This window comes from Meles meles, chromosome 18, assembly GCF_922984935.1.
Source record: "Meles meles chromosome 18, mMelMel3.1 paternal haplotype, whole genome shotgun sequence".
NCBI classification, from domain to species: Eukaryota; Metazoa; Chordata; class Mammalia; order Carnivora; family Mustelidae; genus Meles; species Meles meles.
In genome coordinates, this window is record NC_060083.1 from 1,524,142 (window position 1) to 1,585,089 (window position 60,948).

The window sequence follows — 60,948 nt, forward strand, 5'->3', positions numbered from 1 at the left end:
GAGGAAGAGCTGCCGCTCTACGGATAGAAAAGCGACCACTCTCTGGAAGGTAGGATGCGCGGAGAAGTGATCTGAGGCCATACGTGGAAAGAAAGACCGCGCGGGGAGGGCCTGCTCCTGGCAAGTGATAGAGCAGCGGAGCACAAAATTGGGACTTTTAGAAACCTGCTCTGCGGAGGGACATTGCTCCACAGGCTAATGGGGGGGGGGTGGAGCCCTTGCGCGGACAGTGTGGTCTCAGGACCCGCGGGGTCACAGAAAGACTGATCCGAGGCACCGTCGGGCCACTGCTCTTTGAGCAGAGACCCCATAAGTGGCAGATCCGGGGAGACCCTTCCTTCCTCCCTGGGGAAGAGCGGCAGGAATCTGCTGGGTTTGGGGACTCCAAAAGGGGCCGAGCGCCAGCGACAGAAACGCTCGGTCACAGGCCGGTGAGCTCGGGGTGCAGCCAGAGACCAGGGAGACGCGAGGGACTGACTGCTTTTCTCCGAGGGCGCACTGAGGAGTGGGGCGCCGGGCTCTCGGCTCCTCCGGGCTGGAGGCCGTCATTTCATTCCGTCCTCCAGAGCTCTCCGGAAAGTGCTCAGGGAACAAAAGAGCCTGAGAGAAAACCGGAGGTGACTTAGCCTGGCCACCGGTAAGGGCGGAGCAGTTCGCCCTCGGGCAAGGACATTAGAGAATCACGGCAACAGGTCCCTCCCACAGAAGATCAGCAAAGAACATCCAGCCAAGACCAAGTTTACCCATCAATGAGAACTTGCGAAAGAGATATCACCTCAGAAAAGAGAATGAGAAGCAGTACCGACTGCCAGGGACCTAATCAATACAGACATAAGATGTTGGAACTAGAGTCAGGAATAAAGAATATAAAGGTACTGGCTGGGGGATGCCTGGGAGGTTCAGTCCATTGAGCATCTGCCTTCAGCAAGGGTCGAGATTCTAGGGTCCTGGGATTGAGTCCAGCATTGGGCTCTCTGCTTGGCAGGGAGCCTGCTTCTCCCTCTGCCTGCTGCACCCCATGCTTGTGCTCTCTCTCTCCCCCAAATAAACAAATAAAATCTTAAAAAAAAAAAAAAGATACTACCTGGGTTTGAAAAAAGCATAGAAAACACTAGAGAATTCCTTTCTGGAGAAATAAAAGAACAAAAATATAGCCAAGTTCAAATCAAAAAAGGCTGTTAATGAGAAGCAGTAATAAAATGGAAGCTCTAACTAACTACAAGGATAAATGAGTCAGAAGAGAGAATTAGTGATATGGAAGACCAAATGATGGGGAATAAAGAAACTGAGAAAAAGAGAGATAAATAACTACTAGATCACATGGGGAGAATTGGAGAGATAAGTGATAACATAACGTGAAACAATATTGGAATAATTGGGATCTCAGAAGAAGAGGAAAGAGAGCGGGACAGAAGGTATATTGGAGCAAATTATAGCAGAGAACTTTCCTAATCTGGGGAAGGAGACAGGTATCAAAATTCAGGAGGCAGAGAAACCCCCCCAAAATCAATAAAAATCTGTCAGTACCCCAATATCTAATAATGAAACTTACAAATCTCAGAGATTTGTCCCTGGGTCCCTGGGTGGCTCAGTGGGTTAAGCCACTGCCTTCGGCTCAGGTCATGGTCTCAGAGTCCTGGGATCAAGCCCCTCGCCAGGCTGTCTACTCAGCAGGGAGCCTTCTTCCCACTCTGTCTCTGCCTGCCTCTCTGTCTACTTGTGATCTCTCTCTGTGTCAAATAAATAAATAAAATCTTAAAAAAAAATCTCAGAGACAAAGAAAATCCTATAAGCAGCTCAGGACATGAGATGTGTAACCTGCAAGGGTAGAAAGATTAGATGGCAGCAGACCTATCCACGGAACCTGGCAGGCCAGAGAGGATGGACATGGTATATTCAGGGTGCTGAATGGGAAACACATGCAGCCAAGAATATGTGATCCAGCTATAGGCTGTCATTCAAAATGGAAGGAGTGAAGAAATCTTCCAGGACAAACAGAAACTAAAAGAATTTGTGATCACCTAACCAGCCCTACAAGAAATATTGAAAGGGGTCCACTAAGCAAAGATAAGAGTCCAAAAGTAACAGACCAGAAAGGAACAGAGACAATATACAGTAATAGGCACCTCACAAGCAATACAAAGGCACTAAATTAATATCTTTCGATAGTTACCCTGAATGTAAATGGGCTAAATGCCCCAATCAAAACACACAGGGTATCAGATTGGATTAAAAAGCAAGACCCATTGATATGCCATCTGCAAGACACTCATTTTAGACCCAAAGTCACCCCAGATTTAAGGTGAGGGGGTGGAAAACACTTTATCATGCTATTATACATCAAAAGACATCTGGGGTAGGAATCCTTATATTAGACAAAATAAATTTTTTTTCCCATTTTATTTATTTTTCCAGCGTAACAGTATTCATTCTTTTTGCACAACACCCAGTGCTCCATGCAAAACGTGCCCTCCCCATTACCCACCACCTGTTCCCCCAACCTCCCACCCCTGACCCTTCAAAACCCTCAGGTTGTTTTTCAGAGTCCATAGTCTCTTATGGTTTGCCTCCCCTTCCAAATTTTTTTTTTTTTAATAAACATATAATGTATTTTTATCCCCAGGGGTACAGGTCTGTGAATCGCCAGGTTTACACACTTCACAGCGCTCACGATAGCACTTACCCTCCCCAATGTCCATAGCCCCCTCCCCCTCTCCCAATCCCACCTCCCCCCAGCAACCCCCAGTTTGTTTTGTGAGATTAAGAGTCATTTATGGTTTGTCTCCCTCCCAATCCCATCTTGTTTCATTTATTCTTCTCCTATCCCCCTACCCCCCCATGTTGCTTCTCCATGTCCTCATATCAGGAAGATCATATGATAGTTGTCTTTCTCCGATTGACTTATTTCACTAAGCATGATACCCTCTAGTTCCATCCACATCGTTGCAAATGGCATGATTTCATTTCTTTTGATGGCTGCATAGTATTCCATTGTGTATATATACCACATCTTCTTTATCCATTCATCTGTGGATGGACATCTAGGTTCTTTCCATAGTTTGGCTATTGTGGACATTGCTGCTGTAAACATTCGGGTGCACGTGCCCCTTCGGATCACTACGTTTGTATCTTTAGGGTAAATACCCAGTAGTGCAATTGCTGGGTCATAGGGTAGTTCTATTTTCAACATTTTGAGGAACCTCCATGCTGTTTTCCAGAGTGGTTGCACCAGCTTGCATTCCCACCAACAGTGGAGGAGGGTTCCCCTTTCTCCACATCCTCTCCAGCATCTCAGACAAAATAAATTTTAAGCCAAAGACTGTAATAAGAGATGAGGAAGGTCACTATATCATAATTAAAAGTTCTATCCAACAGGATCTAACGATTGTAAATATTTACGCCCCTAACATGGGAGCACTCAATTATATAAGTCAATTAATAACAAAATCAAAGAAACACATCAATAATAATACAATAATAGTAGGGGGCTTTAACACCCCCCTCACTGAAATGGACAGATCATCTAAGCAGAAGATCAACAAGGAAATGAAGGCTTTAAATGACACACCAGCCCAGATGGACATCACAGATCTATTCAGAACACTCCACCCCAAGCAACAGAGTACACATTCTTCTCAAGTGCACATGGAACATTCTACAGAATAGATCACACCCTGGGTCACATATCAGGTCTCAACTGGTACCAAAAGATTGAGATCATTCCCTGCATATTTTTGGACCCCAGTGTTTTGAAACTAGATCTCAACCACAAGAAGAAATTTGAACTCAAATACACGGAGGCTAAAGAGCGTCCGACTAAAAATGAATGGGTCAACCAGGAAATTAAAGCAGAATTTTAAAAAACTCATGGAAACAAATGAAAATGAAAACACAACGGTTCGAAATCGTTGGGATGCAGCAAAGGCAGTCGTAAGAGGGAAGTATGTAGCACTACAAGCCCTTCTCAGGAAACAAGAAAGGTCTCAAACACACTACCTAACCCTACACCCAAGGGAGCTGGAGAAAGAACAGCAAATAAAGCCTAAGTCCAGCAGGAGAAGAGAAATAATAAAGATTAGAGCAGAAATCAATGAAATAAAAACCAAAAGAACAGTAGAACAGATCAACGAAATTAGGAGCTGGTTCTTTAAAAGAATAAGATTGAGGGGCGCCTGGGTGGCTCAGTGGTTAAGCTTCTGCCTTCGGCTCGGGTCATGGTCTCAGGGTCGTGGGATCAAACCCCGCATCAGGCTCTCTGCTCGGCAGGGAGCCTGCTTCCTCCTCTCTTCCTCTCTGCCAGCCTCTCTGCTTACTTGTGATCTCTCTCTCTGTGTCAAATAAATAAAAATAAATTCTAAAAAAAAAAAGTTTATTAAAAAAAAAAAAAAAGAATAAGATGGATAAGCCTTAGGCCAGCCTTATCAAAAGGAAAAGAGAAAGGACCCAAGTAATAAAATCATGAATGAAAGAGAGATCACAACCAACACTGGAGAAATACAGGCAGTGATAAGAACATAGTATGAGCAACTATATGTGACAAATTAGACAGTCTGGAAGAAATGGATGCATTCCTAGAGACGTATAAACTACCACAACTGAACTGGGAAGAAATAGAAAACCTGACCAGACCCATAACCAGCGAGGAAATTGAGGCAGTCATCCAAAAGCTCCCAAAAAAACAAGAGCCCAGGGCCAGAAGTCTTCCCGGGGGAATTCTGCCGAACATTTAAAGAAGAATTAATACCTGTTCTTCTGAAGTTGTTTCAAAAAGTCAAAATGGAAGGACAACATCCAAATGCTTTTTATGAGACCAGCGTTACCTGGATCCCAAAACCAAAGACCCCACCAAAAAGGAAAATTATAGAACAATATCCCTGATGAACATGATGCAAAAATCCTCACCATGATATTGTTAAAATACCTATGCTACTTAGAGAAATCTACACATTCAATGCAATCCCTATCAAAATACCATCAACTTTTTTTCACAGAGCTGGAACAAATAATCCTACAATTTGTATGGAACTGGAAAAGACCCCAATAAGTCAGAAGAATGTGGAAAAAGGAAAGCAAAGCTGGTGGTATCACAATTCCAAACTTCAAGCTCTATTAAAAAACTGTAATCAGGGGCGCCTGGGTGGCTCAGTGGGTTAAAGCCTCTGCCTTCGGCTCAGGTCATGATCCCAGGGTCCTGGTTTCGAGCCCCGCATCGGGTTCTCGGCTCAGCAGGGAGCCTGCTTCCCCCTCTCTCTCTGCCTGCCTCTCTGCGTACTTGTGATCTCTCTCTGTCAAATAAATAAAATCTTAAAAAAAAAAAAAAAAGAAAGCTGTAATCATCAAGTATGGTCCTGGCACAAAAACGGACACACAGATCAATGGAGCAGAATAGAGAGCCCAGAGATGGACACCCAACTCTATGGTCAACTAATCTTTGACTAAAGAGGAAAGAATGTCCAATGGAAAAAGGACAGTCTCCTCAACAAATGGTGTTGTGAAAACCGGACAGCCACCTGCAGAAGAATGGAACCCGACCATTTCCATACACCACACATAAAATACACTCAATATAGATGAAAGACCTCAATGGGAGACAGGAATCCATCCAAATCCTGGAGCAGAACACAGCAACCTCTGTGACCTCAGCCACAGCAACTTCTTGCCCGTCTCCAAAGGCAAGGGAAACAGAGGCAAAAATGAACTATTGGGACTTCATCCAGATAAAAACCTTTTGCACCACAAAGGAAACAATCGACAAAACCAAAAGAGAACCGACAGAATGGGAGAAGATATTTGCAAACGGCATATCAGATAAAGGACTAGTGTTCAAAATCTATAAAGAACTTCTCAAACTCAACACCCAAAGAGCAAATAATCCAATCAAGAAATGGGCAGAGGGCACCTGGGTGGCTCAGTGGGTTAAGCCTCTGCCTTGGCTCAGGTCATGATCTCAGGGTCCTGGGATCGAGTCCCGCATCGGGCTCTTTGCTCAGCGGGGAGCCTGCTTCCTCCTCTCTCTCTCTCTCTCTCTCTCTCTCTGTCTACTTGTGATCTCTCTGTGTCAAATAAATAAATAAATAAATAAATAAATAAATAAAATATTAAAAAAAAAAAAGAAATGGGCAGAAGACATTCACAGACATTTCTGCAAAGACATCCAGATGGCCAACAGACACATAAAAAAGTGCTCAACATCACTCGGCATCAGTGAACTACAAATCAAAACAACAATGAGATCCCACCTCACACCAGTCAGAAGGGCTAAAATTAACCAGTCAGGAAATGACAGGTGTTGGTGAGGATGCGGAGAAAGGGGGACCCTCCTACGTTGTTGGTGGGAATGCAAGCTGGTGCAGCCACTCTGGAAAACAGTATGGAGAGTCCTCCTCACATTGAAAATAGAGCTACCTATGACCTAGCAATTGCATTACTGGTTATTTACCCCATAGATACAAATGTAGTGATCTGAAGGGGCACCTGCACCCCAATGTTTATAGCAGCAATGTCCACAACAGCCAAACTATGGCAAGAGCCTAAATGTCCATTGACAGATGAATAGATAAAGAAGATGTGGTGTTATAGATATATATATATATATATATACACACACACATATACAGACAATGGAATATTACACAGCCATCAAAAATGAAATCTTGCCATTTGCAATGATGTGGATGGAACTAGAGGGTATTATGCTAAGGGAATAAAGTCAATAAAAAAAGACAATTATCATATGATTTTGCTCATAGGTGGAATTTTAGAAACAAAACAGGATCATAGAGGAGGAGAGGGAAAAATAAAACAAGATGAAATCAGAGAGGGAGACAAACCATAAGAAACTTTTAACCATGGGAACCAAACTGAGGGTTGCCGTAACTGGGTGATGGACATTAAGGAGGGCATGGGAGGTAATGAGCACTGGGTGTTACATAAATCTGATGAGTCACTGAAGCTAATAAGAACACTGTGTGTTAATTGAATTAAAAAAAACAACCAAATGGGATAATAAACTTCATAGTCATAAATTCCATATTCATAATAAAGTTCATAGTGGAGTTACAGAAGAGAAAATGATATAAATAAAATAATAAATAAGCAGCCGTACATGAACAGTTGAACACCGCTGAAGCAGGCCTCCACGCCTCCCCTGAGGAAGCACCCTTGCCCCTGACCGCACTTGGCCAGAGGAAACGGTCACTAGTTTCTTCTGAAGCCTTCCAGTTGTTTATTTTTTTTCAGATTTTTATTTATTTATTTGACAAAGATCGCAAGTAGGCAGAGAGGCAGGCAGAGAGAGAGGGGGATGCAGGCTCCCTGCTGAGCAGAGAGCCGGATGCGGGGCTCGATCCCAGGACCCTGAGATCATGACCTGAGCTGAGGGCAGAGGCTTTAACCCACTGAGCCACCCAGGCGCCCCTATTCTTTTATTTTATTTTATTTTATTTTATTTTTTTAAAAGATTTTATTTATTTATTTGACAGAGAGGGATCACAAGTAGACAGAGAGGCAGGCAGAGAGAGAGGGGGATGCAGGCTCCCTGCTGAGCAGAGAGCCGGACGCGGGGCTCGATCCCAGGACCCTGGGATCATGACCTGAGCCGAAGGCAGAGGCTTTAACCCACTGAGCCACCCCGGCGCCCTATTCCCACAATTTCTTGCATCATCTTGCTTTTTTCAAAACAATGTATTCTAGAGATATTTCCATATCGGTGCAATGAGAACTTTCCTCTTTTTCCTTTTTTTGTCTCTTTCCTCCCCACCCCCCGCGCCCCCGGCCCTTAAGTTTTAGAAGCTCTTACTCCAACCTATAAATATGGCTCAGGGCCCCGGGGGCCTGACCCTCTTATGATTAATGACGATTCCTCTTGGCGAGGAACTAAAAGAAACATGGAAGGGGATGGGAGCTTTGGCTTCTCCTTTCTCAGATATGCTTCAAGAAACAATTACATGCCGTTTTCAAGAAATCATGGAAATGAAGAAGAAACGTTAAAAATTTATCGGTAGGGGAGATTAGGCGTCAGTGCAGGCTGGACACTTAACATCACTCTTCCTCGGGCTCCAAGTCCCCTTGACACGGTAAAAATACCATTACTGAGCTTGGGGGCAATTCCGAGGTGATAAAAAGCTGATGGGATCAGATTGACAGAAAATTAGGAGGAAACGCAGTCCAGATTCTTAGTAGAAGGCTGCTGTAATGGCAGTTTCCGACAAAAAGCCAGATAATCACGGAGCTTAGAGTTAAATGCAGAGAACAGCGGGGGGCTCTCGGGCATCACCAGGATAATTCAAGCAGGCTCGCGGGAAGATTTGGGACAAACAGACTTATCCCTCCTCAGTAGCCTGAGTTGCTGGCGACAGGCGCATTAGTGTGAGGACAAAGTCCTGAATACTCGTTTCTAAATAAACACTCGACCAGAGCAGAGCTCACAGAATGAAGGGCCGGGAGTGGACATAGCAGCAGGGCAAACCTCACCGTTAACTCTGGCACCGATGAGGAAGCCTGCCGGCTCCCCTCCTCTTCAAGGCAGCCAGGGCAGTAAGTCGGGTAAAGCTTAGGGCTGAGGCGCACATGCAGGAAGGAAATTGACAAGAATGCAATTATTTGCATGGATCCGCTCGCGCTCCCAGAAACGACAGAAAGGCTGAAAAAACGATTAGAATGAAGGGGATTTAGGAAACTTGTAAGATGCAAAGTCAGCCTTCAAAACCCCAAGAGTTTTCCGCATCGTGGATTACCAATTAGAATTTTTTTTTTTTTAAGATTTTATCCATTTATTTGACAGACAGAGATCACAAGTAGGCAGAGAGGCAGGCAGAGAGAGAGGAGGAAGCAGGCTGTCCGCAGAGCAGAGAGCCTGATGCAGGGCTCGATCCCAGAACCCTGGGACCACGACCGGAGCCGAAGGCAGAGGCCTTAACCCACTGAGCCACCCAGGCACCCCCCAATTAGAAATTTTAATTAAAAAAAAAAAAAAAAGATCGTATTCACAGCAGTGAAAACAAATACACCGAGAGAAAATCCCAAGGAAAGACGGGCACGCTGATGCCGGTCTGCAGAGGCACCTGCCCTCTCTTACCTTGGTGGTTCCTCTGTTTCTCGGACTCAAGGGCCAGATGGGTGCGCTTAGCTTAGCCAGATGGCAGCCAGCTTCGGCGGTATGCCTCTGTCCCTGAGCCTAAAGGCCACAGGAACTGATGGGAGTTTCAGTCTCTCCTCATGGGGTCCCAGTCTCTTGGGGCTCCCCGTCTGCCTTTGATCTCCTCTGTTTTATATTCATCTTTTCCTGATGGGCTCCCCCACTGACTCCCAACCTCCGGCCGCAGAGGCCCTGACGACCTCACGGAGGTTGCTTCAGCAGCATTGTGCAAACCAGTTTGCCGTAACAAACGGGTATAAACCCAGATGTGCATGCCTACTGCTGCTTCTGCTTCTCTGGCGAACCCTGGCTTGGTAGAGGACCTTTCAAAGATCAAGCACCAAGTAAAACCCCATCAATCCTACGGCATGGGCAGAAGCGGGCTCTCAGGAAATAGGTCACTGTTGGTTAGAGATGGAATCTGGCATAGATTGAGAATTAGTCCATTCATTCATTCATTCCACATCCGGGGCCCCAAACTTGCAACGGCACAGGAGGCTGGTCCGCTCTCAACTCCTAGGAATGAAACAAACCTGGAATTCGACAAAACTCCTGAGGATTCAACAGTTCTCTTCTGCTGAGAAGGTTGACTGACAGTTTACACCCTCCGATGAAGGGATTCTGTTCCTAGGCATTGTCCAGAGGAAAGATTCAGGGATGTTAGTAATTCATACACCTAGGATGCTCATCACGATCTTATTTATAGGGGCGCCTGGGTGGCTCGGTCACTAAGCTTCTGCCTTCAGCTCAGGTCATGATCCTGACGTCCTGAGATCAAGCCCCGCATGGGGCTCCCTGCTCAGCGGGAAGCCTGCTTCTCCCTCTCCCACTCCCCCTGCTCATGTTCCCTCTCTCGCTGTGTCTCTCTCTGTCAAATAAAATCTTTTTAAAAATCTTATTTATAAAGAGAAGAAATTTAAGTGTCCACTGTTAGGGATACAAGGAAATATTATAGAGATACGAAAAACCATGTCTTTAACATGGGATAGGAGGAGATCACATATTCAGTGTAACCCTACATCTGTGAATAATAGAAAAAATACTGGCATAAAAGCAATTTTACAATACTGGAATAAAATACATTGAAATACTCCAGTTTTTATATTTGAGGGGTGAAATCATAGGCAACTTAAAATTTTCTAATTTATATTTTTATGCATTTTCCCAAGTCCTCCATGTTGTTAAAGTATAACTTTAATAACTTAAAAAGGTTATTTTAGAAATCTGAGTGCCTACTAAGTACCATAGCAAGAAGCACTTTTGTGGACAAAGAAGGAAATCTGACTCTAGATCTCAGCTCAGGTCTTGGTCTAAGGTGGTCTTTGTTCTAAAGAAGCTTAGAGGTTAATAGGGAAGAGATTTTATGTTTTTGCTTTTTGGAAGTAAAGTTGAATCGTAAAGCCTCAGCCTCCTGAGGGCAGACCCTTTTGCAATTTGCTTAAATAGTACCTCCCGGGGTTTAGGCCAGTGCTTGGTAGAGATGAGATGGTAATAAACATTTGGCAGTTGTGAGTCCCAGATACAGAATGACAAAGTCCTGCTGGATATTAGCCAAATGCCCCAGAGGCTCCCAGGCTGTACCTGTCATGAAAAAGAGAGATGACATTGAAGATGGTTATCAAGACACCAAATAACATTTCCAAAAGTTAAAATAAGAAGTGAACACAGGGAGGCTCTCAGAGCAGCCGCAAAATTAAAATTTCACAGAGAAATGGGGGCAGATTCCAAATTTTTACATGGTCAAGTGTACTGGTTGGATACAGAAAAAAATGAGCTATTTGAATACATACTACAGCATTCAGTCAGTCCTCTAGACTATGTTTTTTTCTAAAGAAAAAAAAATACAGTCATTGTTACTGAAGGAAATCTATAGAGAAAGCATATGTGGATAGAACTGCAGAATGCAGCCGCGCCTGGGTGGCTCAGTGGGTTAAGCCTGTGCCTTTGGCTCAGGTCATGATCCCAGCGTCCTGGGATCGAGCCCCGTGTCTGGCTCTCTGCTCCACAGGGAGCCTGCTTCCTCCTCTCTCTCTGCCTGCCTCTCTGCCTAGTTGTGATTTCTCTCTGTCAAATAAATAAAATATTTAAAAAATAAATAAAATAAAAAAAATTAAATTAAATTAAAAATTGGGACACCTGGGTGGCTCAGGTCATGATCCCAGGGTCCTGGGGTCGAGTCCTGCATCGGGCTCCTGGCTGGGCAGGGAGCCTGTTTCTCCCTCTGCCTCTACCTACCACTCTGCCTGCTTGTGCTCTCTCTCTCTCTCTGACAAATAAACAAATAAAATAAAATAAAATTAGAAATAAATCTTTAAAAAAAAGAGCCCAGCACTTAACTGAGCAACCCAGGCACCCCTGAAAAATTCTTAAATAAAAATATTAACCAAATCTAGCAACTTAATAATAATAACCAGAATTTTTCAACATGAGGAAACCAATTACTATCTTTAATCATCAAAGTAGATCTAAGGAGAAAAACTATAGGATCATCTCTATAAGCACTGTGAAGTCGTTGGACAAAATGCTCAATCATTCTCGTTGGACACATTCAAAAAAGTATCCCTGGATACTTCCCGAACATGACTTTACAGAACATGAACACATAAGCCTACGTGTGTGTGTGCGCGTGTGTCTCGGCTTCAAGCCAGCATACTATATTAGTAGAGAAAATTTGGAAACATTATTCTGAGGTCCTGAACACAACCAGCATTTCCACTATCCCATCGGGTTATTACACTAGTAAAGCCATTGAGCAGGGAAAGAAACCAGTGGTCTAAATCTGGAATGGAGAATATAAAATTAACCCTAATGTTTAGTAGATGATACAATTGTATCCTTGGAAAACCCAGGAGAATCAGCTGAAAACTACTGCAAAGGATAAGAGAATTTCAAAATTTTAACAAGACACAAAATTTACATACTGGAATTAACAGTCCTCCCACGTAACCAGCAACCGCCACCTGGATTCTATAAGGAGAAAGAAAGGCCTTACCTACGATGGCAAGAAAGAGATGAAATATCTAGCGATGCATTTAACAAGAAAAGGATAAAATCTTCCTAAGGAAAATGATAAAAGCATGCCTGAGCAGAAACTAGCATTTCCAAAATATTCCTCAGCTAAGTGAACCTAAAAGCTGAGAGCGTCAGAGAAGTATGCATTTTATGAGAACACGGAGGGCCCCAAGTCTGGGATTGAGATAACAAGGAATTGCTTATTGTTCTGCCTCCAACTTCAATACCGTGTTGATCAGAAGTAGCAAAACTAGATATTCTGTCTTGTTCCTGATCTTAGGGGAAAAGCTTTGTCTTTCACCATTGAGTATGATGTTAGCTGTCAGCTTTTCCTTCCTTCCTTCCCTCCTTCCTTTCTCTCTTTCTTATTTATTTACTTTAAAGAGATGGGGAGAGCAAACACCTACACAGGGCTCAATCCCAGGACCCTGTGATCATGACCTGAGCCGAAACCAAGAGTCAGACGCTCAACCAAGTGAGCCACCCAGGCACCCCTGATCGGCTTTTCATAAATGACCTTCCTCATATTGAAGAACATTTCATCTTGTTTTAATAAGCTTTACAACTTTTTCTCATTTCATTTTTTTTTTTTTAATCTTGTTTATTTGACAGACAGAGATCACAAGTAGGCAGAGAGGCAGGCAGAGAGAGAGAGGAGGAAGAAGACTCCCTGCTGAGCAGAGGAGCCTGATGCGGGCCTCAATCCCAGGATCCCGGGATCATGACCTGAGCTGAAGGCAGAGGCTTTAACCCACTGAGCCACCCAGGCACCCCTCTCATTTCATTTTTAAAATTGTATATAACATAGGGCGCCTGGGTGGTTCAGTCAGTTAAGCATCTGCCTTCAGCTCAGATCATGATCCCAAGGGTCCTAAGATTGAGTACCCAATAAGGCTCCCTGCTCAGCAGGAAGCCAGCTTCTCCCTCTGCCTCTGCCCCTCCCCCTGTCTTGTGTGCGAACGTGCGCACTCTCTGTCTTCCATAAATAAATAAAATCCTTAAAAATAAATAAATAAATTGTATATAATATAGATTCGCCATTTTAACCATTTTTTTAAAAGATTTTATTTATTTACTTGACAGAGATCACAAGTAAGCAGAGGGGCAGGCAGAGAGAGAGAGCAGAGAGCCCGATGTGGGGCTCCATCCCAGAATCCTGGGATCATGACCTGAGCGGAAGGCAGAGGCTTTAACCCACTGAGCCACCCAGGCACCCCATTTTAAAGTGTGTAATTCAGTGGCATCAAGTGTGTTCACCAGCATCCATCTCTAGAACTTCTTTCATCATTCCAAGTGGAAACTGTGTATCAAACAGTAACTCCCCATCACCATCAGCAGCCTCCAGCCCTCGGTGACACCATGCTATTTCTGCCTCTATGATTCTGATTACCCTCCACAACTGGTGTATATGGAACCATGCACTCTTTATCTCCATTTCATTTTCTGGCATTTGGCCAAACTTTCCTTTTTATCTCTTGCTTATTCTACCTTCTGATGTTTGCAGCTGGCTTCCACCTCTGTTAAGCGATTCTTTTTCTCTTCCATGTCATTCCTGAGTTTTAATTACTTGTCTGTCCTCTTCTATTTTCCTGTCTATTTCTTTATTCTATTTAATCTATTTCTAATCTATTTCTTAAACTATTTCTTCCAGCTCTTTTTTTTTTAATATTGTTTCTATTTCTCAAGAGAACATGAGAACTATACATTTGGATACACTTTTGCATAAGGTTTTTGTCTCCCTTTCTTTAGAGGTACGTGTGTTGTGTGTGCATGTGTGTAATCTCTGTGCATGGGTTCTATGTTCATTCTTTCCTGTGACCGATAATATTAACACAACAATAGCAAAACCCAAGAAAGACTACACACACACAGAGAACTCTAGACTAATCTTACTTAAAAATACCATTGAAAAAAATTTTTTTCCAGATTTTTTTAGATCATTATCAGGCAAATATTCGCTGAAGAAGCGTGTAGTGTTAGGACAGGTAGGACAGTGAGGTTTCAGTTCAAATTTGTTGTCTTAAACACCTCTCATAAAATCTGTTGTCCCTGCCATGGAAAGACAGGCGAGTATCCAATAAACATAGGAGAAGGTGTCCACAAGATAATAGCACCATGAGGTAGCACTACAGACCCACCAGAAGAACTTGCTTCTCAAAACGGACACGAGGGGCGCCTGGGTGGCTCAGTGGGTTAAGCCGCTGCCTTCGGCTCAGGTCATGATCTCAGGGTCCTGGGATCGAGTCCCACATCGGGCTCTCTGCTCAGCGGGGAGCCTGCTTCCCTCTCTCTCTCTCTGCCTGCCTCTCTGCCTTGTTGTGATTTCTCTCTGTCAAATAAATAAATAAAATCTTAAAAAAAAAAAAAACGGACACGAGTCACTGGAGAGGCTGCAGAGCTACCAGACTCTCATATGTTATCCGTGGCGAATACAAGTGGGTGTAAGCATGTTGGAGCATTATTTGAAAGTTAAACATGTTGACACCATTTGCTATCACCCAGAAATTCTGTAGCAGATTGGGTAGGGGCATAACAGGGATGTTGGTAATGTTCTAGTGGTAGACACATAGGTGGGTTGACTCTGTAATAATTCATTGTATGCATTTCTTTTTTTTTTTTTTTTAAGATTTTATTTATTTGAGAGAGAGAGAGCACGAGAGAGGGCAGAGGGAGAAGCAGACTCCCTGATGAGCAGGGAGCCTGACCTGGGGCTCAATCCCAGGACCCTGGGATCATGACCTGAGCAGAAAGCAGATGCTTAACCGACTGAGCCACCCAGGAGCCCCTCCGTTGTATATATTTCTAATTCACACGCTATTTATATTTATGTCATAGCAAATAAAAATGCAATGTTTATTATTTAAAACAACTGTAGTTTATATGCAAAGTTTAGACATTTGATCTCTTCAGTTGTCAGCAGGGAGAGTTTTCTCAAAGGCAAAGATGAAATAGACACCCTCCATTCTCTGGGCCTCGGAGAGACTAAGGTTGTGAATGCATGTCCAGGACTCCTCTCTTCCTTCTGGCCCTAATTTGGATTCCTACGAAGCTGGATCGTTTGCTCATACCTTATGCTCCCTGCAAAGAATATATTGACTGCTTATGTATATTTCCACAGGTTTAAGATCTTTTAACTCCTTTTACCCCATAGTGGAATTAATCAAAGGACAAGGACAACAGAATTAATTGATGTGTAACAAGTCTCTCTATAATAAAGTTTCTTTTGGTCGCAAGTAGCAAAGATTCAGCTCAAATTTCAGGTCCCTAACATCTGGAAATTTATTGGCTTAAGAAACTGGGGATGTACTTCACAGATGTGAAGCTTCCGGCCTTATAGATATAACTAGTCTTATGAAGACACTGTCTCCGAGCTCTGCTTTCCTCTGTATTAGCTTTCTTCTCAGCAAGCCATTTCTCTTGAAGTGCCAACAAATTAGCTGGTGATCCCATAGGGAAAACATGTCCCCGGGTTGGTTGGTGGTGATGGGGGTGGGGGTGTGTGCCTGACTGGCTCAGTCAGTAAACATGCGACTCTTGATCTCAAGGTTGTGAGTTCGAACCTCACATTGGGTGCAGAAAGTACTTAAATAAATAAAACTTAGAAAAGCATCTTTCATGATCGTTCTAACAGAAGTCCCTAGGTCACCTGGATATTCCTGAATCAATCACTGTGAGCTAGGAAGATTTGGTACTCTGACCAAATAGGCATGGGTCACATGGAAACCCCGAGGTGATGAAGAGGGGACACAGAGTGGGTTGCCCTCGATAAAGAAATTGTCTTTCTTTAGGGGAGGGAGGGAGGAAAAGTATGGTGGGAAGGCAGCCTCAAATCACCAGTCCACCACATTTCCTGGAAGAAATAGCTTGTACGCCCTCACTCCCTAGTCCTGGATCTGGGAGGGGTGATTTCACTGGCTCACAGTTACTTGAATCAATAAGTTTATCATATTCAAAGACTGAAAGGGAGAATATTTCAACTCGGGAGTGTGGTCAAAGAATGAGTCTCTCATGGGGTCCATACACATATCACCTTGTTCTGTTGAATGTATTTAGATACGATTTTTTTAAATGGCGCCCAACAAAATGCCATCGATTTCTCCAACTGATAAAGAAAATGTTTAAGAATCTCTAAGAAGCCAAACTCTAGCTGACCTTGCCATTAGAGTCATGATAGATTCTTTTAAAGAAATCCTCACACTCCATCCTTAACAAAAGCCACTTTTTGCCTCTTACAGATTCACTGGCCTTAGTTAGATGATACTGATTCCCCTTCTGTTTTCACTTTGGAATAATGTTCATCATTAACATTTTTTTTTAAATTGTGGCAGAATTTGCATTTTGATTTACCTGGTCTGTTACACAATGACTGTTAGCTAAGAGTGTAAAAAAATGGCCACTCAGATCAGGTTTAAAATATAATTGGTATACTCTGTGGTGAACTCTGAGCTAATTCAAACATTGTTCTACAATCCTCAATATTGACATTAGGTGGCTGGGCTGCTAGTCACAGGCCACTCTGCTAGTCAGAGTTGGTTTAAAGACTTGGTCTGTGTTAGAGACTGAATGTAAGAAGCCTGCACTCTCCCTTTAACTATGCTATGTCCATGTGGACTGGCTCCCCCCACCCCCACTTCTTTTGGCCAAAAGGCAAGGGAGAGGTAGAGGAGGAGATTTTGATGGTCATGACAACTTCTTCCTTTCCTAAGATTCTCTTTAAATAACCCTCAATTTTTTAAAATTAACATATAATGCATTATTAGCCCCAGGGGTACAGGTCTCTGAATCGCCAGGTTTATGCACTTCACAGCACTCACCATAGCACATACCCTCCCCAGTGTCCGTAACCCCCTCCCCCTCTCCTGACCCCCCCGACCCCCCGGCAACCCTCAGTTTGTTTTGTGAGATTAAGAATCTCTTATGCTGTGTCTCCCTCCCGATCCCATCTTGCTTCATTTATTCTTCTCCTACCCTCCAAACCCCCCACGTTGCATCTCCACTTCCTCATATCAGGGAGATCATATGATAATTGTCTTTCTCCAACTGACTTATTTCACTAAGCATGATACCCTCTAGTTCCATCCACGTTGTCGCAAATGGCATGATTTCATTTCTTTTGATGGCTGCATAGTATTCCGTTGTGTATATATACCACATCTTCTTTATCCATTCATCTGTGGATGGACATCTAGTTCTTTCCATAGTTTGGCTATTGTAGACATTGCTGCTGTAAACATTCGGGTGCACGTGCCCCTTCGGATCACTACATTTGTATCTTTCGGGTAAACACCCAGTAGTGCAATTGCTGGGTCGTAGGGTAGCTCTTTCCAACTTTTTGAGGAACCTCCATGCTGTTTTCCAGAGTGGCTGCACCAGCCTGCATTCCCACCAACAGTGTAGGAGGGTTCCCCTTTCTACGCATCCTCGCCAGCATCTGTCATTTCCTGACTGGTTAATTTTAGCCATTCTGACTGGTGTGAGGTGGGATCTCATTGTGGTTTTGATTTGTATTTCCCTGATGCCGAGTGACGTGGAGCACTTTTTCATGTGTCCGTTGGAATAACCCTCAATTTTTACACTGTATTGAGAAAGCCACAAATGTGGACAGTGCCAAGATGTTGAGACTAATCAGCAGTGTATCATTCATTCATTCATTCGATAAATCTTTACTGAATACGAACCAATGGCCACATTCTACACTAGATGCTAATATTACAGAGAACGTGAAAGATGAAGTCCCCGACTTTATAAGACATTCCGGTGGAGAAGATAGACATGAACAAAGATCCATGACAGCCAGCTGGAGAAAAGGATGTAGCCAGGTGTGTCAATCAGGGTCCAGCCGTGGAAAGAGAAACCACTCTAGTCATTTCAGGCAGAGGGAATTTTAGGAGTCACACATATCAAATGGAAGACTGGAGCGATAGCAAAGATTAGAGGCTGCTAAAAATACACTTGGTGAACCCGTGGGAGCTACACCAGCTCTGGGGCCTGTCACTGCTATCCTGTTTACTATGAAAGTGTCGCTTGGACTGAGGAAGTAACTGCTAAGAGTCAGGAATGGTCCCCTTTCACTGTACAAGCATCGATTACACTATTGAATCCAGAAGCAAGCAGGTTACTCTCCTCCTACTACAGTATTTCCTGCTTACGCCTCCCCATGGTCGAAGTTTCTTGGAAGCTCCAGCATGAGAACCTGGGGAAAGTAGTTTATACAGTCTGGGCCCCTGCCACTCAGTAGTATACAGGGCAAGTGTAGAAATCAGAAACGGCATATATATAATATATACACACACACACATATATATATATAATCTCCCGAATCCAGAGTAGAAGCCAAGAAACCAGTAGGATCCTAGCACAACAGACCGTGCAAGTGAAATGATTTGGCTCAGACTAGGGTAGGAGTGGTTGGAATTCAACCTAGTTTTGAAGATAAGGTCAAAGAGAAGAGTCAAGGATGATTTCCAGGACTTTGGCCTGAGTCAACCGGATAAAGGACGTAGGGTTGATTGCAATGGGGAACGCTGGAGGCGGTGTGCCTTGTATTTGGTGGATGACCTCAAGTGAGACTTAAGACACCCACTAATACATTCAAACAGATGCACAGGACGCAGTTAAACACGGCCAGGGGAGTCTGGAGAAGACGGTGGGACTAGAGATGGACTGTAAAGCCACTGGGTTAGGTGAGCAGGTTGTGAGCTGTGAAAGAGAAGCGGTCCAAGGGCTGGAAAGGAAACCCCGAGGGCTCAGCCCGGGAGAAGCGGGCGTGGGGGTGGATGGATCACAAGCCGAGACAGGGTGTCTGAAGTCGGCCCTGCTCGGTGGGGTCAGCCCCGGGGCCCCGACAGGCCCGGTCGGATCTGGCAGGCAGCAACCGGGAGGCACGTCCAGCAGGGTCCAGCAGGGTGGGCTCCCGGTCTGCAGGAGTCGTGCTGCAAAGGGACAGACCAGCGGGAAGGCAGCGGGCGGTGGTCGGCAGCCCAGGGGGCGCGGTTTTCTTGTTGGTTTTGTTTTTAGTATTTTACTTACTTATTCCGGGGAGAGCGGGCGAGCCTGAGAGGGCAGAGGTCAGAGCGGGCCGCAGACCGGGCGCCCGAGGTGGGGCTGATCCCGGGACTCCGGGGTCACGACCTTGGCCGAGGAGCCACCGGGTGCCCCTTCCGCGCCGGCCGGCACAGCCGTCCCAGAGGCCCCCTGCCCTCAGGAGACGAACCCGGGAGAACTTTCTGGAAACCGGGCTCGCGGCAAGCGGTCCGCGCAGCCACGAGGCGGGCGGCGGGGCGCTCCCTGCCCGCGGAGGCCGGGCCTCTGGGCCCCGTCGGAGCCGCGAAACGGAGGCGGGACGGGAACCCCCTCTCGAGGGCGTCCGGGCGTGGGCCGCGCTTCCTGCCCCGGGCCGGGGCTCCCCGCCGCTCGACCGCTCGCCCTCCGCGCCGCGGGCCGCTTCCCGGACGCCCCTCCCCCGCCGCGCCCGCCCGCAGACCCGCCGCCGCGCCCCTCCCCCGCCGCCGCCGCCGCGCCCCTCCCCCGCCGCGCGCGGCCGCAGCTCCCACCGCCGGACCAGATCCCCGGCGGCGTCCGGCCGCGGAGGTCACGTGGCCCGCGCCGGCCAATGGGCGCGCGGCTGCGGGTGCAGCCCCGCCCCGCCCGGCCGCGCTCGCAGTCGGGGAGCCCCGCGGGCACTCGGGACGCCGCCGGACCAGCGAGAGGGTGGGTGAGCTGGGGCTCCGGGTCCGCGCCGGGGGACGGGGTCGGGGTGGGGGGCGCCGGCGGGAGGGGCGCGGCGGGGAGGGAGGCGGCGGCCGCCCGCGGGGCCGTCGCTCCGGCCCGCCACGCCCCCGCCGCGACCTCCCGTGTCTCCGTAGGACCAGGCCATGGAGAGCCGAATCCAGCGAGCTCGGGACGCGTTCGCGTGCGGCCGGTCGCGCCCGCTGCGGTTCCGGCTGCGGCAGCTCGAGGCCCTGCGCAGGATGGTGCAGGAGCGCGAGAAGGACATCCTGGAGGCCATCGGCGCCGATCTGTGCAAGGTACGCGCGGCGGGCGCGGGGACGGTCGCCTCCCGCCGTCCCCCCTGCGGACCGCATTCCGCCGAGCTTTGCATTTTTTTGTGTGTGTTTTTGATGACGCAAGCGCTGTGGGAGTGTTATCTCCGGCTGTACGGATAAAGCGAGTTTCCCTTGATTTCCCGAAACTCAGCTTGCAGACAGCAAACAGACAAGTGTCTTCTGGCCTCCTCTGTTGGGATCGCCTTTTAGACCCTTGCCTGTTGCCGTGTTGCGCTTGGGGTCCTTTTCCGTATGATCTGCAAGAACGCTTCGTATGTCGTGGATTTTGCTCATTTGTCAGCTTAGTATCTCGCAAAATGTTTTTCTCCGGGTCTATTTCTAGCCTTTTGGTGCATGGTTTCTTTTATAGACAGACGTTTTTGGGTCGGCAGTTGTTGCGCTGTTTTCGGCCACTGCTCCTCAAACTCGAGTCCCTTGGGGAGTCACCTGGGGATCTTGTTAAAATGCAAGTTACAGTTAAGTAGGTCTTGGAGGACATCTGAGATTCGAAGTGTGTAACCATCTCCCAGGTGGATACCATGTTGCCTATTTTGAAACCATACTTTTAAAAAATGATTATTTCATTTTTTTTCCATTGAGGTGTAGTTGACATAAACTATATTAGTTTCAGGTGTACAACTTAGCCGTGCAGTGTGGGTTTTTTCACTATTTCACCTTCTCTGGGTCCATCCATAGTGTCACAGGTGACAAGATTACTTGCTTGTTTAGGGCTGAGTAGTATTCCATTCAAGACACACTGGTGCGCCTGCGCGCCCTACGTTTTCTTTATCTGTTCATCTGTCAGACACTCAGATTGCTTCCGTGTCCTGGTTATACTCAATAGTGCTTCCGTGAACGAACGGATGCGTCAGACTTTTTGAATTAGTCGGCGTTTTTTTGGTTTTTGCCTTTTTCTTTAGATTTTATTTTTTAGAGTCCTCTCCACACCCATTCTGGGGTATGAGCTCACACCCCTCAAGATCAAGAATCGCCTGCTCCACCGACTGAGCCTGCCAGGCGCCCTTAATTAGTATTTTCATTTTCTTTGGGTAAATACTGGGAAGTGGAATTGTGGAATGGTGTATTTCTGTTTTTAATGTTGCACGCCCCCTAGAATTAGTCAATAAATCTCCTTCACGTATGGTCCAGGCGCTTTTCAAGGCGTCTCGGAGTGAGTGAGTTTGTGTGGCGACCCCTGGAGACCAGAGTCTTGGTTTCTTGTAGCCTTCTGCTTCTTCACAAACCCATCCCCATCCCAGTTAAGCCCTGCTGATTTTCAAAGGCAGAGTTACAGAGGCTCCTCGGTGTAGGTCCCCAGGGCGGGGACACCTGATGTGGGGCTTGAACCTCTCCGTCTTCAGGGGGGATCACCACCCTGCGATGCCAGTGCCGGCGGTGGGTCCGTGCCCGCGGTGTGCGTGTGAACTAGACCGTGTCTCTCCTCCTCCCGCCCGATTCCATGGAGCTTTTTCTTTATGTCTTTAGCTGTGGAAGAGGCGTTCTGTGGGTCTCTAGGTCATCCTCAGAGAGTTATTCTCTAGGCATTTGGAGCCTTGGAGAGGCCATGAGAGGAGGTGAGCTCAGAATTCTCCTACTCTACCGTCCTCCCCAAAAAACCTAGAACCACTTTTTGAGTAGCAAGGTGTCAGGGGGTGTTTAGGGGGTTAGTATATTACTGCTTTCTAGCAAGATTGTTATCACTTTATTTTTATGTTTTATCTTTATTCCAGGGGTAACAAGGCCCTGTTCTGGCTCTGGAGACCCCCTCATTTCCGGCACAGATCATCTTGAGGGCTAGTAAGACCTGCAGTAGTAGTAACAGTGCAATGTCAAATAAACAAGGTGGCATAATGAAGATTTCAGAAAGGATGGATTAGTCATTCTGTGAGCATCAGCTATTTGAGTGATTACATAGGTACATACGGTTACTGAAAAACAGTGAGGTCCTTGCCCTTGAGGGATTTAAATTTGGGAAAGAAACATAGTTATAAATCACTGTGTGATGGTGAAATGTTAGGATTCACGCCAGAGGCAGAATTCCTGTGATCGTATTATAAAGTGTGACCAAGACAGGCTAATATTCATCAGGGAAATCTTCCTGAAAGAGGTAATATGGAATCTTGACTTGAAAAGGCCTGCATCAGGGACGCCTGGGTGGCTCAGTCGGTTAAGCCTCTGCCTTCAGCTCAAGCCCAGGGTCCTGGGATGGAGTCCTGTGTCAGGCTCCTTGCTGGGTGGGGAGCCTGCTTCTCTCCCTGCCTGCCTCTCCTCCAGCTTGTGCCCACGATCACTCGCTCTCTCACCAATAAATAAAAATCTTTACAAAAAAAAAATGAAAAGGCTTGAATCAGTGAAGGAGGGCTTAGAGGGGCTAACTATATTAGCAAGCCCCTGCTGAGGGCGTGAAGGGTGTGAGTGTGCGCAGTAAACCAGCTTAGCCTCATAAATGTCACTGCAGTTGTACATAACCTGGTTTTTGGCACTCGGGGCTGAGTGCGTCACACTTGCACAAGGTTAACTGGGATCTCTTTGTAACAGAGTGAATTCAACACATACAGTCAGGAAGTCATTACCATTCTTGGCGAACTGGATCTCGTGCTGGAGAATCTTCCTGAGTGGGTTACTGCCACGCCAGCCAAGAAGAACTTGCTGACCATGCTGGACGAGGCCTATGTCCAGCCGGAGCCCCTGGGAGTCGTACTCATCATCGGAGCTTGGAACTACCCCTTTGTTCTCACCATTCAGCCTCTGATCGGAGCCATTGCCGCAGGTCGGGGGTCAGCGTCCGCCTCCCTGTCTCTTCGGAGGGGCTGCTTCTCTTCCACGGGTCGTAGATTAAGGGTCGTGGCTGATGAAACACATTTGCTGTGGCGGTTTGCCTTGCTTTACACCAGCAGCTACTGAGGATGCAAAAGTATTGTTATCATAAATGTGTATTTAGCAAGCGCAGAGCAGTTTATTAAAGGGAAGGTACACTCTCGAGGCGTTTGGACGGGCGGGTCCTGTGGGGTGGAACCGGCCAAAGGTGGTTTTGGGATGAGACATTAATTCATCTCTCTGGGCTGGGAGGAGCTGTGACACACAAAGGGATTTTTTTTTTTCTTTTTTTTCTTTTAAAGTAATCTCTACCCAGCGTGGGGTTCCGACTCACAATCCTGAGATCAAGAGCCACACGCTCTGGGCTGAGCCAGCCAAGCGCTCCTTTATTATCTTTTTTTTTTAAATAAAGCGGGCTCCAGAGAATTGCATGGTGCCTGTTTTTTGAACTACCCGGACCGTGAACCCGTGAGGGTCTGAAGTCGCGCAGTGACAGGTTCCGGAGTTCGGAGTCAGCCGTCCGTGCTCTTGGGTGGTCGTAGTTGCCGGCTCTGGTGTTGGGTGAACCATCTGAGTGTACCTGACCCGTTTCTTCATCTGGCTGGGGGCTGTGGGAGTCATGCTAGCTTGGGTATGTGGCAAACGCCGGGAGATTAATTTCTTTCTTCTGCTGGATCCCAGTCAACGATGTTTGTTGGCAACAGGGCTTGTTGTCAACAATGTTTATTGGCCACAAGGCTTGTTTGCCCAGTAATTCCAAGGCAAACAGGAAAGTCTAGCCGGGAGAGTGGAGTAAGGCTAGAGGAGGAGGAGAGGATAATGGAGCCTGTCGTGCTGATGTGACGTTACTGAGACCCAAGGAGTTTGAGGAAGTAAGACAAGCTCTTGGGGCACCCGGTGGGCTCAGTCGGCTAAGCGTCTGCCTTTGGCTCAGGTCATGATTTCAAGGTCCTGGGATGGAGCCCCAAGTCAGGCTCCCTGCTCAGCGGGGAGCCTGCTTCTCCCTCTCCCTCTGCCCTTCCACACTCATGCATGTGTGCGTGCGCGTGTTCTCTCGCTCTCAGATAAAATTTTAAAAACCCCAAAACAAAGAATCTCTTATGCTCGTTGAGAAAGTGCAGAATTCAAAGCTGCTGACTAATGGGAGTACCGAGCCTGTGCTCCCGCCATGAGCACTGTTTTGGTAGGTTTTAAGGTTACTCAAGAGTTAAAAGATGCTCTCCTGCTTTTTTTGCCTTGATTAGGAAATGCTGTCATTATCAAACCTTCTGAACTCAGTGAAAAAACAGCTCAGCTCTTGGCCAAACTCCTCCCGCAGTATTTGGACCAGGTAATAATGTCTTGCCCCGTCCTCAGCGTGTCCGTTTCTCAGTGGGGGGGCGGGGGGGGGCATTCTCCTGCTCTTCCTCCTAGTGTGGGCCGTGGACGGCTGTGTGCATGGAGTTGCTGTAGGGAGGAGTTCTAATTTAGCCTTCATTGCAAGGCCACCGTACAGTGTCGTAGCTGGAGCTGGACACGTTCCTCGAGCAACCTGGAGGCTCACCGTGGGTTCTCCTTGCCGTCTTGTCACTGCCGCAGCAGCCGGCGGAACTACGATGTCCCAGGAGCTGGGGTTATCCGGCTCAAGAGAGCGACGAAGACAGGATGATGTCAGGGGTGGAGTAGGACTTGGAACCAGAAGATCGAGGTTGAAGGTCCTACGTCGCCACTCACCGGGGGTTCATTCTCGACTGTCCCGCTCGGTGGGGATAGTGAGGCTCACCCCCGCCTCGCTGTCTCTGAGTTTGTTGGGGGACCAATCACAGACGTTCTGTAGATGAACCCGCGCAAGTTACAGCTTGAAGCATTTGCTGAGCACTTGAACCGTGGAGTGAGCGAGAACTAACGAGCCCTCCTAATTAGGAGGAGATCAGGTGGAAGCAGGGGGCCCCCAAGCCTGCTTTTTTCTCCTGCACTCCGAGTCTTTTGAACACCTGGCTCTGTGTCCCTTCCTTGCCATCTGTTCTCTGTCATTGCTTCTTCGGGTCATGCTGCTGCATGAGACGTTCTTCCGTTCCAATAGTGAGAAGAGCATAGGGCACTGAGGGCTCCGCCCAAAGCTGTGGGACCTCTCCCCAGTCCCGGTTAAGGAAACAGGCTCACAGGTGTGTGCAGTAGGGTTGCCGAGGGCCCCTAGCTAGCGCGTGACAGACCCCAGACTTGGTGCGGATCTGACTTCTAGAGCGGAGCTTCTCCCCCGAGTTGCCTCTCCCCTGCATTGCCTCGAGTTGCGCTCGCTCCATTCCCTTGCCTCCTGGCCTGGGTTGAGCCCTGCAGGGTCGCTTAGCGCTGGAATGTTCAGCTTGAGACACTCAGCTAGGACCTGTCCCGTGGCCCCAGACCGCAGACTCTTCGCCAGAATCTGCAGCTCACGTGGCCCCATCTCACGCACCTCCCCGGTGGAATCCAGCCACTTGCTCTCCCCTCTTGGCCGCCTTCACAGCTGAGCTCGTGTGGAAACCTGCGGACCCGTGCCGGTCCCTTCCACCGCAGGCGGTGGGTCTCCGATGCCATCAGACTCTCTGCTCCATGTGTCTTCCGTCACCTCCCTCCTGCCTCCTCCCCGGCGCCGGTCCCCCTCTTTTCCCGGTGTACCGGAACGCTGCAGGTTTATGTCGAAGAAGTTGCTCGTTAGACGGTGGGATTTACTGGTGACGTCTGTGCCTCTGTTTCTCCTTCCCGAAGGACTTGTATGCCGTGATTAACGGTGGCATCCCAGAAACCACGGAGCTCCTGAAACAGCGGTTTGACCACATCCTCTACACGGGGAACACGGCCGTCGGGAAGATTGTCATGGAAGCAGCTGCCAAGCACTTGACCCCGGTGACGCTTGAGCTGGGAGGCAAGAGCCCGTGTTACATCGACACGGACTGTGACCTGGATGTCGCCTGCAGGTGAGCGTCCTTGTACCCGAGGGCTTCCCGACACCAACAGCTTCGTGTGTTCTCCGCGCCCTGGGGTCCTGGGCCTCCTGGCTCCGAGAGACGTCATTGCGCTCGGGTGGCTGATGTCCCCGGGGCAGTGGAACTCTTCCCCAAACCACCTCCTGCCGCCGCTGCCTGAAGAAATGAATGGTGTGTCTTGGCATTACGTGGCTGTCCTTAGGAGTTCCAGAGCAGCGCTTTCTTTTCTTGAGGTTACAGACCTGCCAGGTGACCCGGGGAGGGAGGAAAGGATCGTGTGTACATAGTAAAATCTTTAGATTCCCATCAGGAAGGTGTTATGCTCGCCTCTTAATGAGTTCCTTTGTTGACAGAATCAGTGACTACTCGTGTTTCCGCTCAGTAACATCGTGCACCTGGGCACCAGAAAACGCCAGCTTGCAGGTGCTCCGCTAAACCAGTCTGGCTTTTCTCTCCCCTTCTGAGGCGGGCAAAGAGGGCTTGGAGGCAGGCAGGCCGTGTCCAGGCCGTCTAGCGGCCAGAACCTGAGGCCTTGGGGAAAGGGGCTGGTGGCAGGCTTCGATCCGCACGCGGGCACGGCTTTCCAGAACAGGGTGGGGCTCCGCAGAGAAGAGGGTGGTCTCGGGGACTGGCTGCCGTCTTTATACCCGAACCTCCTGCCAGCGGGACCTACAGACACAGCCAGGAGAACTGATGTCTGTAAGGAGCTCCCGGCGTCCCGATGTCCCCTTGGCTCGAGTCAGAGGAGAAGAGGGTGTGGGGAGGCTGCTGCTTATGTCAAAACAGGCAAGGGCGGGGCGCCTGGGTGGCTCAGTTGGGTAAAGCCTCTGCCTTCGGCTCAGGCCATAATCCCAGGGTCCTGGGATCGAGCCCCACATCGGGCTCTCTGCTCAGCAGGGAGCCTGCTTCCCTGTCTCTCTCTCTCTCTTTACCTGCATTTCTGCCCACTTGTGATCTCTGTCTGTCAAATAAATGAATAAAATCTTTAAAAAAAAAAAAAAAACAAGCAAACAGGCAAGGGCTTCCCTGCTTATAAAGTACCATTTCCCGCGAGCTGGCATGAGAACGTCCCGGCTCCTCAGACTGTACTGTGTCGATGGGAAAATGCATTCCCAAGTTCCAACCGACTGATGAAGAAATAAGTTTATGAAGCATTTTTGTTCTTTATAAAGACTACAAAGCCTACTGAGTAGATTTATGGGTACATGCTAGTTGCAAAATACTCAAACTACAGAAAAGCGTGTAGCAGATGAATAGTAGATTGAATTCTGTGGCTTTTCTGTCTTCTCCCTCCCTCAGGCGCATAACATGGGGGAAATACATGAATTGTGGCCAAACCTGCATTGCTCCTGACTATGTCCTGTGTGAACCGTCCCTCCAGCATCAAATTGTGCAGAAGATTAAGGAAACCGTGAAGGTTTGTGCTTAATACATCTGCGTCCATTGGTTTCGTTAAGAAACGCGTCTAATCAGCTCCGTGCAGGCGGCATCCCTGGCCCCCCCCCCCCCACCCCTCGCCACCCCCTGGAGAATTCCAGTGTTCATTTATGGTTTTATTCAAACTGCTCTGGGCACCTTGCTGAGAAAGGTGTCTGCTAGGAGCAAGGCTAGGTTGGTGTTTAACCCTCTTCAGCTGTCTAGTTGATGTGTTGGAACAACTGGTTAGTTGTGGCACAGGTTAAAAAAAAAATCAGTAGCTATGTTTTGTGGTTTTTTTAGAGGATATTGGCAGTTCTCTGAAATGCAGGGAGAGGCCCTTGGCCTGTTGGCCATTGCTGATTAAGGTTCTCAGTTCTCGCATGTTCAGAGGGCTTAGGAAGGCCAGTAGTTTGGAGGAGTGAGTTAATCAAATACGTATTGATGCTGTACTCGGCCTGGTTCTCTCAGTCTTTCGGGTGTTCAAAGTAAAGATCTCTCTAGAAGGAATCGAGAAATGCGGTGGAAGTGGCCTGAGCTCAGCCTCGCAGAAATGTAGGATTTGGGTTGGAAGAGGGGAAGGGGGTGTGAACCAATGTGACCGAGCTCACTGGTGGGAGGGGGCCAGTTAAGCCCCCTGGGTGGAAGAAATTTCTGGAATAGTCATAGTTCACTCAACAGATGCTAACTGAGCCCTGAAAGGAAGGATTGGGGACATCAAAGAGAAACATTATGATCAGAGAATGAAAAGCATGCCCCGGGAAGTTGAGAGAAGACCATGGATCCAAGCGGGTTCACTCTGGGCACAAGGGGCTGAAGGTCTGGATGGGGGACTTGGCTCTGAGGAATGGGACTGAAGATGGGGCCGGAAAAGGAGAACATGAAAGGGCTCTTGGCCAGACCCGGGGAATGTGGGACGTCAGGGTTTCATGACGTCCCGGGAGACCAAAAACCCTTGGAGATGGGAAAAAATGTGCTTAGCCGAGTATGGGGGATGAACTTGGTTTCAAAGGAGTAGGATCCCTCTGCCTTCCTCTGAGGCATTCACATCCTTAAGACCGCAGTTCTCACCTGAGGTTCTCCCAGGGAGCCATGTGTGAGAAGTTTCCAGTCCTCACCTTCTGAAAACGGCAGTTCAGCTGGTCTGGGGTCTCCAGGTGATTCTAAGGGGCAGGCAGCCTTGAAAACCACCACACGTGGCTCCGGACCTGGGGCCCGTCAGCACGCTGCCGGGGAGATTCTTAGCACCTAGACCTGGGGGGGTTACTTGGAGGGGGGTGAACAACACTCCTCCTGACTTGAGAGTAAATGAGTAAATTTTTTTTTTTTTGAAGATTTTATTTATTTATTTGACAGACAGAGATCACAAGTAGGCAGAGAGGCAGGCAGAGAGAGAGGAGGAAGCAGGCTCCCCACTGAGCAGAGAGCCCGACGCGGGGCTCGATCCCAGGACCCTGGGATCATGACCTGAGCCAAAAGCAGAGGCTTAACCCACAAGCAGAGGCTTAACCCACTGAGCCACCCAGGCGCCCCCTGACTTGAGAGTAAATTGAGAGCATTCACCCCCGGCACGACCCCCGGCTGGTCTGCAGGAGGACCCTACGAACCGCGGACGTCACGGAGGGTCCTTGGACTGTGCGTCTGCCTTAGTTCTCGTGCCCAGCCTGCCAGGAAGTGTAAACACTGTCAGACCACTTGAGGGAGGAGGGCGGTGATCTTCAACCAGATGGCTTTTTGGGCACGGGTTGGATTTTGCGCTTATTAAACTTAAATAGCGGTCTTCTGTGGCGGTTAAATACGATGATTTTAAATAGGAATTTTATGGCGAAAATATAAAAGAATCTCCCGATTATGAGAGGATCATCAACCTTCGTCATTTTAAGAGGATACTGAATTTGCTGGAAGGACAGAAGATCGCTTTCGGTGGGGAGACCGATGAGGCCACACGCTACGTAGGTAATGGAAATTGACCTTTTGCTCTGGGGACACGGGCAGTGTGACAGTTTCCGTTGACGCTATTTACTGATGCTGAAGACGTAATGTTTAATAAGCAGTGACGCGCTGCTTTCTGGTGCTCGTTCTTGTATAGCCACTTAGAGCTGGTTCTGGGTCTCGACAGATCACACCACCTCTGTTGCACTGGCTTTTTGCCTTTACACACAGCTTTTCTTTTCTCTTTCCCTCCCTACGTCCTGTAACCTCACAACCCTGAGAAGTGAAACAGAACCCTTGTGTACTTACTCCTGGTTTCTGGCAGGGGGGACAGCCCAAGGAGGAAATCATTCTACCACAAGTGGCAGTACTGGTCCAGAAGTAATGTTTCCTTGTTTCATTTTCTTTTTTTTTTTTTTTTTTAGGATTTTTTTATTTATAGAGCGGGGGTGGGGGCAGAAGGGGGAGAGGGAAAGAGAATTTTTTTTTTTAAAGATTTTATCCCTTTATCCACTTGATACAGAGAGAGACACAGCGAGAGAGGGAACACAAGCAGGGGGAGTGGGAGAGGGAGAAGCAGGCTTCACGCCCAGCAGGGAGCCTGACGTGAGGCTCGATCCCAGGAGCCTGGGATCATGACCCGAGCCGAAGGCAGGCGCCGCAGGGAGAGAGAATCTTTAGCAGAGTCTGTACTGGACGTAGATTGTACTGGAGCTCGATCTCAGGACCCTGAGGTCATGACCTGAGCCGAGGCCAGGTGTCAAATGTTTAACGGACTACACCGCCCAGGCACCCCCGGAATGTTTCTCATCTCTCAGGCTTGACATCGTTTACTTTGGTTTTGTTCTTTTATTCTTCGCCAGGAGTATGTGTGCCTGTTGCATTTTGAACACATTGTTGTTGTTGTTGTTGTTTTTTAAAGATTTTATTTATTTATTTGACAGACAGAAATCACAAGTAGGCAGAGAGGCAGGCAGAGAGAGAGGAGGAAGCAGGCTCCCTGCGGAGCAGAGAGCCCGATGCGGGGCTCGATCCCAGGACCCTGAGATCATGACCCGAGCCGAAGGCAGCGGCTTAATCCACTGAGCCACCCAGGCGCCACTGTTGTTGTTGTTGTTTTTAAGATTCTATTTTTGTATTTGAGAGCGAGAGAAAGCAGGAGCAGGGGGGAGGGCTAGGAAGAAGCAGGCTCCCCCACTGAGCCAGGAGCCCGACATGGCTCCATCCCAGGACCCCGGGCAATGACCCGAGCTAGAGGCAGACAAAACTGAGCCACCCAGGCGCCCCCGAACACATTGTTCGAAAATAAGGTGACCGGGGAATGAGAGACACGTTTACTGAAGAGCCGCCCCGTATGGCTTTACTCATCCCTCTTACCAGACAGGATGCTGCACATCCCCAAAAAGCCCAACTCGAACCTAAAACCCTAGAGGATTAAAACAGTGAGGAGGAAGGTATTCTCGTATCAGTAACAGCCTCCAAACCCCCAGTTTTTCATCTTTCGGTTTTCCCATCAGCTGTTGACCTTGGCTGTTCCTCGGCGCATCAACAGCGAGAGAAAAGGTCTGTTGCGTTTAGATCAACCAGTTACGAACGTCCCCCTGACCTGGAGTCAAGGTCAGCTTACCTGTGCTGCGCACAGCTGCGTGGGGAGAACAGTCCCTCCGACTCCGCCCTGGGAACGGTTCTCTGAGCCCGGGAAGCAGCGGACAGCCTGTGTTTTGGGGAGACAGCAGACACCCCGTGCAGGGTGCTGGTGAGAGCCGTCTTCTGCCACGTTGCTGGGATGACCTAGTGGGAAATGAGGGGGAAAGGAAGAGAGCGAACTTGTTACTGGCAGGTGCCTTCTCTTTTCATTGAAGATGCGGCTTGTCTGTGGGGTCTTTTGGACCCCTGCAGCTTGGTGCCCGGCCTGGCATGGATGCCGGGACTCTGCAAAGCCTTGTCGGCACCCACGTTGCCTGCCTGTCTTGCGCGCCTTCCCCATAGTGGCTGGAACACTGAACTCAGGGTCTCTTGACCCCGAAGTCCATTCTTAACCTCACAGAGTTAAAATAAAGGTCAGTGTCGTCGTATGCGTGGAAGCACACGCACCAAGAAATGGTGTCCGTTTGACCCAGGAGGGGCTGTGTGCACTGCCAGAGGGACCTGCGCAGAGCGAGATGGAAACAACCCCCGACCCTCCCGGTCCATGTGGATGTGGCTGCTGACAGGGTCAGACGGGAATAGACTCAGGTGTCTGTATCTTCCCCTCGCTCACCTGGGGATCCCCGGATGCACCAGCTTGGAGACAGACACGCACGGTTCATCCACATCCAGACTCGGGACTTTTTCTTATATTCTTCAGTAGCTAATACTTGGGCGGGAGCGGGAAGGGACGGATCGGTGAGCCAGCGAAACAAACGTTAAGATGAGAGCTTGGCGGGGCGCCTGGGTGGCTCCGAGGGTTAAAGCCTCTGCCTTCGGCTCCGGTCATGATCTCGGGGTCCTGGGATCGAGCCCCGCATCGGGCTCTCTGCTCAGCAGGGAACCTGCTTCCTCCTCTCTCTGCCTGCCTCTCTGCCTACTTGTGACCTCTGTCAAATAAGTAAATAAAATCTTAAAAAAAAACGATGAGCGCTTGGCGTTCCTGTCTCCGACTTCACGATTTCCTGTCGCTGCTCTCCTCTCCCAGCCCCCACGATCCTTACTGACGTCGATCCTGAAGCCAGGGTGATGCAAGAAGAAATTTTCGGGCCCATTCTTCCCATCGTGCCCGTGAAGGATGCCGACGAGGCCATGAAGTTCATCAACAGCCGGGAAAAGCCGCTGGCCTTGTACATCTTTTCTCGCAACGATAAGGTAGGGGCCGGGAGCCGCTGTCACAGACCCGTGTGCCTTCGCGGCCACGTGGTCTGTGTCATCCGGAAACCGAGTTCCGGGCTCGGCGCCGCCGCCCGCGGGGATGCGGCCCTGGGTTATGGCCGTCGCCCTCCCCGCGCTCCCTGGGGCCGACCGGAGTCTTCAGGGCTCGTCTCCAGCTCTGGCGCTGACAGACATCTCGCCCGGAGTCGTAAGCTTCCGACCGCCCCTGGAAGCTCCCGGGGCCTGCGCTCCCAGGGCGTCCTGTGGAAGAGCCTTCGCCCTTGCCCCAGTGGCGCTGTGGCCTGCAGCGGCCGTGTGGGGCCGCGGCGTCGGGCCCCGTTGTGAAACCGGCGACTTCGCTGTCCGAGCGGGGGCCGGACCGGTCAGGTGAGCCTGCGACGCCCTGTTACACCAGGGTGGGCGGCTCCCGAGGGGACCGGCTGCTGCTGAGGGACAGTGGCCTCGACGGGGGCAGGTGGGCTCGGGAGCCGCGGGGAAGCGGGAGAACCTGAGCGGGGCGGGGGCCGTCACGGTCCGACTAGTTCGCGCGCGGCTTCCAGAACCTGCCGTGCCGTGGGGACACGGCCTTGTGACGGGACCCCGAACGCGGGCGCCTCCGTGCATGACGGGTTATTAATCGTGGTCGGACGTGTTGAACGACCCCGGTGGGTGCACCCGAGAACCCCGAAGCCCGAAGTCTCCCGGGCAGGGCGCACGTCCGTGGGGCGCGCTGCCCGGCGACGGGGTCGCCCTGCCACAGCCCACTGTGGCCCTCGTGACTCGAACTCCCGAGGCCTTGTGGCGGCGGGGAGAAGTGGCATCTCCCAGTCAGGTGTCCTCATGCCGATTCCGGTCTTGGGCCAGCCATTTCTTCAAAACCGAGGAATTCCAAGCCTGAAGGCGTGACCGTGCCGGGCAGTTCCCGCGCGCCCAGGGCACTGTCCGCCCGCGCCGTCGCTCCGCGCACAGGGGGAGAAACGGGCGACGGCCGAGACCCCGAAGGCAGTCTGGACTGTCCCGCGTGGACAGAGGCTTCTGTGGCCGTCGCGGGCGCCCTGGCCCGGGGCAGCGGTGGGCCGTCGGGAGGCCGCGGCGGCCTCCGAGGGCCGGACGCGCGTCTGAGCGATCGCACGTTCGCCAAACCGCGCCGCGGCCTCGGAGGCTCGTGCCGGCGGCGCCGTGTGCCAGGGGCGGGCGGCGGGCCCGGGTGCGGAGCCCGCGGGTGTCCCCTCCCGCCCGCGGCTGGCGCCTCGGCGCTGCTGACCCGGAGCCCCGTGTTCCCTCCCTCAGCTTGTCCGACGGATGATCGACGGCACGTCCAGCGGCGGCGTCACGGCCAACGACGTCATCATGCACTTCACGCTCAGCTCGCTGCCCTTCGGGGGCGTGGGTGAGTGGCCCCTCGGCCGGCGTGGCGTCTGGCTACCGGGGACCCCGTCCTGTCGCCCCTTCTTCCTTAGGAGCCCCCAGCACAGTCTCTAACTGGTTTTGTTCCTTTCACTGGTTTGCCCGTGTATCGTTATTCCTTGGTTATGGCCCTTCTCTTCGATTGAGGGATTTTTTTTTGGCCAAAGACAGAGCTGCTCTGTCTTTTTGACGGTGAGGTAGCGGTCGCCGGTGCGGAACGCCCAGAGCAGGTGGCGGTCGGGGTTTCTGACCCCCCCCTTGCTGTCTGCTCAGGGTGGGGCGAAGTCGTCCTCGGGGTCCACCCCCCCGGCCCCCCAGACCTCTGTGTGGGGCGCAGCCTCCGCTCGGTTCGTATTCGATTCAAGAAGAGCAAGAGACTCCCGGGGTTCTGAGGACGCGCTCGTTCTCGGGGAGGTTCCAGGGACACAGCCTGGGTCCTGCTGGTCCCTTTGGGCCGTGACCCGCCTGCCTCTTCCACACGCCAGACGACCGGCTCTGCTCGTCCTTTTCCTTCAGGAGCCAGGTGGTCGGCCTCTCCGATACCTCGCTGAGGTGCCACCAGTAACAAGTGTGTAGGAATTCCCACCGTAAGAGGCAAACAGTAAAGGCCGCCGTCTTAGAAGCCCAAGAGACCACAGCCTGCCGCCCATGCGTGCCCCGTGTCCGGTTTAGGGTGTGGGGGGAGCGCCAGCGCCCAGCATCGTGCCTGGAGCACATGAGGGACGGGCGGGGAGAGGCCGGGGCTGGAGCCCAGACTGGGGCTAGTGGTGGCTTGGACTGGCCCGGTTGCAGGGGACCTGGTGGAAAGGGGCTGGATATTTGGCGGGGGGCGGGGGGGTTGTCAAGCAACAGGATTTGCTGATGGATTGAGCGTGTTGCGGCAGGAGGGGTGGTGAACGAAAGGGAAGATAGCTTACAGGATGGGGGCTGCTGTTCCTCACTGCCCGGCTTCTTAAAGGATTCCGTGAGACTTGTCTCCTGTGCCTCAGTGGACCCCCCGGCATCCTGGCTCCCAGCAGACTCGGGCATCCCTGGTGCCTCCTGAGTGCTCGTCGAGTGACTTGTGTTCAGTCCCTGTTTTGCGTCTAGCATCATCGACCGTACCCTCCTCTTTATGACAAAACCTTTCCCCTGCTACACGCAGAAGGAATCAGGCTTCCTAGGAAAAGGGGAGAATAAAAGCTTAGATCACCCTTACCTCACTCTTTAAAAATTAGCTCTGGGGGTGCCTCGTTAGCACAGCAGGTAGCGCTCAGACTCATAAAAATTAGCTCTGGGGTACGGCCTTAAAATTCCTTTCCTTGCGCGTGTTTGCACGCATACGTATACGTAGAAGCAAGAATATTTTGTTCAGACTTGTACTCTGTTCTGGATTGTTTTTCACCCCGTGTGTGAGAGTGGAGTGGGATATCTTCCCTCGTCGGCACGGTCGTGTGTGGTGGTTTCAGTAACCGACCAGTGCTCCGTCCCACAGAACAGCCGCATTCGTGTTTAATTCCTGGCATTAGGTTTTTTTGAGTCCAGGTTTTTCCAGGTTAGGATTCTAATACAGTTTTGTGCAATTTCTGATACTTAGGGAAAATGTCTCAAAGTGTTATGCTGTGTTAAAAAGGCTTAGAGCTGTTTTTTTTCAAAGTGAAATGCTTTTTTCCTCCTGTTTCTTAAAGTGGTAAGAGGTTTTTTAGGGAAAAGGGCAACCACAAAACACTACAGGCAGTTGTAAGGCTGAAACGTAGTCTCCCAGGCGTAAATGCTGTTCATATGTTGACATACAGTTTCGATTTTTCCGTAACAATGTGTGTCTTTTGATGAATATTGTGGAATTTCCCTGTAGCTTCAGTTGTCCCCAAGGTGATGTGTCAGGAGCCCCCAGAGCACCAGTAAGTGCCTTCCTGGCCCCATTCGCCTGTGCCTCATGCCACCGGGCCATACAGTGTATCTGCCCAGCACCCATAATAAAGAAGACTGTCCCAGGGCATGGCCTAAAAGAGGGCACAGATTTGTCCTTGCTTACTGTCACCCAGTGGGGTAACCCTGTCATCCTGTCTCTGTCGCTCTCTAGGAGCTTAGAGGAAGCAAGTGGGTGAAGAGGGCTGTGGATAAACAAAGCCACATGGAACAGCAGGAAAAGAGCACACGGTAGTTAAGAGTCCAGCCGACCTGGATTCACATTCTGGCTTTTCATTCTCCACCTTGGGCAGGTTGCCTGACCCTGCCAGGCTCCCTCATATTCTCTCGAATCAGGGGCACTGATGCCTTCATACCAGGGGTTGTGGCGAGAATAGATTTAGAGAACGCAGAGCAGGGTCCTTGGTCTCGGTGAGAGCCACTGGCTCCGAGAGCCGCAAGTCCTCACTGGACCCTTGGAGAGCACCCCTTTTTGGCAGGGAGATCAACTTGCTGGTGAAGCGGGGAGGGGCGGGGGGGAGAACTTCCTCCAAGAATCACTTGCGCTGAGAAGTTAGGTGGGGGCGTCTGGGCCGACAGGGGGTGCCGTGGGTTTCCTCCATCGGGGTTCACGCAGACAGGTAGCTTGTGCCCCCTACAGTGGAGCCTGTCTTGTCTGATCCCTCTGTTTCAGGTTCTAGCGGAATGGGAGCTTACCACGGGAAGTACAGTTTTGATACCTTCTCTCATCAGCGGCCCTGTTTGCTGAAGAGTTTAAAGCGGGAAGGTGCTAACAAGCTCAGGTACCCTCCCAACAGCCAGTCGAAGGTGGATTGGGCGAAATTCTTCCTCCTGAAGCGCTTCAACAGAGGAAAACTCTGTCTGCTGTTGCTGGCTCTCCTGGGCGTCGCGGCGGCCTTGCTGGTCAAGGTGAGTCCTGCCTTTCCGGGCCTGCCCGAACGGCTGCCAGACGCTCTCCTCTTCTGTTATGGGAGCTCCTGGACTTTTAGAGATGAACTTTGTCTCTCGCATTCACTTTCCGAGCCTGGGACAGGGTCGGTGAACTGCAGCCGCCGCCGTCTTCCTGGGGAGCAGCCACACCCGGCGCTGACTTCGCGTCCCAGGAGCGCAGCGTGTGCCGCAGTGGCTTGCGGCCGGCAGGGCCTGAATGATTACAGAGGAATTGTGCCAACCTCTGCTATAAGAGTTTAAGACCCCGGGCGCCTGGGTGGCTCGTCGGTTCAGGGTCCCACTCTTGATTTCGGCTCAGGTCATGATCTCAGGGTCCTGGGATCCGTGGGTTCGAGCCCCTTGTGGGCTTTGCGCTCAGCGGGAAGTCCGCGTGAGGATTCTCTCTCTTTCCCTTCCCCCGCCCCGCTGCTTGCACTGTCTTTCTCTTTCTCAAACAAACCAATAAATCTTAAAAAAAAATAAACCAAAAACAAAAACCCAAAGGGCAAAACCCTGTAGAACTTGCTGGAGGGATTCGGAGCCATCCAGCGCTCTGGTCCTTGTGGTCCTGGGTGTCTGGGTGGCAGTGCCCTGCTTGAGTGTGCCGGGCATCCACGTGCGGGCCACACGTCACGAGGGGATGACTTGAGTGCCGGCGTGACTGTGGCAGGGGAAGGTGGATGCTTTGCAGCCCCCGTTGACTGCCTGTAAATTCTGTCTCTGGGGGTGTTACTGTAGACGTGGGCTCCCCGAGCGGCCCATGATACCTGCCTCCCCAAGGCAGTCCGTGAGTCCCTGGGGGTGACCGAGAAGGTCCAAGGGGACGGAAGTGCAGACAGACATGGGGGTACAGCCACCGTGTTCTCCACGCGCTCAGCTAGCCAGTCGGGGTGACACACCAAAGACAGTGACCACACCGTGACACCGCAGCCCTGGAAGGGAGGCCGGGTCCCAGCGTTCACTGGAAGTATCCGTGTTCCGATCTGCATTAGGTTCCAGTTTGTAAGCGGGGAGTGGCTCGTCTTCCAGGGTCACCGCTCTGGTGGAACTGGAGAGACCAGTTGCATTGGAAATCATTTGGGTTTTCTCAGAAACACAAGGCTGTGCTGAGGAGAAAGGCCCTGTTGATTTTTCTCGCAGCTCAGACTGCGTTGTGCCGTAAGCAGTGACGGACCGCAGACCCACGGCCCAGCTCTGTCTTTAAGAGTGAGGTAGGAACTGCTCGTTTTCTCTCTCTCGTAAAGTGGGTCGAGTCGGCAGTCTGCTGCTCGGCTCCGGGTATCGGAGTGTTCAAGCTTGACTTAGCCATACTTTTTCAAAGGGCCAGGGTGGCTCGCTGGGGTCTAGACGAAACCCGCATCACTTCTAGAAAAAGACGTGTTGCAGGTGCTCCCCCACCCCCACCCCGTCCACTCAGCTCTCCTGGAGCTCGTGCCAGCTGACCCCCTCCGATCTATAGACCACACGTACACGGTGAACCCTTCGCTTTCAAAGTGGAGACCAGTCCTCTAAAAAATACTCTTAAGTCTCTTTTTTGTTTTCTTTGGAGTCGTTTGGGTGTTTCAAAAGAAGTGTGACTTCGGAACTCGTCCTGGCAGACGGCATGAATCGAAACCCTGTGTGCCTTCGAGAGGCTCCTCCCTCCACATCTCCCTGAGCTCTGAGGCATGCATGGGTCTCGAGTCATCCTCTAACCTCTTCTCTTATCCCCAGACACCTGTCCGTCCCCAGCCCGAGAGGCGCCATCTTGCGAAGGGACCCCTTCGCATCATGGGACATTCAGGGCTCCAGGCTGCCGGTGCTCCCCACAGGGGCGGCGTGCCGGGTCCGACAGGCTGGGGCAGGCCAGGTGGCCAGTCCAGAGCTCCCCAGAGGGCTTGCCAGACAAGCCTTCTCTGTGAACGCCTACGGAAGCAGCAGCGTATAAAGACACGTCTCTTGGAAACAGGAAAATATGGCTTCGATCCCTGGCTCTGAGATCAGCCAAGTTCCACCTCTGAGCAAGGCCTGCTCTGAGCCCACCCTTGGGCCTCAGCCTGCTCATCTGTGCAACGGGGGCCGCCAGCCATGGTCTCTCACCGGGGAGACCCGGTTCTCACTACTGTTTAGTGGTTTGGACCTTCTGGATTCCGGGTGGGACCAGTGAGCATTTGGTTTCCTTTTCCTCTTCGCTTCTCTGCTGACTTCTCTTCCGACTCTGAGCTTCTGTCCTCTTTCTGGTAAATCACCTTTTATTTTAAATAAGCAGTTCTGAGCCCGTGTTGTGTCTTTATTTGAGGAGTCTTTATTGGGCCTGCACTCATTTTCCTGAAATGGCTTTTCTGCACGTAATTATTTTGTCACGTGCTTGGTTGCGACTTCATTAATTCATTTCGCTAGAACGAGAACAGGCTTGGGACATTGTTAAATGGGAGATTGAAAGCAGCAATGATGGGTTTAAAGGAAGCGTGGAGAGTAGTTTTCTGTATGCACTTAAAAAAATTGTGTGTGTTTGTACACACATCTACGCCAAGTAAAGTTCCAGTAAAGTGTCCTAGAAACCACAGAAAGCATGGTAGGGGGTGCCGGTTTTAAAAAAGTTGAGAAATAGAAAGGGCTACCATTGAGAGATGTCTTGAGGCCTTTGAGAATCGAGTATGCCGTCCAAGCTTTCAGATTTCGTGTGGATGCTTCAGCCTGCCGCTCACGACTGGAGGATAGTAAGTGAACATTTTCCATTCCTGGCCCAACCCTGGGGTTGTCTCACCGACAGGAGACAGAACACCGCCTCCTCACCACTGCCTGTCTTGTTACTGGACTTTGCATGGGAGGGTATAGTCATTTATCCTTAGCCCAGACTCTGCTTAATGTCTTAGGGAGAAAGGGACCTTTTTTTTTTTTTTTTAATACAGCGCATCTCATATCTCTGAAAATAGGAGGCACTTGGTAGAGCCCCAGTACGGATCTCCCGTTCCAGGGCTGGTCAGGTGGGGTCTTAGACCAGCAGAGTAACCAGGATCCCTCTCTCCTCTCTCTAGGCTGGATACTACTGAAGAAAGATCCTGTCCAAACTCCCGGTTGCCTCTACCAAATTATTCCTCTGTTAAACAGTTAATGAACCAATGGTTTTAAAATCCTATCAAAAATAGTAAGGAAGTAACACAAATGTACCAGAATCAACCCTCAAAGTCATTGGCGCGCCCCGTGGATTAAAACCTGCCATCTCAGCCAAACCCCAGCCTTCCCCTCCGTGGGGCGGGGGGGAGAGACCTTCGGAGAACCCATTTTACGTGGGTCACCCACACCTTAGAGCTTGAGTCTAGGGGAGGAGAACATGTTAGGCTAAACCCGGACTCCTTGGGACATGTAAAGGAGTCTAGAACCTGTTGAGTGACTTTTTCACTCCAGTTCTTGGGACACAGGACACCCCACCTAGGGTTATGCACAGCCCTCTGCGTCCAGAATGGTGAAGCTAGACCTTCCAGCCCTGCTTGAGGTTTGAGGCACTAGAATTGTGTATGGGACGGTGGGTGGTCCCCATCTCTCATCCACTGGGACATGAGGACTTGACCTTCAGGAGTCAACCCTCCTGAAGATGGGCCTCCTGACCAGTGGTCTTCCTCCTCTCTCATGCATCCTCCATCGTCTCTCCTGTTTATATCGGGACAGTCTCTTGGGGCCATCCACACATGCCTGCCATGTAAAACATCACCTTGTCCGCCCCAGGGCTTCTGGGAAGACAAGTTGCCAATTTCGTGCGCGTATCATCTGTCGTCCTTCCCGTGAAGGAGTTGTAGGATTCTGCATCTTCTAAAACCCTAACTGGCATGTTTAATGCCGTAATAAGGAGACTTCTAACAATACTTACTCTCTCAGGATCTTAAAGTTTCAAGTCAGTGGATCTTCAAAGACAAATCTGCAAGTTTCTTACGTCCGTAGCACAATGCACATAAATTCCACTTTGCTAAACTTCAGAGAGATCCCTGAGTAAGTACAGCCTTCAGGACCTAACACAGAAAGCCACTGCCTGCCGTGACCTAGAGGCCTGGATAATCAGGACTTCGGAGCTGGAGAGCTTGGAGGGGGCTGATGGCGGATGGTCTGTGAGCCACGGCGGTCGGCCACGCTGAAGGCGACGGAGGGCACAGGAGGGGAGCTCTCCTGAGAAGGCCGGGAGCTGAGATCTGAGGAGGTTCCGCCCGGTGGGAAAGAGCGCAGCCTCCCTGCCAGGCCTTAGGGACTCCTGGCTGCGGGGGCCCCGCCGTCCCCAGAGCATGCGTCACCGGCTTGGTTGCACGCCCAGACAGCGTGTGACCTTCATGTCAGCATGAGGGGTCAAGAACTCGTCACTCGGCTAGTCCGTCAGGATAATCGGTCATAAAATAGCTTAGAATATCCATGGGGAATTTTGCATTTAGCCTACGAAATTGTACTTTCTGATTTCTAGTTCAACTGAATTATTGGCTTGTCTGTTGGTATATTCTGCTTCAAAATAAATACATTATATTTACTAAAACTGGCATGAGGTTTAATGACATTCTTCGCGTAGAACCTCTTATGCCCCGTTGGAGACAATTCTTTGGCCCTAACCTCCCCCCGAACTACGAATCCATTTTAGGCCTTTCTCTTCGTTTAGAAGACGCCATCCCTCACGGGTGGTCATTGTCAACCTTACGTCCGCTTTCTCACTTAAATTCTTAGCCAGGATTTTCTCAGGCTTTGCTTTCTATCATTTGTGTTTTGTTTTTTTGTTTGTTTGTTTTTTTAAGGGAGGGAGGGCCGTGGGGGAGGGACAGAGGGAGCAGAAGAAAGAGATCCAACAGCAGACACCCTGCAGAGCACAGAGCCAACACGGGGCTGGATCTCACGACCCTGAGATCGTGACCCGGGCCGAAATCAAGAGCCGGATGTGGCTTATTTTTTACAGTATCTGTATGGTAAATACATTTTTTTACAGTTCTACCCTCATTTCCCCGTTTCCTAATCTAAAACAAGCGTTTCTTAAGCCTCAGCCCAGAAGACTAATCCCATAAGGTTTTACACAAAAGTTGATCCCACCGCCCATCCTGTCGTCCAGAATTCGGGAAGCAGCCGTATTATAGGGTCTCCGGCCTGTAGGATGTCTGCGGCGCTGGCCTGGGTTGTTTCCCAAACTTACTTGGGCAGGGAACGCTGTGCTCTGAACACTTGGTAACCTTAGAACACATTTAAGGAAACGGCGACATTACTTTTCCGTGTTCGGTTCCCAGTCTCGTCCCCGGCTTGTCAGCAGCTCACTAAGGTATGTGTGTCCCCCAGACAAGGAGGATCTCCGCCCTCTGGGAAGCGGCGGCCCGGAGTGTCACCGGGTCCTGAAAACAACACGAATTCACCGTGACTCCTGCTAACCGAGATTACATTCTGTGCTTCCTTTTTCGCTTTTGTGTTGGCTCTGACCGGGAGGTTCGCTTTACTTGTGAGTGCGTTTACAGCGCCGGAAGCCGAAGGGACTGTGCGTGGCGGGGAGGCCAAACCGCCCTCCGCTCCGGAAGCACGCGGAGCCTGAAAACGTTCGGCAGGCCCGGGCCTCCAGGAGAAGCGTCCTAGAATTGGGGTCGCCACTGCCTTCCACCCGAGGCTGTGTGGCCCGGCGATCTGGGTCTGGCTGCTCTCATCTGTACCCCGTCCCTGCCGTAAGAGCAGGCGCTTCTCAAGTTCTGATCAGCGCGATGCTGATGGAACAGAGGGTCAGCGGAAAGGCAAAGGAGGGTCTGTGGACAGCCGCCTGCCTCGTCTGGGTTTCCCGGCGCCCAGATCTGCAGGGGCGCGTGGGGCAGAGACACACGGGGTGCGCTGGCCCCAGCCTTGGTGTGCCACAAAGGCTTTGTGAACAGACCCGGGCCCCAGAGTCTCCTAGAAAACAACGTACTTTTTAATTGGGCGACTGTGTTTCTCGGGATTGTGTTTTGATCGGAAATCTCCCAGTCTGAAGCCTTGGACATGACCGACGCCCAGCAGCAGCCCCAGCACGGTCTCGTGGGCCGGTGGATGGCTTTGTCGGGAGGGGACGGGAGAAAGCTGTCGCCCGAGGCGCCGGCCGCGGCTGGTTTTCAGAGCTGTGGTCCAAGCTGCCCCCACCCCCCACACTGGCTCCCGTGGGTGCTGTTGCAGGTAGGGGTGGGCGGCAGGGGGCGAGGGGGAGGGCAGCCGCTCTCGGCTCCCTTTCTGGGTCCGAGCCGCACGGCTAGTGTCTGGTGGTCAGGAACCTGACGGCCAGGCCCACCATCAGCACGGCTGACATCGCCCCCAGGGCGGCCCCGCGGCGCACGAGCAGCTGTTTCACGGACAGGGGGCTGGCCGGGGCCGACGGGGCTCGGGCTACTTCCAGCGTCCCGAAGAGGTCCACATGGCCCTCGGGCCTCGAATACGTCGTCAGAGTGATGCCCGGGGAGTTCCCCATAGCCACTGCAGAGGCAACGGGAGCCAGCTCAGCGGGGCTGGGAGGCCGGGGGTCTGGGGGGCCGGGGGCGAGCGGCGGCCTTAGAACCAGGAGGCCCGGCTGCGTGCGTTATGCTGGTGACAGTTAATAAATCAGCCGCGGTGCCTAACACAGAACACGCCCACACCGGAGAGGAATGGGCCTCCTCTACTCCGCAGCAGGATCAGAGGAGGAAATGAGGTGGTCGAGTGGGAAAACCTCACCACGTGAGTTTGCTACACAGAGAAAGCTAAGATCTGCTACGATCTTAAAGAAAGATCTACTGCAAAGATCACGTTAAAGGGGTTCCTATCCGAGCCCGGCCTCGTGATCGCGTGCTGAGCGTGACGTTCGCTTGTCTTCAGAGCGCACGTTGAATGCCTGGCTGTGATCTCTCGCCACACTCTAAGCTGCCGGAGTTGGGTCCGCTGGCCCCCTACTGCGCTGCTGAACGCAGAGCCCAGGATGCCAAGAGGTCACGGAGATAAGTGAGGCCTTGGGCTGCGTACACGCACGCCTCACACTCCACGCCTGCCTGAGCTAGGAGGGCACCTGGGCCTCAAACCCAGGCTGCCCCTTCATCACAGAGACCCTGGATATAAACCAGGGGTGCCCGCCTGTCCGATGGGGCACAGAGAGATGGGCAGGGGAAGCTTCCCCCCTCGCCCCCTGCTCCCAAGCTGGTCCAGCCAGGCTAACCTGCGGAGACCAACTGCCATGGGCCAGGATGTGACCTTTGGGGAGGAGAACGTGCTCCAGGGTCTGACTGGCCCCTGCAATGATGATCTCACCTGTTCCAGCAGCGGGACCGTGGGGAAGAGACCTAAGCTTTCAGCCCTCCTTCCTCATCTGAGAACGCGGCCACAGTCATGACCGCACGAGGCTGAGGATGTGAAGAGCTCGCACAGGGCCCCTTAATTCATCGATAGTAGCGTCTCCCCGGTATTTAGGAGGGGACATCCGTGCCAAAAGGGGGAACAGCAGGCTGGGCTTGCACAGTCCCCGCTTGGTCCGGGGTCCAGACGCAAGTCCGCCCAGAGCGGTGTGCCCCGGCAGGTGTGTGCCCGGCAGGTGTGTGCCCCGCCGAACCGTTAGGCGCAGCATTACCTGAAGACGTGACGGCTTTCGCAGGCCCGGGTCGGGGGGCCGTGGTCGCCACGGTCACCGTGCTGTCAGGGCTCTGCGGCAGCAGCCCTGCATGTTTCTGAGCCTACAAAAGCAAGAGCTCGCCTGGGTCGGCCTCCCGATCAGCACCGGCCTCGCCAGCGCCCTGCCTTAACACACGGTAATCTCAGGGCGCCTGGGTGGCTCCGTCGGTTACGTGTCCGCCTTCGGCTGGGGCCACGCGATCGGGAAACCTGTCTGGGTTCAGCGTCGTTTGACTGAGCTCGTTGCTTTTGTTCGGGTTTCCAGCAGCTCGGGCTGGCTAAGGAAGGGTTTTTGTGTGTGCACGTCTCCTTGTGGTTGGAGAGCATCCTGGCACCGTCTGGGGTCCCCCCACAGCGACGGGAGCAGATGTGGAGGCCGAGGCGGCCTCTCTGTGCCCCCCACCTCCCCCAATCGCTGCTCCCCCACATGCCCTAAGCGCTTTGGGGGAGCGGTCAGTCTGCACGCTTGGCCAGGCCAGGGCCCGCCGCGCACTCACCTCCTCTGCTGCGTGCTTCCAATCCATCCGGGTGGTGTAGACAGCAAAGGCAACGGTGCCCAGGAGGCCACAAGCCAGCATGCCCAGCCAGAGGCCTGCGGGAGACAAGCAGCCATGGGGACAGAGCGTCCGAGCCCCCCCCCCGCCCCCCGGCCTCTTCTGACTTTCCCTTGCAGCACATACCCATGATTTTCATTCTGACCACAAAGGTCAGCACAACGCCCAGGGGCAGACCGACAACATAGTACATGACAGCATTCACAACGGCGCCGAAGGCCTGCTTGCCCGTCCCTCTCAGGACTCCGCCGGAGACGCACTGGGAGGGGAGGCAGAGGGGGCGGGAGGGGGTGGGAGACTGGTGGCCGGCCTCCTGCTGCGGGCTCCCTCCTAAGCCAGGCCTCCTGCTGCAGGCTCCCTCCTTTTTTTATTTTATTTTATTATTATTTTATTTATTTATTTGACAGACAGAGATCACAAGTAGGCAGAGAGGCAGGCAGAGAGAGGAGGAAGCAGGTTCCCTGCTGAGCAGAGAGCCCGATGCGGGGCTCGATCCCAGGACCCTGAGATCATGACCTGAGCTGAAGGCAGAGGCTTAACCCACTGAGCCACCCAGGCGCCCCCGCGGGCTCCCTCCTAAGCCAGGCCTCCTGCCCCGGGCTCCCTCCTAAGCCACTCCCGCCGCAAGGCCTGCTTTCAGCCAGCCCTGGACAGGGCTGTCGTTCTCTCCTGTGGGGAGACCGAGTCGGGGCAAGTCACCCCCCCGCCTTCATCTCCACACCGTGACCACCTCTCTAGAAGATCAAGGCGGGACCGGTGACCAACCACCAGCCGGTCCAGGAGACAGGACCGATGTCACAGAGAGTTGTGCTCATGGAGTTGTGCCGTGTGGCCTTCCCACTGCTGCTGTGGCAAAGTCCAGTAAATTAGCAACGTGGAACGAGGCACAGGCACGGTTTCCCGGCTCTGGAGATTATGAGTCCGAAATGGGTCTTGCTGTGCTAAAGGCAGGGCAGGTTCCTCCTGGAGGCCCGAGGGGAGAATCCGTGTCCCTGCCCTTTGTAGCTTCCAGAGGTTTCCCTGCAATCCTTGGCTCTCGGCCCACAGACAGCGCAGGCGGCGGCGATACCAGCGCTTGTCTGGCTTGTGTCTTCCTTCTGCCTCTGGGCCTCCCTCTCTCGCTCATGAGAACCCTCGAGATTACATGTCGGGTCTTCGGGATAATCCGAGATAATCTGCCCCAGCTCTAGATCTTTCTTCACGTGATCCCATCTGCAAAGTCCCCTCCTGCCACCTGACCTTCCCTTCCCAGGCCTGGGGATTCAGACGTGGAGAGGTATTTTGGGGTGGGGGACCCGATTCTGGAAACCGCACGGGGCGAGCAAAGGTGTCCCCTGTTATAGAAACTCCTCTGGGGAAAATACTAGCTCAGCTTTATTTTTCTAGGCTCATCCTCCCGGCCTGATCCCTGACCTAGTGCACGAAGGACTAGAGCCACGGTTCATGTTTCGTCGGCAAGGCTGATGCCCAGACACTTGGTTCTTTTTCTTTCCCTTAAGTGAAGGATGTGCCGGTTTCTGTGGTTTGTTTACCACACTTTGAGCAAAGAGGCAATGCGCGCAGGAGGGGAGACGGTGCCTCTTGAACTTGGAAATGCGGGCTATGGGTGACTCATGTTTATCTATTGTGACATAGAGGGTATTTTTGGGTTAGAAAAAGACTCCTCCCAAATGATGATTGATGTGGTCTGCACAAGTACTCCTCAGTGTCGGGCTCTAGGGGACACTTGGCAATGTCTGGAGATGGTGTGGGATGGTGGGGAGGGATGCGTGACTGGCATCTAGTGGGTTGAGGAATTATCCATCTGAAATGTTACAGTGCCAAAGCCACGAAGCCTTTAGAGCATTTTGAATGACAGGGTCAGTCTCTGGTGCCCAGCACACAAGACGGGCCAGGGCCCACTGCCACTATCCCCTGTCCCCTCCTCCCCGACGCCAAGGAAGCTAAGCCTAAAATTAAAGGGAGAAAAAACAAACCCAGAAAACCAAACTGAGTTGAGAAAGGGGAACCCTCCTCCACTGTTGGTGGGAATGCAGGCTGGTGCAGCCACTCTGGAAAACAGCATGGAGGTTCCTCAAAAAGTTGGAAAGAGCTACCCTACGACCCAGCAATTGCACTACTGGGTATTTGCCCTAAAGATACAAACGTAGTGATCCGAGGGGCACGTGTACCCGAATGTTTACAGCAGCAATGTCCACAATAGCCAAACTATGGAAAGAACTAGATGTCCATCCACAGATGAATGGATAAAGAAGATGTGGTATATATACACAATGGAATACTATGCAGCCATCAAAAGAAATGAAATCATGCCATTTGCGACGATGTGGATGGAACTAGAGGGTATCATGCTTAGTGAAATAAGTCAATCGGAGAAAGACAACTATCATATGATCTCCCTGATATGAGGACATGGAGAAGCAACATGGGGGGGTAGGGGGATAGGAGAAGAATAAATGAAACAAGATGGGATTGGGAGAGAGACAAACCATAAATGACTCTTAATCTCACAAAACAAACTGGGGGTTGCTGGGGGAGATGGGGTTGGGAGAGGGGGAGGGGGCTATGGACATTGGGGAGGGTATGTGCTATCGTGAGTGCTGTGAAGTGTGTAAACCTGGCGACTCACAGACCTGTACCCCTGGGGCTAATAATACATTATATGTTTATAAAAAATTAAAACATTTAAAAAAAATTGCGAGCCTAATATTCCACCCTAAGGAACTAGTAAGGGCAAAACCATATGGAAATAATGCAGGAGGGTGGGAGTAATGATGACGAGAATGGAAGTCACTGAAACAGACAACAGAAAAACAACCGAAAATCAACGAAACCCCAAACTCTAGTTCTTTGATAAGATCCACAACAGCTGGGGCGCCTGGGGGGCTCCGTGGGTTAAGCCTCTGCCTTCGGCTCAGGTCATGATCCCAGGGTCCTGGGATCGAGCCCCGCATCAGGCTCCCTGCTCAGCGGGGAGCCTGCTTCCTCCTCTCTCTCTGCCTGCCTCTCTGATCTCTAATCTCTATCAAATAAATAAGTAAAATCTTTAAAAAAAGGGGGGGGATCCGCAACAACTGACAAACACTTGCCAAGGAGTTGACCTTGGTAAAATAAGACTAAGAAAGTAAGAAAGGGAAGACATGAATCACCAAAATCAGGCATGAGAGAAGGGACCTAACCACTGACCCTAGAGGAAAGGACGATAAGGAAACATGGTGAGTAACTTTGTGCCAAAGAAATAGATTTAGTTGAAATGTATAAATGACCAGAAAGACACCAATTACTGAAAATAACTCAGCAAGAAGTAGAAAGTGAAGAGACCTGTAACAAATAAGTAAGTGGAATTAATTAAAAAACCTTCTGACCAAAGCTCAGGCCCAGAAGGGCTTAAATATATTTAAAGAAGGTATAATGCTAATCCTTCCCAAACTCAGAAAGCCTAGGAGGAGAGAACACTTTCAGAATCATTCCGTGAGGCTGGTGCTACCCTGACACCAAAGACAGATGAAGAGATCGCAGAGATAAAAATTAGGGCTCGGCTGGTTAAGCGACTGCCTTCTTCAGCTCAGGTCATGGTCTTGGAGTCCCAGGATCGAGTCGCACATCGGGCTCCCAGCTCAGCGGGGAGCCTGCTTCTCTCTCTGACCCTCCCACTTCTCATGTTCTCTCGCTCTCTCTCTCTCATTCTTGCTCTCAAATAAATAAAATCTTAAAAAAAAAAAAGGTAAAAATTGGCCGATGAACATCCTTCATGAATGTAGATGCAAAATCTTGAGTGAAATGTTGCCAAGCCAAATTCAGCAATAGATAAGAAGATCTGGGCCATGGTGGGGAGGGCCTTATCACAGGACTGCAAGGTCTAACGCTTTTTTAAAATCAATTAATGTGATTCTATCATATTGACAAAATAAGGGACAAAAGTCACGTGATTATCTCCGTAGACATAGAAAAGACATTCTAGAAAATTCTAGAAAATCTAGAAAACACGGTTCATGAGAAAATGCTTTGACTAGGAGCAGAAGGGAGCTTCCTCAGCCTGATGAAGGGCATTTATAAAAATCCTACACATAACATTTCATGCTGAAAGACTGAACCCTTGTGCCCCAACGTTGGGAGCAAGGCACAGAGAGGCTCTGTGTGTACCCATCATACTGGAGTCAAGTTCCAGCCACATGGAAAGGGGGAATAAAACTCTTGATTCCCAGAAGACCTGATTCAATACGAATATCTTAAAGGAACACACACACAGAGACTACTCAAATGAGTAACAAAGTCACAAGATAAAAGACACAGGGTTCCAAACTCTGCTTCTAAAAGGAGACATTAGTGTTTTCTTTCTTTTTCTTTTTCTTTTTTTTTTAATGTGACGCTCTTAAAAATTCATGTCATTCTGATCTGCACTAAATGGGACCCGTCCCGTAGCACTCAGAGATGCAGAAAACTCGGGTCCCTCAGTGCTCTGGGGTGACTCCCTCCCTCTCAGATCCCTTTGCTCCAGAACAGGGAGGGGAGTTTATGTGGGTGCAATCCTTCTCGCTAATCTCCATTGTCTTTTGGCTTGTTGGAATGGCTGAAGGAAAGGGGAGCCATTGTTTTGAATAACAATAGAATTGATCCGAGCCAAGGTTTTGGGCATTTACTGTATACACTTAGCCCTTTACCTGTTTCAGTGAGTTAATCCTCACATCCCATGGAGGCCCCAGGGAGCGCCCATGAACTTGGACTTGGACTGGGGGGTCAGGCTTCCCACCAGGGCAGTACTTACACAGAGGGCCTCAAACAGCTGAAAGACGGTATAAACCGGCAGGACCTTGTTCACCAAGGCGATGACTTCTCTGCAGGAGACACAGGGGAGAACGTTCGTGAGGAGATCAAAGGCCTGACCACGTTCTTATCTGCCCTCTGTTCCACCTCGGTTCCACCACCTCCTAAAAAGGATCGGGAGAGAAGACACGGCCCCAGAGGAACCTGACATTCCCGGTGCTGAGTTCCTGCACGTTTGTCTGTTTCTTAAACTCCAGGGGGGCCCTCCCCTCCCACTCTCTTACCGCCCTCCCCTCGGCAGGTGACAGACGCCGCGGTCCGGTCCGGGCAGAGCCGGTGCTAACTAGCTTCCTCCCAGTGAGGGCAAAGTCGGGGCTAGTCCCGCTTCCTCTGGACCCAGTGCCAAGCCAGCCCGCGACCCTGAGGGCCAGCCGCCGGCCACTCTGGTACTTCCCAGAAGTGAGTGAAGAGAACGGATTACCTACTCATCATTTGTAAAAATATGCCCCAGTTTGTTTTTCAGGAGGCTCAGCAGTAAGGCCACAACCAGCGAGGTCCCCACTGGAAGAGACAAAAGGAAGTACATTTGTCCCCGAGCACCCCACCCCCACCCCAATCGGCGGAGGAGCCCAGCTGAGGACCCCTCCAGGCAGGGCAAGGGAGGGACTGTCCTTCCTCTTCTGGTTCTTCAAGTGGGCTTTTGGGACCAGCGGCTTCAGCATCCCCTGGTAACTTGTTCACAATGTGGGTTCTCGGCCCCATCCCCCCAGACCAGGGGGGGGAAAGCCCGGTGGAGTGGGGATCCACACAGCCGTCAGGCCGATTCTAACGCCGCCGAGAATCTGAGAACTGCCGCTCTCCACAGAAAGCCACGAGGAGGACACAAGATTGGCTCAGCTCGGGCGGCGGGAGGGGTGGGGCAGGCCCCCAAGCTCCTGGGGGTGCTGGGAGGGCAAATTTGCAAAAGGGCCCTGGCCAGCTGGAGGAAGGCGCCTGGGGAGGAAGGGACTTCACATGGTCACACACCAAGGTAAGGGGTGGAAAGGTGTCAACTCTGCCCTGGAAGGGCTGCGCCAGGCCGGCGAGTGGGGCTGGTTTCTCCCCTGCCCCGGGGCTCCAAGTTTCCAAGACCCTCCCCCGCTCCCCCAGAGGACTCTGCTCACCTGTGCAAAGCATGCCCGAGATGGCTGACCGCTTCGCTTGGGCGGTGTCCGCGGCTCCCAGGGCCATCCCCACCCGGACGCAGACGGCGTTGCTGAGCCCCAAGGGAATCTGGGATCACAGGTAACAAAGGGCGGTCAGTGGAACCAACCTGAACAGCGTGGGTGGGTCCTGAGCCAGGGAACAGGTCGGGGCCGGGGATGCCCTGAGCCAGCCAGCCGTCCCATGCTCTCCAGAAGGCGTCACAAGGCGACTCGTGAGTAAATGCATTTTTCAGAGGCAGCTGTGGTCTTAAGTATGCCAGAAAAACCAAGTTTTGGGGAAACCATTCGTAAAAGAAAGCCCCTTATATGACTGCTCTAAGTGTAGTGAGTCATTTCCTTAAGCCCAGGATCGCAGACTGCCTGTCCCGGGAGGCTGGCAGATACACACCTGAGTGACATGGGACAACTCACGTCTCTGTGGGGGGAGGGGGGAGCTATGGGGACTGTGGTGGGCGACAGGGAGGTCCCCTGCCCCTGCCACCAGCACAACGAGGGAACACCATCACCCAGCTCTCGCTGACTGGGGAAGGCCGGAGTGTGGGCCCACCGCTAAATGGAATGTCCCATTTTTCAAGAGAACGCAAAAATTCAGATTACTGTGTGAAAATTTCCCCGTTGTTAAATGGTGATCATTTAAGAAATTCTAACACCACATTTAGTTCAGTATTACCACCTGTGGAGCAGCTGCCCCAGCAGGGCCCAGACCTGAATGGGCACAGAGGGTCCAGGAGGGTCCCTCAGGACATAGAGATGGCCCTTAGGGTGACCGTCTGCCCCTCTTCTGTGACACCCCAGGCCATCAAGGGGGCCAGGCCAGCATGGAGGGTGTGGCGAAGGTACCCCCAGAAGAGACTCACCATGTAGACTACGGTGGCCAACTCGTAGAGGATGGCCTGGCCCGAGAGGTCCAGCACGCTGATCAGGCCTGCAGGGAGGAGTTGGGGAGAACGGGGTGGGGGGCACATAGTCAGCACCCAGCCCTGGGGACGGCTAAGAGACCAGGCTTTGGACGCTGACGGGCAAAGGATTTCCAAGGGCAGATTTACAATGGAAGATGTTCCTTCCTGGCCTTCAGCCTTCTAGGAAAATCCCAGTGGAATTTTCTGGAGGCTGTTCCCTGTACGGTTTGACTTTCAAGTCCTCGGTGTACCTCGGCATGGCGAGTGAGAGAAAGAGACCTGGGCCAAGGTCAAGAGAGCCGAGTTTGGGTCCCAGCCCTGCCACTGTGCAGCTCTGTGTGACTCTGGACAGTTTCTTGTTCTTGGGACTCAGTTTACCTGTCTAAATGGGGGGCAAGGGGGCACCTGCGTGGCTCAGTGGGTTAAAACCTCTGCCTTCGGCTCGGGTCAGGATCTCAGGGTCCTGGGATAGAGTCCTGCATCGGCCTCCCTGCTCAGCGGGGAACCTGCTTCCTCGTCTCTCTCTCTCTCTGCCTGCCTGCTTGTGATCTCTGTCTGTCAAATAAATACATTAAAAAAAAAAAATCGTATGGGGCACCTGGGTGGCTCAGTGGGGTAAAGCCTCTGCCTTTGGCTCAGGTCATGATCCCAGTGTCCTGGGATCGAACCCCACATCAGGCTCTCTGCTCAGCGTGGAGCCTGCTTCCCTTCCTCTCTCTCTGCCTGCCTCTCTGTCTACTTGTGATCTCTGTCTGTCAAATAAATAAATAAAATCTTTTAACAAAAATCTTAAAAGAAAGAAACTTTTAAAAATAAATAAATAAATAAATGGGGGGCAAGGACTGGCCCCAGAAGGTCTCCCCGGGCCATTCTTGCACCTGATTCTCGGGGTGTGTGGACTGCCCTGGGTGCTCTGATGAGAACACGCGTGTCACACCCCAGCTGGTTCAGTCCCTTGCTCCCTCACAGACTCAACCACCTAGCCCCAGGTACCTGCTGGGTTCTAGGCCCTTTGCTGGGCGGTGCTGGGGTCCTGACATGAAAGGCTCAGGCCTGCCTTCAGGGAGCTCCCGACCTCTAGGGGAGAGGAGAGAGCCACAGGCCCAGCCTGGCCCAGGCTGCTGAACTGCCCGCCTGTGGAGGGGTTTCGGAGATGCCCACATGGTTCTCTGAGCCATGCTCATCCACGTACCCATGAGGAAGCTCCCGATCTCGTAGGCCCACCACTCGATGCACACCATGAGCATGCTGGGGATCGCCAGAGAGAAGAAGGGGCCCCAGTCCTGCAGACACTGGCTGGACCAGCCTAGGAACGAAGCCCCCATCAGGAGCCGGGCAGGGAGCCAAGGCGCATGCCTGCCCACTGCAGGAGCCCCCCCCCCCCGCCGCGCCCCACCGCAGACCGCTGGCTCCGCCCAGTCCCCCGCTAGCTCAGCGGTGTAGACACTTTGCATTCCGCATGGGGTGTGCCAGGCGCATGCCCGCCCACTGCACAGATAGGGCTGTGCAGACATGGGCAGTGAGGTGGGGAGGGGGGCGCACCCCAGACTCCCTGCCCGGTGATTGAGGCCCCAGCCACGGAGCTGGTCTTGAAATGCCTGAAAGAGGACCCTAGGGTCTGCAGAGTTAGGTTTCAGGAGGCAGGAAAGCTCAGACAGCCACAGGTTCAAGTCCAGCCCCACCATGTGCGGTCTCTAGCATTTGGGGGAAATCGTTCAAACTCACTCTGTCTGTTTCCTCTGTGTAAATAAACTGGGGATAAAAAGGTGTCATGAAGTTTAACTGGGGTCAGAAATGTGGGGCGCTGGGCCCGCTGCCGACACCTAGGATTTCCCTGTGTCCTCGCCCTGAGATCAGGACCAGGCCAGAAAGCACCCTGGGGCTGTCCCCAGCAGGGCTCTGTACCCTGTCACATTTGATGGGGCGGGGTCCTGAGGGGTAGAGCAAAAGGGTAGGAGGACCTGATGGGAAGCGGAGGCAAGCCCGAAGATAGGGCCCCTCCCACAGGGCTCCAACCGGGTCTTCTGTCCCCCCCGAATGCACACCGTGATGGGATCCTGCCTGCTCAGCCCCCCCAGAGGCGGGGCGGCCGCCTGCACCTGCCCATGTCTCCAGGTGCAGCTTCTTCAGCACGATGTAGAGGAAGAGGAAGATGGTCTGCACGAAGAAGGAGAGAGTGCTGGCGAAAGCGGAGCCCCTGGGAAAGGAGAGAGAGCAGGGCTAGGGCCAATGTCCGACTCTGGCCCTGGGGGTTGGGGCTCCCCTGCTGAAGCCAGCATGGAGGGGAAGGAGGCCCAGGCATGGCTCAGCTAGCACCCCCATCCCGGGATCGGCCACAGGACTCTCTAGTGCCGTAGGCACCATGACGACAGAGTCCCTGAAGTCACCCTGCTTGAAGTCCCCACTCTTGACCTTTCCTGGTGGGCTGGGGCACGGATGAAGAGGGCTCCTCTCCCCTTCTCCTTGGTGGGGAGACCCCCAGAACCTGAGGGACCAGTAGGAACCCCCAATTCCTCATGACACCCCACTTCTGGATGACCGAGGCAGCCCCTACGGTTCTCGTGAGGTGAGGATGGTGACCGACCCGCCCCACTCAGGGGTGGGGTGCCTGGGGGGCAGTGCTCCCTGGTGGGGCCCCCGAAGCCCCCAGTCCCGGAGCTCACCTGACCCCCAGTCTCAGCACGGAAACCAGGATGTAGTTGGCCAAGCCATTGATGCAATTGCCCACGATGCCGCTGAAGACTTGGGGCCAGACGATTCCCTGAAATAAATGAAGGGGGTGGGGTGCAGGGGCGAGGGGTGCGGCCCAGACCAGGCATATCCAGGGGTTGGAAAGAGGCCAGGGTCATGCAGCTCCTTGCTGGGCCTTGATCAGTCTCCCAGATGGTGCAGAAAAGCCCCAGGCACCTCCTCCCACCAGAATGGGGCAGTATGCTGGGACCAGGGGTCGCCCCTCTAGCCAGAGAGCTGTACCTGATTTTGCAAATATTTGGCCAGCAGCACATAAAGGAAAAATGCCTGTGTCAAATCAAAACAAAACAAAACAAAAAACCAGACACACAGATAAACAACGACTATCTCAAAGCACGAGATGACCACCAACAGGAATTTCTTTGATACCTGAGTATGCCCGGGGCCCCCTGGGGTGGGCTGAAGCCCGCTGAGCCATCTCGGGTGCTCTGGCCCTGCCTAGGAGGATAGACGCCCCCTCGGGGCTCCTGCTTGGCCGCAGGGAGGGACAGATAGGGAGGGAGGGTTGGCTCCGACAGAGAGCACAGCTCCGCAGGCTTGTGTAAGAGGGCAAGCACCCGGCAGAGTGCGCCTGGCTGCTGACCCGGACCATCCATCAGCTCAGGGAGGCCACCCAGGGGCTGGTGCACAGAAGCACCCAGCAGAGCCCCGATCCACGGGCTGTGACCACCCTTGAACCTGGCTCCGGCTGCTGAAAACAATAATCTGGGGGGGAGTGGCCTCGGGCTGGCAGGGGGTGAGAGGAGGGCTGAGCAGAGTGGCCATCAGTAGTCCCTGCAGAGTAGGCTCAAGTCCCCATGGGGTGGCAGGAGGACAGAGCGGGCATGCGCATCAGTGTGTGTGTGCTTGGGGTTCCGTCCCCGCCCCCCCCTTCTGTCCTCCGTCAAAGCCTGGCCCCGGGCCTGTGCCTTCCTGCCCCATCCCTTCCCTCAGGCCTCTGGTTCTCCTCAGTATAGCCCAGTGCTTAAGAGCAAGGAGCCGGAGCTAGATTGCCTGCATTCAAGTGCTGGCCCTGCTTTCTCACGAGCTGTGTGATCTTAGGCAAGTTGCTTAACCTCTCTGGGCCTCAGTTTCTTCATCTACGATGGGCATAATCATCTCTGTGAATACTGCATATTCATCTCTACATATATATGTGAAGTTAATAACCGTCAGATGCTCACAAAACAGTATCTGGCACGTTTAAGCGCGCCAAGTGTTAGGTAAGCATTATGTAAATGATACTTGGTACTTTTATTATTGCTTCACTGGTCAATTTTACAGCAGCATTTTATGGGAGGGCCTTGCTTTATTCGATCGAATATTGCTGTATTCGATTGCTACAGTGATAATGTAATAGGATGTTCTCCCCTGGCCCAGCCCCGCTGGCCCTGTCTGGCAAGTTGCCAAAGGAGTGCTGTCATCCCAAGGACCCCATCCCCCACCCACCACCTCCTGCCAGTCACGTGTCTCGATAAGCCTCAACAAATCAAAGAGGGTAGCGGCGGATTCCTAAGCAGACATACCGACCGCTGGGGTCAGCCGGAAATCTCAGAAACGGACTTGACCAGATGCCCTGCTTAGCTGGTATTTAATAAATTAATGGAGAAAGGAGAGAAGACACAATCATGAGTCCTAGTTAAAGTTTGTTAGCTAGATTAGAGCCTTAAGGGTAAGAATAAAAACCATGGGAAGGCTCAAAGACCACACAGAGGCAAATGTTTATATAATCTTGTAATGGGCGGGGGAGTAAGTGTTTTTAAACTCATCAAAGACTCCACAAAGAAGAGGGTTTATGGTCTGTTATGTATACATTAGAAATTCTTTAGGCCAAAAATACTAAAAAATTAAAAGGCGAGTGAAAAGCTTAAAAAATGAAAAAAGTGTGTACCATATAGGACAAAGGGTTATTAGTCAACAAGAGTTATAATAAGTAGAAAAAATTTGACCCAGGGGCTCCTGGGTGGCTCGGTCCGTTAAGCATTGCCCTCTCGTTTCCGCTCAGGTCATGATGTCAGGGTCCTGAGATCAAAGCCTGTGTCGGGCTCCGTGCCCAGTGTGGGTCTGCTTGAGATTCCCTCTCTCCCTCTGCCCCTCCCTCCCTCCCTCTCTCTCTCTAAAATAAATAAATAAATCTTTTTAAAAAAGATGAATCCACTAAAATAAGCAAAGGGAACGGACAGTTCACAGAAGAACAAAATGATCAATAAAGACATGAAAAAAAAGGTTCATTAGCAATAAAACACCTGTGACAACTCTTTCGGATTGGAAAAAAAATGTTAGTAACGATACTCTGCACTCACGAGAGGGTTGCTCGTGGGGGAGAATGGGTACCAAGTGGTATCAAAAGCCGTTACCAGAGCAACACCAATTCCTGTAAAGCTCCGGAAGGAAATCGTTACAGGTGTTCAGGAAGATTTTTCTTTTCTTTTTCTTTTTTTTTTTTTAAGATTTTATTTATTTATTTGACAGACAGAGATCACAAGTAGGCAGAGAGGCAGGCAGAGAGAGAGAGAGGAGGAAGCAGGCTCCCCGCTGAGCAGAGAGCCCGATGCGGGGCTCGATCCCAGGACCCTGAGATCATGACCTGAGCCGAAGGCAGCGGCTTTAACCCACGGAGCCACCCAGGCACCCCCAGGAAGATTTTTCTGTAAGAGTGTTTATCACACTCTTCTTCCCGATAGTATTGGAAACAACTGAGATGCCTACCAGAAAGGGACGGGTCAACACATTTTGGCGTTAGTGGGGGCTTCATAGCCTTCGAAATGGATACAGAAGGCTGTTTGTAATCATATCCAGAGACTAACAATGTATCGGAAAGGGGAAAATCACGTTACAATACAAGATACACACACATACGCACACGGACCCTCTTTCCAACCATACCTGTGCCCAGCGAACAGAAATAACCCTGGAAAGAGCGATTACCCTATATTCTCTCTGCGGGCGGGGGGTGGGGGGTGGGGGGGGTGGACAGGACCAGAGGTGATTTAAAATGTTTCATTCCCACGCCTCCCACAACTTCGCCAATGAAAGGTTTTCTAATCAGAAAACTTCTTAAATGGGCAATCTTAAATGGACTGGAAGGAGACCCAGATTCCCCTCTCGCCTTCCGCTGGCCTCAGCGGCTGCGGGCTCATGCGCCTTCCCAGCACAGAGCATGGAAAAGCATGGACGAGCAGGGAAAGGCATGGACGAGCAAACGGCTAGAATCTAAGGGAGTGGAAGTCCACCCTCCTCCAGGCTCGGCAGCCAGAGGCACTCACCGGAAGTGCGGGAATGAAGATCAGCACGTACTCTTGGGTGAGCCTGCAAGAGAGCCAGGAGGTCCAGAGCCGTCCGGGCCGCGCCTTCCGCAACAGGGATCGGGGACTGCGAGGCTGCCCGAGGAGCACTCTGGGCACCCCAGGTTTGGGGAGAGCCTTTGCCTCTACCGCACAGGGTGCCACGACTGTGTGCTAGGAAAGTGCCAGGAGGGGGTGGGAGGGTCCAAGGTCCTAACCATGGCTGGGGACTTCCACTGGAAGTGACATGCGGTGAGTAAGGGGGGGCGGGGAGAAGCAGAGAGCTCATCAGTCTAGGAGCAGATGAAGTGCGCGTCCTACAAACCAGCAAGGTACTGCCAAGTGGGGGCACAAATGCAAATCCTTTTCTTTTCTCCTTTCCTCCCGAATGAAAGCAGGCCTCGTGTCTGCCCCGTGCTGGCCGCAGCTGGAGCAGCACGCCACGAAGGGAGAGACCGGAACACGGGGATCCTGGAACCTTCCCCCTAGGAGCCGCACCTGGGACTGCTGGCGACCCAGAGAAGCTGGGGGTGCGCTAGGGAGTGGGCCCCTTTAGGGAGTCCCGGCAGAAGCCAAGCCGTACCTGGACACGGCCGGGTCCTGCTGGAAGAGCAGCAGGATCTGCTGGGTGTTGAGGAAGAGCGCCCAGCAGGGGAAGCAGCAGAGAAGGAGCACCAGCGTCCCCCTTTGCAGGATGACCCCCACGTGCTTCTTGTTGGGGCTGCCGAAGCTCTGCAAAACAGCTCAGTCCTGGGTCAGGCTGCCCACACCTTCAGTACCTGCCCTCTGGCCCCTGGGGGAGCCCAGCCAGGGCGTCAACCTCCCAGCGGCCCTAAGTGCTGTGGGGACGGACCCGGGACACCGTAGGCAGCCGGCCAGGCCTGGGCAGCGGGCCTCTGGCGCCCCCCGATTACAGCCTGGAGGGGGCCCTTCTGGGCTCAGCCTGCTCGCAGAATTACAACCGCGGTATTTACGGAGCACGAGCTCCACGCCAGGCCCTGTGGCCAGCCTCTGTCTACCCCTTGTCCCCAGTTCTTCAAAACCCCTACCAAGGAGGGTCTCACTCTCCCAACCACAGCTAGAGCAAGGGAAGCTCCGAGAACCTCTGTCGAGTCTCCGTGCTGCTAAGTGGCAGCCAGGACCGAGCCCAGGTCCCCAGGTCCACTGTGAGTCCAGACCCCCCTCCCCAGGAAAGTTGAGCCCCCCTGGGCTGTGGGCTCCCGAGGGCGGGAGGGTCCCCACAGGTGCACCCTCGGCATTTGACACCTGAGGTCAGGGAATGGCCTCCACCCCGTTCCCTCCACGGCTCTCAGACTCTCTGATGGGTCATGTCCCTGACAGCATGGGGTCCTTGCAGGGGGGCTGGGAGCAGCTGTTCCCGGGCCTGTTTGATGGGCTCCCAGAGCCGGAGTCACTGAAGGGCCTTCAATGGGCGCCCTCCTGCCCGGCTCCCGGAGGCCACCTACCTGGGACATCAAGGTGTCACATGCTGAGGACAAGCCCAATCCTATGGAAACTCCACAGACATTGACAAACTGGAACCACGCATGGGACAGAACACAGGGCTGGTCAGGGGTGGGGGCCGAAGGAGGGGAAACCAGGGGGACACCCGGTGTCTGGAGGCTGAGCCAGAGAACCCCTTCCTGCCCAGTCCCAGCTGTGAATGCAGCCATCAGCCCTCCTGCTGTGTCTCCCGGGGGAGGGGGGGTGTCCCCACACCGCCCGGCTGTACTCACGGCCACCGAGAGGGTCACCGACGCCAGCTCCAGCTTGCCCAGGTGCCCGCAAAACACCGAACTCACGACATGGATCATGAAGGTCAGCACCTGGAACAAAAACTGGGGGACAGCGGCCGGGGTCAAGGGCTCTGCCCCGCCCAGCCCCACACTGAGGGGGGCTCGCACCGGAGACCCACCAAAAAACACGGCCGCCGGCCCCGAGCTCAGAGAGCTGAACCCAAACATCTCATAATCCCATGGTGTTGTTCATAATCATCGGCCAGCCCTCATACTGGGCTGAGTAACCGCTGTGTCCAGGTGGTGGGATTAGAGAGAAGTGGCCTTATAACTTTCCATTTCATCTGGAACTTCCGTAGGGAGAGTGTACTGATTAGTCTTTATGGTGAGAAGAAAAAAAAGCATCCAAAGCAATTTTCCCATTGGAAACAGAGTGGGCAGATGACCCCTTCGTCCCCCTGCAAACGGCAAGGGGGGTCCTGCAGACCCTTGCATGAATGAGTCTCGTTGGTCATCCCAGGGATTTGACCCAGCCTTGCCATTTCTTTCTGAAGGAGAACATGCCTCTCCCTTCGGAGTCGGGGCTGCTGGCTGCAGAATGAGGTCAGGCCCCGCGGCCACCCCAGGCACTGAGGACAGCTGTCCTGCTGTCTGTCACCTGCTCTGGGCAGTGGTCCCTGGTACAGCCCGCAGATGGTTAGCGTGGGCAGTTTCGGGGGGGGTGTGTACGCAGCTCCTGGCACAGCCCCCATCACATCTGGACAGCGGCCAGCCCCTAGCCTTACCGCCTACCCGCCCCCAACTTCACCCTCTTACCAGGGGTCCGGAAAGGACGAAGAGCGTCCACACCTCGGCCCCAAAGCCAACGGGGACCAGCCTGCGAAGGGCAGGGCAACAGCCCCCTCGGTCTTGGGGGACTGTGTCTTGAACGCTGTCCATTCCGAGACCAGGCTGCTGTCCGCCCTGCATGCCTGAGCACTCTCCTCAGCCGGCCTTGCCCAGCCAAGCCCATGTCACCTCGTGGCCTGGCTAATGAGTAAGGGACAGGAGGAGGGGCCCCAGCAGCAACCTATGGAACGGATTCCGTCTCCTGGCACCATGGTCCGGTTGCCCAGCCCACTGGCTCTGTCGCCGGGGGAGGATGGCACGGAGCCCCGGGCACCCGGGGTCACCCAGGCTGATGATGCCTGTGGGAGGCTTGGGTCTGCTGTCCCGGGGCGGTCAGCTGCAAAGCCCCAGGAGAAGGAGATTTGGAGCATTATGGGGGTGTGCTGGTTCTGGGGGTGAGCGTGGGACGGCCTGGCCGGGGGGGTGGGCTAAGACGCTGGGCATCTTATACTCCGGCATGACTGTGCCCACGATGACTCCCGCTCCACAGATGGAGCAATGAAGACCGCCCACCCCTACCCACCCCTGCAGGGAGGGAGCCGCCAGCAGGACCCCAGGACACAGCCCCCGTGGGAGCCGGCCGGAGAGAGGAGGAGAGGGAAGAGGGAAGGGTCAGGATGCAAATAAACAAGGTTTGGGAGCGCACGCTGTCCCCCCCGGCCCCCGCAGACCCTTGCTTCACTGACTCCCAATGCTCCCCCGCTCTGTGCACCCCGGCGACCTGGGCGACTGCTCTTCCCTCCCCGATTCTGTCGAGCGCCCGGTGTGAATTTCTACAACCCCCACAGGACACAGCAAAACTAGCCGTCACCGACGAAGAGGAGCAAGAAGACATTTTGTTAACGTTGCGGGGATGAGTGTGTGACCGAAACAAGGCAGGGCCATGGGCTGTGTGACTTGGGGCTGTGATACGAC

General features: G+C 52.1%; 2 protein-coding genes across 6 annotated transcripts; one reads left to right on the forward strand and one right to left on the reverse strand.

Moving 5' to 3' along the window:
* The first annotated feature begins 17,703 nt into the window (after positions 1-17,703).
* Positions 17,704-40,884, forward strand: ALDH3A2 (aldehyde dehydrogenase 3 family member A2). 5 transcript variants are annotated; one of them, XM_045984047.1, is made up of 12 exons: positions 17,704-18,831; positions 20,014-20,175; positions 22,732-22,963; positions 24,255-24,340; positions 25,735-25,943; positions 27,252-27,369; positions 29,183-29,324; positions 31,975-32,141; positions 33,435-33,534; positions 36,133-36,368; positions 37,530-37,600; positions 39,407-40,884. In XM_045984047.1, exons 2-12 carry the CDS (start codon positions 20,023-20,025, stop codon positions 39,498-39,500), a joined length of 1,608 nt encoding a protein of 535 aa, XP_045840003.1. In that variant the 5' UTR covers positions 17,704-18,831; positions 20,014-20,022; the 3' UTR covers positions 39,501-40,884. The 5 variants fall into 5 exon arrangements, with proteins under 5 accessions (XP_045840003.1, XP_045840001.1, XP_045840002.1 ...); XM_045984045.1 differs by lacking the exon at positions 17,704-18,831 and adding an exon at positions 19,647-19,862; XM_045984046.1 differs by lacking the exon at positions 17,704-18,831 and adding an exon at positions 19,727-19,858.
* A 902-nt stretch (positions 40,885-41,786) lies between these two features.
* SLC47A2 (solute carrier family 47 member 2) lies at positions 41,787-60,139 on the reverse strand. The gene is made up of 17 exons (XM_045986395.1): positions 59,962-60,139; positions 59,146-59,247; positions 58,876-58,944; positions 57,993-58,141; positions 57,392-57,434; positions 54,369-54,413; positions 54,059-54,156; positions 53,495-53,592; positions 52,588-52,701; positions 51,354-51,421; positions 50,455-50,563; positions 49,777-49,852; positions 49,293-49,362; positions 44,654-44,786; positions 44,471-44,565; positions 43,933-44,035; positions 41,787-42,812 (listed from the first exon to the last, which is right to left on the reverse strand). Exons 1-17 carry the CDS (start codon positions 60,112-60,114, stop codon positions 42,592-42,594), a joined length of 1,746 nt encoding a protein of 581 aa, XP_045842351.1. The 5' UTR covers positions 60,115-60,139; the 3' UTR covers positions 41,787-42,591.
* Between the last annotated feature and the right edge of the window lie 809 nt (positions 60,140-60,948).

What these genes read in the sequence shown, in the direction of transcription:
- ALDH3A2 (XM_045984045.1), top strand. Translation starts at nt 19,761, where the DNA reads ATGGGCGCGCGGCTGCGGGTGCAGCCCCGCCCCGCCCGGCCGCGCTCG. An exon ending in TCCCGCAGTATTTGGACCAG is followed by an intron (nt 24,341 to 25,734) that starts GTAATAATGTCT and finishes TCCTTCCCGAAG; the next exon opens with GACTTGTATGCCGTGATTAA. An exon ending in GCTCTGTCTTTAAGAGTGAG is followed by an intron (nt 37,601 to 39,406) that starts GTAGGAACTGCT and finishes TCCTCTCTCTAG; the next exon opens with GCTGGATACTACTGAAGAAA.
- SLC47A2 (XM_045986395.1), bottom strand. Translation starts at nt 60,114, where the DNA reads ATGCAGGGCGGACAGCAGCCTGGTCTCGGAATGGACAGCGTTCAAGAC. An exon ending in GTGACACCTTGATGTCCCAG is followed by an intron (nt 58,142 to 58,875) that starts GTAGGTGGCCTC and finishes GCTGTTTTGCAG; the next exon opens with AGCTTCGGCAGCCCCAACAA. An exon ending in CATATTTTTACAAATGATGA is followed by an intron (nt 49,363 to 49,776) that starts GTAGGTAATCCG and finishes TGTCTCCTGCAG; the next exon opens with AGAAGTCATCGCCTTGGTGA.